This window comes from Linderina pennispora (assembly GCF_002104995.1).
Source record: "Linderina pennispora strain ATCC 12442 chromosome Unknown DL89scaffold_58, whole genome shotgun sequence".
Lineage (NCBI taxonomy): Eukaryota > Fungi > Kickxellomycota > Kickxellomycetes > Kickxellales > Kickxellaceae > Linderina > Linderina pennispora.
The window spans coordinates 1-51,608 of NW_024468306.1; the positions used below are offsets into that span (position 1 = coordinate 1).

At 51.2% G+C, this 51,608-nt stretch overlaps 4 protein-coding genes and 7 non-coding genes across 11 annotated transcripts; 5 read left to right on the forward strand and 6 right to left on the reverse strand.

Moving 5' to 3' along the window:
- The first annotated feature begins 1,138 nt into the window (after positions 1-1,138).
- Positions 1,139-1,220, forward strand: DL89DRAFT_t195. Its single transcript has one exon. It is a non-coding gene; the product is annotated as a tRNA-Ser (tRNA).
- A 282-nt stretch (positions 1,221-1,502) lies between these two features.
- On the forward strand, positions 1,503-3,623 carry DL89DRAFT_271723 (uncharacterized protein). Its single transcript, XM_040888942.1, has one exon. The coding sequence runs from the start codon at positions 1,522-1,524 to the stop codon at positions 3,457-3,459; it is 1,938 nt and encodes a 645-aa protein (XP_040739402.1). The 5' UTR covers positions 1,503-1,521; the 3' UTR covers positions 3,460-3,623.
- A 599-nt stretch (positions 3,624-4,222) lies between these two features.
- DL89DRAFT_t201 lies at positions 4,223-4,295 on the reverse strand. The gene has a single exon. It is a non-coding gene; the product is annotated as a tRNA-Phe (tRNA).
- An 18,549-nt stretch (positions 4,296-22,844) lies between these two features.
- Positions 22,845-22,917, forward strand: DL89DRAFT_t196. Its single transcript has one exon. It is a non-coding gene; the product is annotated as a tRNA-Phe (tRNA).
- A 599-nt stretch (positions 22,918-23,516) lies between these two features.
- DL89DRAFT_271733 (uncharacterized protein) lies at positions 23,517-25,637 on the reverse strand. The gene has a single exon (XM_040888943.1). It carries the CDS (start codon positions 25,616-25,618, stop codon positions 23,681-23,683), a length of 1,938 nt encoding a protein of 645 aa, XP_040739403.1. The 5' UTR covers positions 25,619-25,637; the 3' UTR covers positions 23,517-23,680.
- Positions 25,638-25,922: 285 nt separating this feature from the next.
- Positions 25,923-26,004, reverse strand: DL89DRAFT_t200. Its single transcript has one exon. It is a non-coding gene; the product is annotated as a tRNA-Ser (tRNA).
- A 4,624-nt stretch (positions 26,005-30,628) lies between these two features.
- On the reverse strand, positions 30,629-30,700 carry DL89DRAFT_t199. Its single transcript has one exon. It is a non-coding gene; the product is annotated as a tRNA-Asp (tRNA).
- Positions 30,701-33,510: 2,810 nt separating this feature from the next.
- Positions 33,511-33,978, forward strand: DL89DRAFT_228718 (uncharacterized protein; the record flags this gene model as incomplete). The annotated part of the gene is made up of 1 exon (XM_040884877.1): positions 33,511-33,978. A coding segment is annotated over one exon (468 nt), but the record flags the coding sequence as incomplete, so codon positions are not given.
- Positions 33,979-41,387: 7,409 nt separating this feature from the next.
- Positions 41,388-41,458, forward strand: DL89DRAFT_t197. Its single transcript has one exon. It is a non-coding gene; the product is annotated as a tRNA-Gly (tRNA).
- Positions 41,459-47,154: 5,696 nt separating this feature from the next.
- On the reverse strand, positions 47,155-47,228 carry DL89DRAFT_t198. Its single transcript has one exon. It is a non-coding gene; the product is annotated as a tRNA-Asn (tRNA).
- Positions 47,229-49,503: 2,275 nt separating this feature from the next.
- DL89DRAFT_148192 (uncharacterized protein) lies at positions 49,504-50,468 on the reverse strand. Its single transcript, XM_040883500.1, has one exon. It carries the CDS (start codon positions 50,374-50,376, stop codon positions 49,612-49,614), a length of 765 nt encoding a protein of 254 aa, XP_040739405.1. The 5' UTR covers positions 50,377-50,468; the 3' UTR covers positions 49,504-49,611.
- Between the last annotated feature and the right edge of the window lie 1,140 nt (positions 50,469-51,608).

The following is a 51,608-nucleotide window of genomic DNA, read 5'->3' on the forward strand; positions in this document are numbered from 1 at the left end:
TCATTACAATACATGAGGTCGTAAGAGGCACAATACCAGTCATCATGCGCCTTTTAGTATACTTGCTCATGTCTATAGGAAGCTATCCTCAATGTAGAGGTAGCCAGCTGGTTATAATACAAAGTAGCCATGTGTATTGGTCGGGAAATGAAGCACAGAGTCACCAATGCAGCTGGCCAATGGGCTGTATATTCGTAACTAGTACCATTTAAAACAGGCTGCATCATTCAGAAAGATACTGAATTTCATGTTATCTTCAGCTTTATCTCACTAGAAGTCCACAAAAATGGTTGTGATAGTTTGTGATGTGCTAATAGGGGAGTTTAAAGAAGTTTGAATTTCAAAACAAAAGAAAAGGGAGAAAAGAGAATAGATGAGTTGCACAGAGGTGTTTTCAATGTGGCCATCTGTGCAGTTCATCAGAAGCTAGATGCTACCTCTATAGTGTAGGCTGTAGCAGGGCTCTCGTTGGTGCCTGGCCTGCGGTCACCTGGTTCGACTGACATGTCGACGTCAGGGACAGCTGTGGTGGGCGCGCAACACTACTGTTATGATAATATAGAGCACATAAGATATGGGTATTTCTGTACATGTTATTGAAAGATTTGAATTACGGAACAAGAGAATAAAACAGGAAGGGTCAATAAAATTACAAGCGCCGCACACTGCCCCTTTTGAGTATTTCGTTCTTGCATAGTATCTGAGCGCAGCAGCTAAACCAGGGCAGCAGGCTGCGATTGTAGTGATCACAAGTCTCAGTTCGATTCCTCAATTGGCTCAACACTAGAACTATTCTGGTTATCGGCCAAGGTGATGGCTGACATGATATTGTCTTGCAGAACAACTTGAGCCACACAACAAGACTAAAGAACATTTGTTAGAATATCTAATGATGAATTGAACTATCATGATCGCTTTCGAGAGGGAGCATCACCAATACTACTTGTGGTTAATTCAGTCTTAATGTCATCATGTGTAATATCCAAGGAGCAGGAGGTTCTGGGGTTATATTAGCGGCAGAGTGCAAGAATGCAGTGTCAAGCGTACTGCTCCACTGTTCAATTCCTTTATGTATACATTATTTCCCACTAATTTCAGCAGTTGATCGGCTCAGAGCCTCGGCTCGATCCAGATAAGCGTCAGTGTGTCCGAGTGGTTAAGGAGACAGACTCGAAATCTGTTGGGCTCTGCCCGCACAGGTTCAAATCCTGTCGCTGACGATTCTTTTGCCCATTCCTTTTGCCGCCCCACCCCGGCCTCGGCAATCCTCACTCCCCGAGTGCTGACCAAGTCACGCCCTCACATGTTTTTGCTGCTGCTTTTGGCGGACCGCCGGCGATTCCTAAGCCGGCCGGGTCACGCTTCCCACCACCACACCGCAAGCCACTGTCCCCAGCCCCCCCCCGACGCCTTATGTAAAGGCTGCTGCTTGTGCTGCCAGCTGCGTATTTATTGCGCTCCAACCCACATGGAACGAAGCGCCTGCCTCACCTTGTCCTCCACTCCAACCATGCTCCAACCATGCTCCAACCACTCGTATCTACCATTTACTTTGCTGCTCTGTCCTGTGCGCTTATCTCCCAGCCACAGCAGCGACAGCTCTCCACGCCAGCCAAGCCGTTCAGCCCTGCTCTCAGCCACAGACAGCCATTTACTGTCTACGAGACTCCTCTGTCTCTGAACCCCATTGCAAGCCCTACCACCTTTTCCTCGTCGCTTGCCCACAGCGACCCCTTGCTGCTGCAGAGCATGTCGATTGCTGCCACTTATCTGCACCAGAAGCATGGCATCCAACTGGACAGCATCCACATCACCGATGCATACACCGACACTGCTACAGGGCTAACACATGTCTACATGGTCCAGACCCACGATGGCCTGCATGTCACCAATGCCGTAGCAAACGTCAACATTGACAAGAATGGACGTGTCATTTCGTCTGGCCATTCATTTACTCCTGGGCCTCTGGCTAGCAACAATGCCGACTTTTCATCAGCTGCTCTCTCAACAGACTCTGCCAGAGCGGCCCTTCTTGCTTTGGCCAACCACATCCAAGCACCACTTGCCGACACTGACCTTGGTGGCATGGCGGCAACCAGCTTTGACTCATCGTCTGGGCTCACTGTCACGAACTTGCCTGCACACTTTGCCATCGATGGAACTGCCCGTATTACCTCTGCTCTCTTGCAGAATGCTGACGGCTCAGTATCCAGCGTCTGGCGTGTCAATGCCGAGCAGCAGGACCACTGGTGGACTGCAAGCATCGACACCTCTTCGCACAATGTGCTCGCCCTCTACGACTGGTACTCGCAGTCTGAATCATACAATGTCTATGCCAAGGATGTGCTGTCTCCTGAAGATGGCAAGCACACACTGGTTGCTGACCCGGCAAGCAAGGATGCCAGTCCAAAGGGCTGGGTCACCAAGGGCTCGACCTACGGCAACAATGTCTGGGCACAGTCCAACCCAACCGGTGGCTCGACATGGCAGACAAACCACCGCCCGAAAGCTGGCCCCGGCAATGTGTTCGATTTTCCCCTCAACTTGTCGCAGCCACCAGAGTCGTACATTGACGCAGCTATTGTGCAGCTGTTCTATACCAACAACATCATGCACGATCTGTCCTACATCTACGGCTTTGATGAGGCTGCAGGCAACTTCCAGGATGAGAACTTTAGCGGCAGAGGGGTTGGCGGGGATGGCGTCATTGCCAATGCCCAGGACGGCTCTGGCACCAACAATGCCAACTTTGCCACGCCTCCCGATGGCCAGCGTCCGCGCATGCGTATGTATACATGGACCCAGACTATGCCAAACCGCGACGGCGACTTTGAGCAGGACATTGTAGCACACGAGTTCACCCATGGAATCTCGAACCGGCTGACAGGTGGGCCCGCCAATACCGACTGCCTGAATGATGGCGAGTCGGGTGGCATGGGCGAGGGGTGGAGCGATGCAGTGTCGACTATCCTGCGCCTCAAGAGCACTGATACACATGACGCTGACCTCGTGCTGGGCCACTATGTGTACACCAAGGGGATTCGCAACTATCCGTACTCAACCAGCATGGACACCAACCCATCAACATACAGCTACCTCGACCGCATGGACTACCAGGAAGTGCATGCCATCGGCGAGGTGTGGGCTGAAATTCTGTATGAAGTGATGTGGGCGCTGATTGACAAGAATGGCTTTGCCGATGACATCTTTGCCCACGACCTGACCAAGGGCAACTCCATCATGCTCCAGATCCTGCTTGACGGGATGAAGCTGCAGCCGTGCAACCCAACGTTTATCGATGCACGCAATGCCATAATTCAGGCCGAGCAGAATCTGACTGGTGGCAAGAACAGGTGCGAGATCTGGGGTGCATTTGCCAAGCGCGGACTTGGTGTCAATGCACCAGGTGGTGGATGGGGCAGGCATACCGATGACAGCAGTGTTCCTGATGGGTGCTAGTGGTGAACATGTGCATATGTAAATGTCCCCTCCATTCCACCTCCATCAGTTTTCAATGCCCATTTATAAACATCGCTTTCCAGCCTTGCAGCTATTTTGTTAACCACACCGTCCATTTCTCAGATGCATCGTTATGCGCCATGTGCACAAGCAGTAGAAGGAAGGCTTTGCTTAGAAGTAAGGTGTTTGGCGGCAATGGCTTCCAATCAATTTCGACATTTCATTGTGGTATTGTCCAGATATTTGGATCTGTGTGTTTTATTATCCAGAAAAATGGCTCTGCTAGGCCCTGCTCATCAGGTATAAATATCACAGCGGCCTGTTGCTAAATGACAGGACCATCGTCAAACACCCAGTGCGGTTCCCTATTCCCCATTCCCTATGTTTCTCACTTGAAAGCACTTGCAGCAAAGGCAGATATTCGACTGGTCTTTTCTGCTTGCCTGTACATAGATTCAGTATCCAGCAGACGAATGGCTTGCCAAACATATCTTATCGGACAAGCGACAGCGAGTTAATGCACATAAATATGTACTGCCAGTGCCCGAAGCGGCAAGAGGCAACCAATACGATTGCTGGCTCTTGGTCCTCTGAGGGACATGGCATGGGGTTGCCCGAATGACAACAATATGCATGCACAATCGACTGAGCAAAAAGCAAACGTGGCATGGATGAGCACCACCGGTTGGGGCAAACCAGTGTGTCGAGCACTGGGACGATCCAAAAGAGTATGGCGATCTGGCGAGCAAAAATAGATCCGTAGTGGGGCTTCCGTGGATCGAACACGGTGCCTTATGAACTTCAGTCATACGCTCTCCCAGATGAGCTAAAGCCCCAGAACCGTCGAAACTGGAGTCCGATTAGGCCTTAGATTCTGGATTCCTCCGAAAACAAAAGCATATATATTCTTATTCGTCAACTCCACCTTTGTTATCATCACTTTTCTCTTCCACCTGACGAATCTTGATGGGCTTTCGTCACAAGAGGGCAATGCTGCATACCTAGTATTTTCATTATGTCGTGTATGTGGATACCTATGATCCACATTAGTGGCTGTTTGATATCTACCCATTTGAAGTATCTATAAATAAAACAGCCACATCTTACAAATCATCCAACATCCTGTGCTCGAATTCGCCAAGCTCCGGTGGCAGATCTGTCTCGGGAGGAGTTAGAATGACAGTTACTGAGGGAAACTCTGGATCGGCAAACTTCTTCAGATACAGCTCATATACCCTGCGCAGATCCTCCTGCTTGACAGCGCCCAGATGCTTTTTGCGCCATAGATCATACATGGCCGCTGATTCGAAACCGCAAATGTTGCTTGTAATGCAGTTGGCAACAACGCTATCAGGCGTGGATTCCAACGAGGCATTGCTGTACACGATTGACGAGCGAGTCATGTTGATTTCAAAGTCGGTGACGTGCTCGCCCCAGTCTTCATCAAGTGAGGCCACAAGGGACTGCATTTCCATGATGGCTTTGGGAGCGTCAGAGGCGCTGCTGCAGTCGAACACGAGCATGCCCGTCCACATATACTGCTGGAAAAATGCGCCATACGCATAGCCCTTGCCTCGGATCGCATTGTACAGAGGGCCGTCGGAGCGCTGGAGCAAGGCAACTAGCATTTCGAGCGCGTAAAAATCAATGGCAGGAAGCTCCGCCAACTGCTCGGCAAATGGACGTGTGCTGGTTGGCTGACGGTACAAGTTGCAGTGGAATGAGATCTGGACATTGGATGCCTGTAGAGTAGGCATTGTGACTTGCACACGCAGGGGCTTGGCTAGATCAGGGAACCTGATGTGACGCGGGAATGGGAATGGGCATGCGGACAGGTCAACGTCGTTGCATAGGGAGCTGCGGGGATTCTGACCCACAAACTTTTCAAAGCAGTTCTGCCACTTGCGACCAAACTCGCCAATAAACTCCATGCTGGTATTTCTGTGGCCCTGTGGCGCGCTGAGCGACATGAACCCGCCGCTGGTATTGATAACAAACTCCTGGATCAGGTTCAGCTTCTCCACAGCACTCATGTTTCCTGCCTTGAGCTCCTCGATGACTCTACGAAGCACGCGATCCTGCTCAAACAGACTGATGTGGTTGTCGATCCAACGAGGGCATCCTTCACGGTCCTGCGTAGTGAAAAGCGTAGTAACTGGAACCACCATCTGGTCGCCATTGCGTTTTAGATCAACAATCTCGCTGAGTAAGTTCTGCGCGACTGTCAGGATACGCTCGACTGCGAAGTCAGCAAACATCATTGCGTAGATGATGCTTTGTGTAGCCTCCTGCAGCTTGTCCTGTGGCGAACGAACGTAAATGTTGAACAGCTCGTCGAGCCAGCTGCATGAAAACCTCTCGTTTTGGTACCCAATCGCCGCACCGTTGAGCGTGGTAATGTCGGCAAGGTGGTTATCAACTCGACATAGTCAATCCGATGCTCAGTTTCTGTCTCCCTTCCATCAGCACCATATGGTACACCCGCTGGAAGGACTAGGTCGGTCCCAAGAAGTAGCTCCTGGAAAAGCACAAGGTATGCACGCAGCTCATCAGGCAGGTTAGTGAGCGGGACATGCAGTTTGAACTCAGGGAATTCCGAATCAACCTCGACCAGCTGAACAACCTTGGCTGGGCCGACAGGGGTATCTAGCTTGATCACGGAGTGGTTATGCGGCAGTCCACTGATCCGCGAGGCATCAGGAATCGGGATGCTATACTTCAGCTTGTCTGAAATATTGACCTTATTCGCCTCAACGGCTGCATCGATCTCTCTTGTATGCTCGTTCTTGTCGGCGATAGACTGCTCATTCCTGAGCTCAATCTCTTGGCGCTCTGCCTCCAGCTGCCTGTTCAGTTCAGCATCTGGAACCATGGCGACGTGGTACATGGGCTCATCAATGAGCCACTGGAGTAGATCAAGCCAGAACCCGATGGGCTTTTGAGCCAGCCTATCAATGACGTCGAACACGCGAGCACGGGTGCCAATATGCGCACAATTACTGGGAGAGAAGTGGGCGGCGACGACATCGGGCAAAATCACTTCTTGCATCACGTCGAGTGGACTGTCCTCGATGTTGGCAGCGAGCTTCTGACGGAACCGCTTGGTTGCTTCAGCCATTGCAGCCCGGTTACCGTCGAACTGCGAGTCGTGGATCCGTTGGAGCTCCTCAATAAGCAGGCGCTCAAAGTGCCCCTCAGCGAACAACATAGGGATATCTGGATCATGGTAGTCCTCCTCTTCGCTCTCTTCGTCATCGTGCCCATGGTCGTCATCGTGCCCATGGTCGTCATCGTCGTAGCTGTCGTCGTGGTCGTCGTCATGGGAATCCACATTGGGGTTATTCGGGTCGGAGTAAGGAACACTGGAAAACGTCAGGGTGATGGAGCTCGGCAGCGTCATCCGCACATCGGCATACAGGTACCCGGCCAGCGGCGCTGGGCGCTCAACAAACCGCTGGGCGAGCGGGCTTGACGCGTTATCAGCCAGATATGCCATCAGGATCTCGATCGCCGTTACAGTCTCCACATTCCCGGAGAGGGGACCACGCCAGCCAAATGCAAACGATCCAAAGTCTGCCTCTGCCGAAGGGAACTTCACATACTCGAACCGCTTTTCCGAGGTAGGCATGGAGCAGTTCATGGGCTCGCGCGAGTCGCAGCCCTGACTGGCCACAAGGTCAGTGGGCAGGTTCTGGATCACATTCTCGAAGGTGTCGCTGAATGAGCCGATCAGAACCACCGTGGCATTATTGGCATCGTAGAATCTGCGGTGGTACTCGGTGATCTCTTTGTTTGTCAGCATTGCAATATCCTTGGTCAGGCCGCCGGTTTCAAAGCTGTAGGTTGAATCATCGGCAAACATCAGCCGGCGAAGACTCAGATCCATCAGATCCTCCTCGCTGTTCTCGCGCGCGACCATCTCGCTGAACACCACGCCCTGCTCCTTGCCCGTCGCGTCAAAGTGGTACACTTCGGTGATAAACTGGCTGTCGGTCAGCAGCGGGTGCAGAACATGGTCGAGGAACACCGGCAGAACATTGGCAACCGCCTCCTCGCCTGCTGTCGTAAGCGTATAGCACGTGTGGTCCTCTGCCGTCCACGCGTTGGTACCGATCGAGAAACTGCAGTTGGCCAGTGCGTCCAGGTAGCCGCGATGCGGGTGGCGCAAGGAGCCGCAGAACACAAGGTGCTCCAGCGTGTGCGGTAGGCCCTTGTTGTCCTTGGCAATTGTTGGCACATAAATGTTCATTGAGCACAGTGGGCCTGGCACGCGGCACAGCACTACGCGCATTTTGTTCTCGCAATGCCTGTAGACCGTGGTGCGGAACCCACCGTTGCTCGTGCCGCTCTGAAAGACGAAGTCCTCGCCTTCACGAACAAACAGCTCTTCTGCTTGCATCGACTTGACCGGCATTGTTGGATGTAATGTAAAAAAAGTAGAATATATAGTGCAGAAGAAAAAGTTTTCTCTCTCCTTCCATTAAGGGTGTACTTGCTGCGGCTTGCATCTTTCAGTGACCGATCGGCTAATTTAATGCAAAGTTATGCTGAGGTGACCTGTAGGCATATCTGCACGCTCAAGTACCATGTGCCTTCATGCGCAATGGAGTATTTGGGGCTGCGTATTCAGACATGCAGAACCAGCTTTGGCTCTGGCCGACCCATACCACTCCAAAGCCATGGCGCTATGGACGAGTATACCGTATATTGAAAAGAACGCAATGCTAGCTAATAAAGCATTCTAAGCTTCGAGTTTAGATGCAGTGCCGGCAGCTACCAGGTCGGTAGACGAGTCGGTTAGGGCCTTGTTGCGCACAAAATTGTGCCCGATAAACCAGAGACAGTAAATAGCAAAGGTCATGAAAATGAAAATGGTATCGAACACATAGAATGCCCATTCTGCCCTATACACCGGGCTCGCATACCCATCGGCAAACTCGGCAACGCGGTAGATTGATCTCAAGTATAGCACCACTGTGGTCCCAACCACCACCCGCATGACCTTAGTCTTCGCTTCCGCCCCATCCCTATCATGCTTGCCCGTAGAGACAACGTACTCTGCGCGGCACCAAACATACACAGCGATGAAAAAGAAACAAGCGAAAAACACCAGCTGCACGCACAGCCCGATCAGCGCAATAGCCTTGGCAGGCGTCTGCAGGGACTCCGAGGTGGACATGCCGCCGCCGGTCCCTTGCATGGCGATCGAGAACAGGTCGCTGGCGAAAAAGAACCAGGTGACGAAACGAGGGCGCAGCCAAAACCGCCTAGGTTCGACATTGGAGGTGCGGATGATCTCGCCCAGTGTCTTGTAATTCACCAAGGCCAGGGCGTTGGGCGGTAGGAGCAGGAACAGGGTCATTAGTACGAACAGGCCGAATGTTGTATGGTAGACGCAGGCGGTGCGGAAGCCGTAGCCGAGACATTCGGCTAGTGCAGTGCCGGATAGTATATAGAGCCAACGCTGGGCACCCGCCCGATGGGTCTGGATTGCTAGCACGATGGTGGTCAGGAGGTAGGCGGCAGCGGCGATTTCCGGTGCGGTGTTTATTGGAAAGTATGTGAAGTATACGAGCCGCCCGTCGGCATCGCTAGGGAGATGGTAGTAGTCTACTGGGCCAGTGGCGGTTGCCAGGTCGGCGCCAACCGGTATGTCGGACATTGGTATTTACAAAGGAGAGGCAGGATATTACAAGAAAGGGCTGAAAGAAAGCTGTATTTTTTTTACTGCAAAGCGGGACTGCTTGGGATGTTTATATTCTGTGACGGCAGGATTTCGGTCTGTTGCCCAGAGGATCGCATCTTCTCGCTATTCTATCCGCCATACCACCCCAAAGAGTTCAGACCGTGAGGAGTTTTTCCGCATACAGCTTTGGCTGCTTACTAAAGTCGGCCAAGTCCGAGTCACACACAAACCCCCCAGTATTCATACGGATTAGCCAAAAACTCCGCCTAGTATGGAACGGGCATTCTGATACTCTTGCGTCGTTGCTTGGCTTCGAGTTTGTTTCTTGGCGCAGCTCAGGAATATGCCAAAAGCTGCTATTATGAACACTCCACATGTGTAAAAATGTACTCGTCATCAACGAAAATATACAGGCGCTCCGGATTATATCCGTTGTTTGGGTTACCGAAAGTGTAATCAATGTAGTGTGGGAACGGAATATCCTGCTCAAACACAGTATTCTACACAAAAGAAACAGGGTTAGAGCGTGTCGATCAACAAAAAAGGCGGTATGCAAACGTACTCGACGGTCGCCAGAGTATTCGATGCGCGACTCAAAGGCAATATTTCTGCCCTGTAAGCGATCGCTCCACTCGTAGAGTTTGCGTACGTGGTCAAGTGGTTAGCAGGGGTGCAGTTGGCTCGAATGGTACGTATACTGCTGCTTACATTCCCTGCTGTCACTGGCAAATAGAGCAGATACGACCAACATGGCGCTGGAACAGGTGGTGGATGGTAGCCACATTAATCTTTAGTGAAGCAAGAGAGGTATAAAACTGATACTGAGCAAAGCAGATGCTGCATAGCCTTGGCTCTATATCCAAGAGGTGGATCTATATGACCCCTCACAGCAAGGCGGCCATTCTTAATCTCGCCACATGGGGAATGAGCGATATTGTTTAATAAAGTGATCGAGTAAAAGGAATGACAAGATAACGGAGGCTTTTATATCGGATTGTGCCGCATGCATGCCTACATGGGCAGAGTCTTGAGGACATTGATGAGGTGCTTGATGCCAACCAGGTTGGTGGTGAGCTCGGAGTTGATAGTCATCAGCTCGGCCTGGTGGTGCAGGGCGGCCGGGAAGCGGCGGGCATCGAGTTCGCGCACCAGGGCCTGGAACACGGGCGCCAGCTGCTCCTTCTTGTTGACCTCGTCGCAGTTCATCAGATCAAACAACTGGTTCAGCCGCCGCTCCGCATCATCCACCATGCGCTTCTGGGCTGGCGCTGCAAACTGTTTGGCACGCGCAATGTGGGGGCCCAGAGCCACCACCACAGGCTTCCACTCGGCCGGCAGGTGTGACCGGTCACCGGCCGGGTACTTGGCCGTTGGCTTGGGCGTCGCTGGCTTGGCTGGCGTCGCTACACGTGCGGGCTGTGTGGCTCCAGGCGACACCACCTGGCCGCGCGATGCTTGCGCCACAGCACCCGGGCCGCCGGGCGCTGCACCGATGGCCGGTGGAATAAAGCCTGGCTGCTGCATCGGCTGCTGCATCGGCGGTTGGAACGGCTGTGCCTGCGGCTGCGGCGGTACATGCTGGGCCGCCGGGAACGGCACGCTGGCAGCGGGTGGGGGCGGCGCCGGCTTGCTCGTCGGAACAAATCCGCCGCGTGGAGGAGGTGGAGCCTGGGCAACGCCCGATGCCTGCGGGACAGGCGACCGCGCAGCGTTGAACGGTGCAATCGACGCAGGCGGCGGCGTGGCCCGGCCCTGCGGGAATGGGCTGACGATGGCGGCCGGCTTGGGGATGCCCTGCGGTGTGCGCTTGTTCGACTTGCTCACCATCGGCGGATCGTTCCAGGCGCCTTCCTCACGGCGCGGCGGCGGAGTGCTGCCGCTGGGAATCGACGACGGATTCACCGGTTGCGGTGGTGGCGGGAAAACCGATGGCATCGTCGGCGCTGTCGGTGCGTAGGCTTGGGTCATCGACGGATAACCCGCCGATGCTGCTGGATAAGCAGACGACGCAACTGGGTAGCCCGGCGCCGGTGCACCGTAGCCAGGGGTGTAAGGAGCCGAGTAGTGCTGGGCAGTGGGCATATTAGCCGGCGCATAGCCTGGCTGAGAACCGTAGCCACCTGCAGCGCCGGTCGGCGGGTAGGCCGAGCTCTGCGTCGAGGGGTAGGCCTGCGACACCTGGCGCTGTTGCTGCTGCTGGGCGGGCTGGGTTACGGGTTGGACTGTAGGCTGGACCTCAGGTTGGACCTGGGCACCATCGGCGGCCACTGGAGCGGCGGTCCACGGGGCATCAGCAGTGGCCGACAAGCGGTTACGCAGCGCAGCCAAGCCGTCCTCACCGGCCGGGGTGAAGCAGCGGTAGGATGCAGGAGTGCGCTCCAGGTACCGGCTGGCAATGTCCCGCAGGCCCTGCGACGCCAGGAAGTTGGCATACTCGATGTAAGCGTCGTACAGTGGCGCCAGCGGGAACGCCGCCTGCTCGTCGCCGAGCGCCGGGTCAATGTACTGCACAGCATTGCGGAACACCGACACCTTCTCCACCAGCGCATGCAGCGCCTGGATGCGCGCCGGGCCCTCGGCACCCTGTTCACGTGCAATCCAGATCCCCGCAACCTTCTCCAGGTTGCCAGACGCTAGATAGCACAGAACCGCATCGCTGAGCCGCTGGGCCTCGTCGAGCCGGTTGCCCAGCTCCTCGCACAGGCTGCTGAACTGGTCACCCTGCGCATACGTGCACAGAAGCGCCAGGATCTCGTCCCACTCGCCCAGATCTGCATTGCGGACAATGTCCGTCAGGTCGCCGCTAACAATACCATGCAGAAGCCGCACGTACGATGCCTGCTGCGCGCGCTTGCTGAAGTACGCCTGCTGCACACGCTGCGCAAGCTCTGCGCTGCCACACGTGGCCAGAATCAGCGCATCCGCAAACCGCTCCTGCTCAATGCACAGCTCCACTGCTGCCTCGATGTCGCCAAGCAGAATCGCCCGCGTGATCAGCCCGTCAGCATCCTCTGTTGCGATGTCCTTGGACTTGTCGTAGATGCGGAATGCTCCTGCAAACGCCGCCTGCAGCGGCTGGGACTCACTTCCTGAGACTGCAGCGGCTGGCTCGCTGTCTGCCGTCTCGATGGGCTTGCTGAAGAAGTCGTCAGCCTCGGCATTGCCCGAGGTGGACTGTGCGAACGGGTTGTCGTCTTCCTTCGCCTCTTCTTTCTCTTCTTTCTCTTCTTCCTCCTTCTCCTCTTCCTCTTCCTCTTCCTCAGCAGGCTCCTCAGACGGCTCCTCAGACGGCTCCCTGGAAGCCTCCTCCTTCTCCTCCTTAGCCTTGGCCTTAATGAGCTCCTCAATGCGCGCCTTGACGCCAGTCTTGTCGAAGCCCAGGAAGCTAATAAGCTTATCACGAGCATTTGTGTCGAATAGAATCTGCAACACCTCCCATGACCGCTCCTGGTCAGTGCCCTTGCTCTGCTCCAGACGCTCGCGGCAGACCTCAGCTGCCTGGTCGTTCTGCAGCAGCTCCTCAAGCTGGACTGCCTGTTTGGCAAGCTCAGGCTCCGACGCAAACTCGCGAATACTGACCAGTGCCGGTGCGGGCAGTGCAGGCTGCGCGGGCTGGCCCGGCACCTGAGCCACTGGTGCCACCGCCGTCTTGCCAAACGAGATCAGCTTGCCGCCGAACCCAAACGTCGCTCCGCAGGGCCGCGCCAGCCACTTGGGTGGCCGCTTCAGCGATAGTGCAGGTGCAAACGCCGTGCTGGACTGCGGTGCAAACGGATCGTCTGAAACCGGCGCCACCGCACTCTCGATCGAGTCGTTCTCACGCGCCAGCGAATACAAGTTGATGCGCCCGTCGAACGACGCCCCGCTGAGCAGGTTCGGGTTTGCCTGGTTCCACTGCACGTCGTACACCCAGTTGCTCGACGGTGGCAGCTCGCCGATGATCTCGCCGTTGACCGGGTTCCAGCACACCGTGCGGTTGTCCTTGCCGCTCGACAGCAGAAGCCCAGAGTCCTTGCGGCACCACGACAGCGACAGAATCCCGCGCTGGTGGCCCGAGAACGTCTGCGACGGTGCGTTGGCATTGCGCAGGTCCCAGAGCATGATCACCGGGTTGTTGTCGTCGCTGGACGCTGTCACCACCTGCGTAGCACTGGCTGGGTTCCACACAATCGCTGACACTCCAGCGCGTCCGCCGCCCATCATGCTGTTGTGCCCGATCACTCCCGGGCTGTTGAGCGACAGAACCTCGCGCCGCGAGCGCAGATCCCAGACAACCGACGACCCAGTGTTGCTGGCAGTAGCCAGAATATGCTGCACCTGGTTGTTCCACGACAGATCCGTCACATTCTCAATGCGCTGCGAGCGCGCTCCGGGCGAATACGACTTGTACTCGTTGACGATATCCCAGATAAACACCTCGCCATTGCTGGCTCCCGACGCCATCAGGTTCGACTGGAACGGGTTGAATTCGAGCCCGCCCACTGCGCCCGTATGCGCCGAGCTCGAGTGCAGAAGCGCCCCGTCAGCCTCCCCAGCAATCACCTTGGCAGGATCCCACAGAGCGACGTCACCGTTCTCCAGACCTCCCGCAATCACCCCCAGATCGTGGGAACCGACCTTGCCTGACCACGCCAGCCGCTGGAACCGTGCCGTAGCATCAACTTTGCCCACCGCACCTAGTGCTCCCTCTTCGTCCGAGCCCAGCTTGAAGATCTCAAGCTCCGACGTGTTGGAGAATGTGGCATCCATGGCGCCTGCAACCGTTCCAGCTGCAATGAGCGTCTCAGATTGCTGAGGCCCCCACGCTGGGATAGCCGTTCGTTCGATATACTGATAAACCATCTAAACTCGCTTGCTCTTTATTCCAGGCAGAAAAATATGGATTTAGCTTTCTAGATGACGCGACAAATGAATATGGAATGGATGTGAGGAAATAAAATAGAGAAACGAGGGAGAATTGCAGAACAGCGCACGCCGTCCAGCAGTTTCGGACGGAGAATGAAACTCTCAAAACTGCAACGCTGGAGAGAGCTTGGCCCAATCAGGGCAACCCAACGAATGCCAGGCACAGAGTGTGCGTGTGCATGAGAAGCTCAGTCTTCACCTGCCAGTTTGGCCGCGCTATGCGTGTGACGCCCGATCGACAGAATGGCTCTAGGCAGGTTTGACACATAAACATGCCTCTCCCTTGTCTTCATTTGCTGAAAGCAGCCTATACTCTTTTAATTTTTACCCGAGGTCCATTTGAAGATGAATGCCCAGCAAGGTGAGCACCTCCTCTCTCTCTCGGCCGACCCGACAACACACTGCATACCACTAATTCCATAGCGCTACTGCAGGGTTTCCGCAACTGAGCTTTATCCCAGCCACCGATGCGCCCAACTACGCGCAGACGTTTTACAGCAGCGTGCAGCCCGGGGCTACCAGAATCTCAGGCCAGACGGCTCGCACAATCCTGGAGCAGTCAAAGCTGTCGACTATGGATCTGGGCAAGATTTGGGAACTGTCAGACCCGCACCACGCCGGGTCGCTGTCGCTGCCAGAATTCATGCTGGCCTTGTTCTTGACACAGTGCCGCATCAACGGCAAGACCGTTCCGCCTGCGCTGCCATCCAAGATTTCAGCTGAGATCGAGGCTGCCAACAACGCTGCTGCCTCGGGAGGCTTTGCCCAGGCCAGTATGCCCGTCCCGGCTCCTGGATACCAGGCACAGCAACAGCCTCCAGTGCAGCCCCAGATTCAGTCGCAGATGCCTGCCCCCGGCTACCAGCAGCCACAGGCAATGAATGTTGCTATGCCCACGCCTTCATTCTACAGTGGCGGGCAGCAGGCACCAACGCTGGTTGCGCCCGCTGTTGCAGTCCCTGCAGATATCTCACCTGTGCAAGACTTTGAGTCACGATTCCCCGACATTGTCCCTATGGGCGGCGTGGCCGCGTCACTGAGCAGCGCCAAGCAGTCGTTCCAGCAGAATTTACTCAGCGGACGCATCGGCGAGAGCGAGCACAAGTGGGCGATCTCGACTTCAGAGAAGGCGCAGTACGAGGCGATTTTCCGGCGCTGGGACCCAGGCCACCGCGGTGTGCTGAAGGGCGAGCAGGCACGCGAGGTGTTTGCGCAATCTGGGCTTCCACAGCACGAGCTGGCAAAAGTCTGGAGTCTTGCCGACATCAACAACCAGGGCGAGCTCAACCTGGACGAATTCAGCGTTGCCATGCACTTGATCTTCCGCCGCATCGCCGGAGATCGCCTGCCGCAGGAGCTGCCGCAGGAACTGGTGCCGCGCAGCAGCAAGGACTTTATGGACTCGCTGGTCAACATGAAAGAGCAGCTGATGTTCAAGGACTTTAAAAAGACACCCGTCAGGGTCACCACGCCCCTGCGCGCCTCCTCGGTTCCCGTTGAAGAAGACGATGCCAGCTATTCGGCATACAAGAGCGCGAACCGCCGCCGCAACCAGGCTGGATCGAGCCGCCACGGCACATCGTCGGCGGAACCCACACCTGAGGCCACAGCGCCCGTCACTGCCGAGTCGGTCGAGCAGCTGCGTAAGAGCGTGCGCCAGCGCAAAGACGAGATTGCGTCTCTCAAGGCTGGCATCGAGTCAAAGCAGCAGTCTCGCACCGAGTCTCGCATCTCCGCCCGCTGGCGCATCGACGAGCTCAAGCGCGAGATCGAGGACCTCCATCGCACAATCCCAGACACAGTTGGCGGTGAGTCAGAGTACAGCAAGCAGCTGGCCCGCCGTGCCAAGCTCGCTCGTGGCATCGATGAGCTGACAAAGGACCTACCATCTCTGATTACAGAGTACGAACGCCTGGCCACTGAGCTTGCCGAAACCAAGCGCGATGTTGTGCGCAAGCGCGATGCCAAGGAGAACCCTAGCCCTGGGGTTAACACCAGCGGGATGTCGGAGATGGAGGCGAGGGCTGCCAGGCTCGTCGCCCAGCGCATGGCCGCGCTGACTGGTCAGGCACTCGACGGGGATGATAAGTCGAACGAGCGCATCAAGCACGAGATTGAGCGCGTCGATAAGCAGCACCACGAGCAGCTGTACCGCGCAAAGGCTGTGCAGAATGGCATGGAAGATGTCAAGCGAGAGATTAACAAGTTTGATCTCAGTGCCGCTTCGGCTGCCGATACTAGCAAGTGGCAGGAGGGCGTTGGGCTCAAGAGCGAGGAAGTCAAGGAGTTGATCGACCGCCTCAAGCGCATCGAGAAGATCACCAAGCCAAAGTTCACTCCGTCACCCGACAGTGTCTCGACGCTGCGCACCTCGGCGTTCTCTCCTGTCACCAGCCAGGGCATGGGGGCTACTCAGCAGTCGTCATCGGGTCCCAGCATTGCTGAGCGCCTGGCACAGGCAAAGACTAAGCAGGAGCGGGACCAGCTGCTCAAGGACATGGCGGAAGAGCGATTCCGCGAACGCCAGCGTGCTCTGGGTCTCCCAGTGGACCCGGAGCCCGAAGCAAAGAAGCCAGAGCCGGCACAGCAAAACAGCAACCCGTTTGCTGCCGCCACTGCCAGCCAACAGCCAGTCGAGCCTACCCAATCTACTGCTCCGTACAGCGGGCCAAATTTTGCCAACTCGCTCGAACTTGACAACTACAGTGACACTAGCTCAGAGGAGTGGGACAACGACTCGGATGACGAGCCTGAAAAGCATGCTGCTGCTGCTGCTGCTGTCGCTCCTGAAGCCTCCACCAGCCCCACTGAACCAGCCGCCCAAGTACCTGATCCAAACAACCCCTTCCATGGTCTTATCGCCGCCGCCTCTGCCGACGGCAGTAAGACGCCTGCCGCAACCAAAGAAGAGAAGTTCGACCACGACAACTACCAGCAGCTGCGTCTGCGTGCCCTCTATCCGTACCATCCTGACGGTGCCGATGAACTGTCCATTGAGACTGGCGATCTGGTTGAGACTAAGCCCGTGCCGCTCGGCCGCCCATCGACGCTCGACCATTCAGACGAAGGCTGGATGTACGGTGTTATTTTGAAGGAGGCAGAGAGCGATTCTGGCGATGGCTGGGAGCCCAGTGGCAAGATCGGCTGGTTCCCGAAAGATTATGCTGAGACTCTGGGCGCCCCGGGATCCCGCGGCTGGAACAAGACCAAAGCCCTGTTTGGTACCGCCAAATACGACTATGAGCCGCAGCATGACGATGAGCTGAAGGTTGCCGTTGGGGACCGTGTGAGGGTTGTGGATGGCGACAAGGCCGAGAGCTGGTGGAAGGTGCGCAAGATCGGCGACAAGAAGGAAGGAATGCTGCCAGCCATGTACATCGACCTGGACGAGTAGTCACGAAGCCTTAGCAATTCACAATACAGCATATATGGCAGTCAGCAGTGGTCACATACAAGCCGTTCACTTGGAGATGTAACGTTCAACAGCATTTGAAACTAGAACATCATCAAGAACTCTACATCCGCCTGATATAGGCATCGGCCTCTGACTGATTGGCTGGGTATCTCTGGTGCAGCAGTCTCAATCTGGCCTCCAGAACCATCGAATCCGAGTTGACCGCAGACTCGTCATCGCTGGGCTCCGGGAATGCGAGCTGGTACGCTGACTTCTTGGTCGACATCGTATCCAGCGACAGCACCTGAAGACCACTGTCACTAGAAGACTCTGTATCAATTTCCTGGCTTGGCTCGGCCCTGGCTTCCTTGTGCCGTGCCACCAGCGGATATTTCTTGGTTAGCTCCCTATTGACTTCTTTGATAACGCGAATGACTGAAGGATCGGTCACAAACACCAGAAAGTTGGCCAGCACTGTGGCCGCGTGTCCAAACCACGCGAGCTTCTGCATATGGACGAATTTTGGAATTTCGCTCCTGTCCGTCAGCTGGATAGAGTACTGGATGTAGTAGTATGCGATATTGCAGCAGAACCAAGCCAGCGGCGCAATGGTATACATAGCGATACGCACCGCTGCATTGTAGACGTTGCGAGCTGCCCGCAGCCGCTGCTCCTCGTGCCACATCGTGGTCTTGCACTTGCTGGTCTTGCTGCTGGACAGGAATGCCTGGTTCTCGGCAGAGATCTTTTGCAGGCATTTGTTGATCTCGCGCTGCTTCTGCAAAAGCGACAGGATAATGCGCGTGAATGTAATGACGTTGTAGAGCAAGCAGAGTGCCGGAGTCAGCATATAGGCACACACCACAAACACCACAAACGAGGCTGTTCCTGGTTGGTATGGTTCGAATGCCGAGCAGTAGCCTTGTTTTGCAGCGATCCCCGTAAGCGTCGCCAAATGAACCAGTGCTGCCAGAATCGGAACTAGGAAGTACAGATACTCGCAGTACTCGCGTGGAACCACCAGCCTGGGTCGCAAAAACATGATGTGCAGATTGACGGCAATAGCCGTGGATGCGTAGACACCTGTGTATGTGACAAAGCCAGTGAAGAAATAATATGCCCGGCAGCCTGTGCTATTCCCTTTCACCACCTTGGTCAGCATGGTGAGGCCCAGGACGCAATCCATAAGCGCAATAAAGAAAATTAGACGTAGAGATGTACGGTTGACAAGAAAGCGGCGCCAGACGAAGACAGCGAGAAGGAAAATCACCATGACTGCGGCAAAGCCCGAAGCCAGGCCGTAGCCGAGGTGGAAGAGATAGTATTCATTCTTTACCTGCCCCATAGCTTCGGCAAGGATTTTGTCTGGATTGTCAGGCTCCAAGGATAATGCCCGCATCAAGAGCGTACTAGTAGATGAAGACATTATAAGGAGCTAATATAGCAAGTATGGCGCTGTCTGATATAATAATAACAGCACGATGGGTGCAACATAAAAGAAAGGAAGGGAGATAAAAAAATACCATTGGCACAATATTTCAAGCACGATTGCCTCCGCAAGCAAAACCTTATATAATATTCAATGCGCAGTTGCTCAATGCAAATGGCATAGGTATTGGGACACCATCACCTCTTAATTCTATACAGACACAAGCAGGGAGATATACTCCATACAGTGAATTGTGCAAAAACAGCCAATCTGCAGTTTATTTGCAAATGCTCCAGGCTGTTGGTTGATTCCGACCAATGTCCAACGCTTAAAACCCCGAGTGGGAAGGAATATAAGTGCCTAGGAAATGAGCATGTCACTTGCAAAGAGAACCATCGATTATATTTTGAATGACAATAGTTTATCTGCGCTGAAAGGGATTGGAGTGATAGACACTATATAAATAAATTGTAATTCAGTAAGCGTGTCCTTGTGCAAATGGATCATCAGTCTCGCTCTGTCGTTAAGAAACTTCAGTCGCTTGTGCATTGTGACTTTATTGCAAATTCATACAATAATCATATTAATAGAAATATCATGCTACAAGCAGTTTGTGAACTAAGCGGACACCGTGTGGAGAGCTGCTGTTGTCCGACAAGCCATTGTAATCTCTCAGCCATTAAAAATGAAGTGATTTTTTACTATACAAGCACGCGCTTATAGACGCTTTTGAATTGGCGATCGCTTCAGTCCTGATTTACATTGGAGTTCAGCTAAGCCAATGGCCATATCAAGATTCAACAAAATCCTTCAGCTGATACCGATAACGACGTGCATACAAACACTCATGGAGGCATTTGGATGACTTGGATACGTGGTAATGCAGAAGAACCAACATTGTAAACAACTGTATAACCTATAGATATATTGCTTTTCGAGCCAAGTCTGCAAATTGAAGTAAAACAATATCACAGATTGAAATGGCACATAATACTTATGACTACTAGAATTGCTCTGCTCACGATGCAAGCTCGGCTGCTAACCAGCATGAGTTGACATGTCGATAAGAGCATCACGGCAAACCGGTCATTTGAACGTGTCGGATGATTGTTGGTGCAATGGTGATCATGGACATCTCCCATCTTGATGGCCTGCTCAGCGCAAGCGCTTCAGCGCTGGTTCGCTGCTGCTGCACACCTCTTGCGCGGCCTCTTTGTTGCCGGAGTGGTGCCAGAAGTATGGGCAGCAGTAGCTGTAGAACGACAGAACCGTTCAGGAATATCGCCTGAATCACAGAGTGACTGGAAAGTGAGTCTGAAGTTTAGAACTGCTGCGAGGTCGCGGTTCAAGAGCCGAGACGAATAGGCTCGCCCGCATTGTGCCATGGTCCGCTTACATGACTCGCTTGTACAGCAGAGAAGGCCATGGCACTTCACAGTTGGGTTCTTCGATCTCTGGTAGGGCCGTGGGTTGGGAACATGCCGGAATGTCTGCTGCTGCCGCCGATGCACCAGCAAGTGAATCAGCTGCTACTGCTGTAGTTGCTGCAGTGGCCTCTGTTGCATCTGATGGCATCTTCGCTGCTTCACGTGCAGCCTTCTTGGCCAATTTTTCGCCCTTTTCTGCTGCTTTCCTTGCCTCTGTTGCTGCCCTCTTTGCTGCATTGATTTTGGTAACCTGCTCGCGTGTTTTCGAAACAAACACCTGCTTGATTATTTGTTTGTCTAAGCGCACATGGCCTGGGATCCATGATGTCCGCAGAGGCAAGCATTGGGGGAGAGACTTGCCAAGCTGCTCATTCTCGATAAGCTGGCATAGGCGAATGTATGCACGCAGATGCTTAAGTGGATTTACCTTGGCATCATAGCACCGGGTGTCTTTGGCGAATCTGTACTTGGCATCATAGGCATTAAGGACTGGTGCCAGCTTGTTGTAGATTGCAAGCATCGGTGGGGTGAGCACACTGAGATCAGGGTGCCTAGAGCCAACTGCCTGGCGGAGCTTCGGTGCAGGTAAATAAATACACACTTGACATGCATTATTGAACTCAGCCTTGGACACATTGCCCATTGTACTGTGCAGTGTGTTTTTGCGGCTGCGAATATCAATCAGTTTGGCCAGAATCCGCTGTAGGCAAGTGCCATAGTGCAACACAATGTTGTTCTTGTATGCTGTCATCAGCTCGGTATCCACGTATGTTGCTACTTGATTCATATCACGTACACCATGTAGCTTTATATCGCCATTATGAAATAGATTATCATAAATATGATATCTAACTACATCACCGAAATCTGCCCTTGACAGTTCGGACCTGTCCATCCGGTTAACGAAATACTTGGCAGATATGGCCGTCTTTGCCCTAAGGCTGTGATAAATAAATAAATTGAACGAAAGAATCCCTTTTTCACAAATGTTGCAGGGTCAAAGGCATCCCCGTCAGCTAGCTGATGGAGTAGTATCCATCGTGCAAGCATGTATGTATGCTCTTTGATGATATTGACGCTGTGTACAAATTGCTCTAGGCGGGGCAACATAGAATCACGGAAGCCAATACCACCAAGTGATGTCTTTATGACAGTAGTGCTGCGGGTAATATTCATTTGAGAAATTCAATAGGCAAGTAAGAAGAGAAATGATGCTGTTCAGTTTTGCTTTATTGCATATGCATAGCATTAAGAACTTTTTTTATTAATAATGATCTGGCTTGCATGGTTCTTGGGGCCCTTAGCACTGATACAGTCTCTTGAATCAGTCTATACAGACTGGGTCTATTGTGGCCCAAATACTACTGCCTACGCATGTTCTTAAGACAAATTAATTTATAAAATAAATATACAAATATTATATAAACCACTAGAAGATCTATATGGCCTTATTCAATAGGTACTCATAAATACATATCCTATGAGTATTGTATAGCTAGTGATGACTACCATAATGATGCTATAGAAGGTATTAGGCCAGCTGATAATGAGAGCAGCTCTTGTGCTGAACCAATGGAGAAATATAGTGGAGACATATAACTACTATAATAAGAGCTTATTACCCTGGGTTTACTAATGAGGTCAGATACTATTTAAGATCAAAAGGAGTTTATAGAGCAAGTCACCTAAGCTTACTTTAAGGTTTAAAAGAGCATTATTTTTAATCAATTAAAAAGGTTCTAGTAGATAGTTAGATACTTTTGAACTATATAACCTTATATAGGAGGTTATGAAGAGTTACTTCTCTACCTATAAATTATTTGAGCATACTATAACTACTAGTACTTTTAGTTAAAATAACTATTAAAATAACTATATTGAAAATAATTATGTAAATATATAACTAACTTAAAATTTACTAAACCTTAAAAGTTAAAGAATAACTATGATAGGAAAAGAATCTATTTGCTCTAATTTTTATATAATACTATGACCTTATATCAGGTATTCTAGGGACTAGCAACAGATTAGTAGGCACTAATATAAATAGGTATAAGGATTAGTGCCCTAGAAAGCTGAATTTTGTCCCCTATGGTCTAAAAATAATTGGGATATATCAGATCATTTTATATTCAATAGTGATAAATACCATTATAGGATCTATTTAAAAGCATAATATGATATTTGCCCTTAGATTATATAGTATTTTTCAATACATTTTTTCACATATCCAAATTATTTACTATTGATAGAGCAGAGCAGATTTAGTGTAAGCCAAAGAATACTTAACTCATATCTGTGCACTTAGCACTTGTTAAAACAAGCAAACCCCCCATATCTCTTTATACTTCTCTATGCTCTCTGTGTGTAGACCGACTACTTCATCAAACCCCTATTTTATTCTAATAAACAAGCAATATTAAAGATGGCAACGATCGATGCCACTCCTATTATGACCGCCGGGCCTGTCGAAGCAGGTCATGGCAGAACATTCGAGGACTCTCAGGGTCCAAGGCTTAATCGGACTCTAGTTCCGACGGTTCTGGGGCTTTAGCTCATCTGGGAGAGCGTATGACTGAAGTTCATAAGGCACCGTGTTCGATCCACGGAAGCCCCACTACGGATCTATTTTTGCTCGCCAGATCGCCATACTCTTTTGGATCGTCCCAGTGCTCGACACACTGGTTTGCCCCAACCGGTGGTGCTCATCCATGCCACGTTTGCTTTTTGCTCAGTCGATTGTGCATGCATATTGTTGTCATTCGGGCAACCCCATGCCATGTCCCTCAGAGGACCAAGAGCCAGCAATCGTATTGGTTGCCTCTTGCCGCTTCGGGCACTGGCAGTACATATTTATGTGCATTAACTCGCTGTCGCTTGTCCGATAAGATATGTTTGGCAAGCCATTCGTCTGCTGGATACTGAATCTATGTACAGGCAAGCAGAAAAGACCAGTCGAATATCTACCTTTGCTGCAAGTGCTTTCAAGTGAGAAACATAGGGAATGGGGAATAGGGAACCGCACTGGGTGTTTGACGATGGTCCTGTCATTTAGCAACAGGCCGCTGTGATATTTATACCTGATGAGCAGGGCCTAGCAGAGCCATTTTTCTGGATAATAAAACACACAGATCCAAATATCTGGACAATACCACAATGAAATGTCGAAATTGATTGGAAGCCATTGCCGCCAAACACCTTACTTCTAAGCAAAGCCTTCCTTCTACTGCTTGTGCACATGGCGCATAACGATGCATCTGAGAAATGGACGGTGTGGTTAACAAAATAGCTGCAAGGCTGGAAAGCGATGTTTATAAATGGGCATTGAAAACTGATGGAGGTGGAATGGAGGGGACATTTACATATGCACATGTTCACCACTAGCACCCATCAGGAACACTGCTGTCATCGGTATGCCTGCCCCATCCACCACCTGGTGCATTGACACCAAGTCCGCGCTTGGCAAATGCACCCCAGATCTCGCACCTGTTCTTGCCACCAGTCAGATTCTGCTCGGCCTGAATTATGGCATTGCGTGCATCGATAAACGTTGGGTTGCACGGCTGCAGCTTCATCCCGTCAAGCAGGATCTGGAGCATGATGGAGTTGCCCTTGGTCAGGTCGTGGGCAAAGATGTCATCGGCAAAGCCATTCTTGTCAATCAGCGCCCACATCACTTCATACAGAATTTCAGCCCACACCTCGCCGATGGCATGCACTTCCTGGTAGTCCATGCGGTCGAGGTAGCTGTATGTTGATGGGTTGGTGTCCATGCTGGTTGAGTACGGATAGTTGCGAATCCCCTTGGTGTACACATAGTGGCCCAGCACGAGGTCAGCGTCATGTGTATCAGTGCTCTTGAGGCGCAGGATAGTCGACACTGCATCGCTCCACCCCTCGCCCATGCCACCCGACTCGCCATCATTCAGGCAGTCGGTATTGGCGGGCCCACCTGTCAGCCGGTTCGAGATTCCATGGGTGAACTCGTGTGCTACAATGTCCTGCTCAAAGTCGCCGTCGCGGTTTGGCATAGTCTGGGTCCATGTATACATACGCATGCGCGGACGCTGGCCATCGGGAGGCGTGGCAAAGTTGGCATTGTTGGTGCCAGAGCCGTCCTGGGCATTGGCAATGACGCCATCCCCGCCAACCCCTCTGCCGCTAAAGTTCTCATCCTGGAAGTTGCCTGCAGCCTCATCAAAGCCGTAGATGTAGGACAGATCGTGCATGATGTTGTTGGTATAGAACAGCTGCACAATAGCTGCGTCAATGTACGACTCTGGTGGCTGCGACAAGTTGAGGGGAAAATCGAACACATTGCCGGGGCCAGCTTTCGGGCGGTGGTTTGTCTGCCATGTCGAGCCACCGGTTGGGTTGGACTGTGCCCAGACATTGTTGCCGTAGGTCGAGCCCTTGGTGACCCAGCCCTTTGGACTGGCATCCTTGCTTGCCGGGTCAGCAACCAGTGTGTGCTTGCCATCTTCAGGAGACAGCACATCCTTGGCATAGACATTGTATGATTCAGACTGCGAGTACCAGTCGTAGAGGGCGAGCACATTGTGCGAAGAGGTGTCGATGCTTGCAGTCCACCAGTGGTCCTGCTGCTCGGCATTGACACGCCAGACGCTGGATACTGAGCCGTCAGCATTCTGCAAGAGAGCAGAGGTAATACGGGCAGTTCCATCGATGGCAAAGTGTGCAGGCAAGTTCGTGACAGTGAGCCCAGACGATGAGTCAAAGCTGGTTGCCGCCATGCCACCAAGGTCAGTGTCGGCAAGTGGTGCTTGGATGTGGTTGGCCAAAGCAAGAAGGGCCGCTCTGGCAGAGTCTGTTGAGAGAGCAGCTGATGAAAAGTCGGCATTGTTGCTAGCCAGAGGCCCATGAGTAAATGAATGGCCAGACGAAATGACACGTCCATTCTTGTCAATGTTGACGTTTGCTACGGCATTGGTGACATGCAGGCCATCGTGGGTCTGGACCATGTAGACATGTGTTAGCCCTGTAGCAGTGTCGGTGTATGCATCGGTGATGTGGATGCTGTCCAGTTGGATGCCATGCTTCTGGTGCAGATAAGTGGCAGCAATCGACATGCTCTGCAGCAACAAGGGGTCGCTGTGGGCAAGCGACGAGGAAAAGGCGGTAGGGCTTGCAATGGGGTTCAGAGACAGAGGAGTCTCGTAGACAGTGAATGGCTGTCTGTGGCTGAGAGCAGGGCTGAACGGCTTGGCTGGCGTGGAGAGCTGTCGCTGCTGTGGCTGGGAGATAAGCGCACAGGACAGAGCAGCAAAGTAAATGGTAAATACGAGTGGTTGGAGCATGGCTGGAGCATGGTTGGAGTGGAGGACAAGGTGAGGCAGGCGCTTCGTTCCATGTGGGTTGGAGCGCAATAAATACGCAGCTGGCAGCACAAGCAGCAGCCTTTACATAAGGCGTCGGGGGGGGGGGGCTGGGGACAGTGGCTTGCGGTGTGGTGGTGGGAAGCGTGACCCGGCCGGCTTAGGAATCGCCGGCGGTCCGCCAAAAGCAGCAGCAAAAACATGTGAGGGCGTGACTTGGTCAGCACTCGGGGAGTGAGGATTGCCGAGGCCGGGGTGGGGCGGCAAAAGGAATGGGCAAAAGAATCGTCAGCGACAGGATTTGAACCTGTGCGGGCAGAGCCCAACAGATTTCGAGTCTGTCTCCTTAACCACTCGGACACACTGACGCTTATCTGGATCGAGCCGAGGCTCTGAGCCGATCAACTGCTGAAATTAGTAGGAAATAATGTATACATAAAGTGATTGAACAGTGGAGCAGTACGCTTGACACTGCATTCTTGCACTCTGCCGCTAATATAACCACAGAACCTCCTGCTCCTTGGATACTACACACCAACAAATATACACATGCAAGAATGAACGTCAGCTGTCATGTTCCATAGTGCTATTGATATAATGCCACTGAGCGAAAGCAAGAACATACCAGCTTTCAATACCGCTTTTCGCAACCTATGCCATTTGTGCCTACGCATATTGGAGGGAATCGTTATCCGGTACCTCGCCACATCTAAAACAGCTCCAAAGAATTTTCTGCGCTAGTGTGCTAGTCTCAGAGTGCGAATGCCGCCATGTCAAGAAATCAAACAACAACTGCCACTGTTGACACGCTGCTGATACTAATAGATTTTGCCAGCATGGTGTGTTTAATCCAGAAAAGTAAAGTAGAAAGGCAAACGGATGAGGCAGCGGCCAGCGTCTGTAGTAGACATGGCAGCTGCATTGTCAGTCAACCCAGACAGAGAAGCAGATCTCATTCCTGCTCCCAAGGAACTCAGCCTAATCACCCATTTTACACTCTCTGTCCACGTTTCTATAATAAATTAGCTCGATTATTGCGCAGTTCGGATCTTTATTTCAGCTGCTCTCGCTTTATGCTTAATAATGGAATTCTCAGGCACTTTGGCTGCGTTGCGTGAGGATCTTGCAGCATGCTGTCAGAAGCAGCCAGGCGAGGTGCCGTGGCCGTGGATCGCAACGAAAGTAGCATCGCTGCTGACAGCACATGGAAATATGACGCGGACGGTTCTGTTAACTGAACTTGAAGCGTCATGGCACTCGCTAATAGCCAAGGAATCTGCGGATGGTGAGATATTCCGGACAGTTGATCCATTCCTAGGACGCTCTATTCCGCCACCGCTATCAACTCGTTTCCACCTGAAGGTTTTGCAGACACACAAGCTTCCAGGGACAGATATCTGGCTATGGAGCGTCTGCGGTGGACCGAGCTCAGGCAGTGAGCGGCGGTTGCGCACGGCAGACAAGCACATGGATATGTTTGTCCACGAGCGACACTGCCCGATGATTGACTCCAAGGAGTTTGCTGGGTTTTTTGACCAGCGGTGCATCTACGCAACAAACCTCAAGGCAGCAGATCGCGGGTGCGGGTCAGGTAGACCATTGCTAACACTTTTGCCTGACTGTGCACTTGTATTTGAGGTCAAAGTCGGGCCATCCAACAGTGCGCTGCAGGACACCACGCCTACTGACGAGCTCTTCTTGCGAGACATATTTGGCGTTGCTTTTAGCCGAGAAAGGTTCGTATATGCACGGGACCCAATATTCGATGCGAACCAGGTGTGGGGGAAGATTGAGCGCATTGAGCGTACCAGAGAGGAATTCGAAGACGGCCGGCCAGTCTCGTATGCCACCGTCAGCTGTCTGATCGAGCATGTGGAAGCACCATACCTGGTATCCATCCGATTTTACGATGCGGATATACCGCTGGTGCGGCTTTTCCATGATGATGACTACATTGGCTTGCTCTGCGCCGAGCAGGCCTCAGATACGGAGTTTGTCTATGGACCGCAGACAATTGCCTTCATCATGCGCGGCACACGCGCCTCATACAACGAGACATCACAAACAAGCGTTGCGTACAATGACCTCGGGTTCTTTGACTATCGGCGATACGCGCACCAGATCTCGATTGGCCAACTTGTGCCCGAGATCATCAACCTGACGATGATGGCGCGAGTCGTCGCAGTCTCTGAAAATTATCCGACCCAGGTAGAGAACGGCTCAACTTTGGACCGCTATGTTCTGCGCATCGGTGATGGAACAGGAGTATGCGATGCCACAGTTTGGGGTGAGCTTGGAAGAACCGCTGCCCGAACTATGCCTGGCCAACTGGTGGTGCTGCACAACTTTGAAACCCACGAGGACGAGAGCCCGAATCCACTCAACGACAGCAGAGTCATTATCAATGGGAGCCTTGCAATCCATGCACAGATATTCAATATCTCGCAGATGCCTGGAATGCTAAGCTGCTCTGAGCTGCGGGGATATTCGTTCCTGGCTGACATTGCAGGTGAGGCCAATTGCTACGTGCGTGTAGTGGTGACTGGGATACATAGTGCTGGTGATTTTGTCAAGGACTCGCGGGACCAAGTAGGGATAACAAGGTTTGCCCACAAAAAGTGCAGGCGAGCTGTTGTTCCCTCTGCACGTCTAGACGGCACTGTGCTGGAATCACTCAAGAGCGACTACGAGTTTAGCTGCCAGCGCTGCAAAATCAAAGAGGTCCCAGACATTGATGTTGTGTGGGAGTTTGCGCTTACAGCAGAAATCGATGACGGGACTGACTGTTGTACTGCAGATGTCTCGCCGGAAGCTGCAGCAACAATCCTGGGGATATCACCATCGCAGTTCCTGTCACTGTCCGCCGAGCACAAACAGCACCAACAACTGAAGAGTCCCTTAGGGCTGGAGTTTGTCATTTCGCTGACATCGTTTATCGACGGCGGTGGTGATAGTGGCCCTTTGTTGCGCATTGAAGCAGCATGTCCGATAGATAGGGTAGGAATATCAGAAGTACAAGTGTAAAAACGCTGTTCCATTGGTAGGATTCAAGGCGGCATCCGTCGACTGTTCGATTTTGTAAATCCTTCAAGGACATTAAGCCGCGTTTTCATGTTCATACATTGGCTTAAAGCAAAAAAATCCCCGCTATCTGCTTTACTCTCCGTCCCACCTCCCTATACCAGCTATTTTCACAGAGATATATAAATGCGAAGCACCTGCTGTCCACCACTGCTTCGTATCATTCTTCTATCACCTGCCAATTACTATGTCTACCTATACTCTCCGCCATTTTCCAATCCAAGCCCGTCCTGAAACCTGCCGTGCATTGCTAAGTTACGATGGTGGGGATTATACCAGCGAACACCCTGCCTGGCCGATGGAAAAGTCAAAGCAACCGTTTGGGAAGGTTCCTGTGCTGATTGAGACCGATGCATCGGGAAATGTATTCCAACTCAGCGATTCTATGGCGATTGAGCACTACTTGGCAACAAAGAAAGGTTTGATGGTTGATTCCAGTCCGCAGGACCGCGCCCGCCAGGATGAGCTGCGCAGCCAGATCCTAGACATTTTTCTTTTCGCACCGCAGTATCGTTTTGCCACTGAGGAGGCCCGCAAGACTATCAAAGAGCAGTATGTTACTCAAGCCAAGTTCTTTATCGATTTCCATGAGAGCCACCTCAAGAACAACGGCTCCAACGGGTACTATTTTGGCAGCAAGATCACCTATGTGGATATCGCACTTGTGGCTACCATGAGAGCGCTGCGTAGGTTCGGCGATGAAAGCATGCCAGGGATGACCGGATATCTTTCACCAGAGAGGGCACCCCTGATCAACAAGGTTCTTGATGTGGTGGGCAATGATCCGAAGCTTGCAAAGTTCTTTAGTGAGCCTCGTGTCAAGCCTGCCGTTCTGTAGCATGTGTACTTTGTATTGGTTGACGATAATAGGAAGCTCGCAACAAGCGGTGCTGACATGTCTGACAAATACGGTAGAGCGTGCCTGCAAGCTGTTAATGGTATGTTTGGCCTTAGTACGCCCAACTGGTGAAGCATGAGATCATCTAGCAGCATACCAATTAGTAAGCATGTGCACATGGGAGCCCCTTAGTTTTTGATTTGCATGTACATCCGCAGCACCATTGTCTGTACACAATTATTTGGCGGTAATAGGTATTTCCGCTCGCTGCATACCTCACACTCATGGCTCCCCTACTCCAGCCTTAGCAAAGGGTCTGCCACATATAAATGCGGCTCATTCTAACAAGCAAACGCAGTGCTAGCATACCAGTATTCTTCGAACTCACCATTATGTCTACCTACGTTCTTCGCTATTTCCCCATCAAGGCTCGTGCTGAGACCTGCCGCGCTCTCCTCAGCTACAGCGGCGCCTCCTACACTAACGAAGCCCCCGCATGGCCCCAGGAAAAGTCCAACCAGCCGTTTGGCAAGCTTCCTGTACTGATTGAGACTGACGAGTCTGGTGCCACCTTCAAACTCAGCGATTCTCTGGCCATCGAGCACTATCTAGCGACCAAGTATGGATTGATGGTCGATTCCAGCCCACAGGACCGCGCCTGCCAGGACGAACTGCGTCACCAGATCAAGGATATCTATGAGTTTATCCCGCAGTACCGCTTTGGTAACGAGGATACCCGCGCATCGGTCAAGGAAAAGCTTGATGTCCAGATGAAATACTTTATCGAGTATCACGAGAACCACCTCAAGAACAACGGCTCCAACGGTCATTATTTTGGTGACAAGACAACCTACGTGGATATTGCCTTGGTTGCCAGTATGCGTGCGGTACGTGAGTTTGGAGCCAGCATCATACCTGGTCTGGCCGACTGGCTATCACCAGACAATGCACCGCTGATCAACAAGGTCATCGAGGTTGTTGGTGCAGACCCCAAAGCTAGCTAAATATTTTAACGAGTAGGCGTTGCAAAAGAAAAGGGAGAGGGGCAATAAAAAGGTTGACCAAACAAAAATCTCTCCGACCGGGAATTGAACCCGGGTCTCCAATGTGACAGACTGGTGTACTCGCCACTATACTATCGGAGATCTGATGATCGATTTCTGAAAGTGTCATGTCGTAATCGGTCCACGGTTGGACCACGACAATGGTTACACATCAAGGGGTTTTATTTGTCTTCCTTTTTTTCTTTTACTTCTCTTCTCTTCTTCGTCACATGCCGCTGTTCCGCTATCAGGACGGACTGCCCCTGACTATCGCCGGTCAAGTTGTCGCCCACGAATGGATTCGCGGCGATGTACCTGGCTCGCGACGTCCACCAACAGATGGCCGCTGATGTGTATACATCGGGTCTATACGGAAATGGGAACACTGTCCCGTGGTCGCCCGGCAGCCGATAGCAGCAAGTAGCATACTCCGTTTGCCGAAGTCCATCCCGCCGAACGTGTATAAATACAGCCATGAGCAGTGAGCAACTTTTAGTTTTATTGTCTACTTTTTAGTATATGATCTCGTTAAGGAACAGTTCACTGAGTTATATTTCTATTTAGTTTTCCAAAAGATAGTTAGGACCGTTACTGTCGAAGTAGTAGATTACCTCGCAGATTTCCACGAACGAGAGAAAAGAGCTTGGTAGTTTACTATTTCACTAGGATATCTGAATTTCCCGCGATTATTATTATTATTATTATCATTATTATTATTACCGTTTATTCACGGATATTCGATTCAAGCAAGACCAACGACTACAATGTCCTTCATGACCGACCCAGACAGTGCTGGTGATCGACTCACTGATCAAGCCTCTCCTTCACCCCTTTTAAACACCACAGATGGAGCCCGACGGGGGGGGGCTTTCAATTCGATTCCAGCACGGCCCACGATCTTCTCAGGCCAAGGTGCTGAGGACTATGTAGCACGATTCGAAGCCTACGCAACCAGCTTCGATTTACCGAAGGACTCCTGGGGTCGACACCTCATGAGTTATTTGAAGAAGAAGGAACACTTCTTGATGATGGCCAGCATCACGACCGACCAGCTAAAGGACTGGGCCATCGTTAAGGAGGTGTTCACCAATCTCTTTCCATCCCTGGAGCCGACCTACTCAGAAGCGGAGATGGCAGAAGCAGTTCTTGCAGTTCCGATGGACTGTGAGCAACCCCTGCCATACTTGTTCAAGGCCAAGGTCGCTCTACAAGGAGTATCGCAATGGTCGGACAGCCAGCGCTCAATCAAGCTACTGCGCTATATTGGTAGCAACTGGGCACGTGACATCAAGGACCTCGTTTGCGGAAATGAGAGCTTTGAGATGCTCTACAAGATCATCGTCAAATATGCCTCCCAGCAAGTCAAGAAGGGCGAGTGGTATGAGCAGGCATTCGCCGACAGTTCCCGGACGGAAGGTTCAGAAGCAGCAGCGAAGAGCAAAACAGACAAGTCTCCAGTGCCAAAGACACATCACCAGGAGTCGCATGCAGGTGACATCCTTGGCGAACTGACGGAGAAGTTCGAAAAAATGATGATAAATATTGTCCAGAAACACAGGGGACATGCAGCAGATGTGAACGCGGCAACCCAAGTTTCCCGACCTCGAGCACAGCAATGCTTCTACTGTGGCAAGGAAGGGCACAGGATGCTGGGATGCGATTATCGGGCACAAGATGAGAAGGATGGGCTGATCAAGTTTATCAACGGCTTCTGTTGTGATATCAACGGCCAACCGCTGCGTCGTTCTCTCAACGAAGGGTTTATGGCATCAGTCAAGAGGCCTACCATGGCAGTCGGCACTGTCAACGATATTCGAGTAGCCCAAATTTTTGAGGAGGACAAGCTAGAGGATGAGCACGAGGATCGCAGGGACGACGACCAAGAGGAGGAGCAGTATCATGTCGATGCCGGAAAGCGTGTTCGGGACCTTACGCAGGATGATATCAATGCCCTGGTTCTACAAGATAAGCGGCGCCGCCAAGCACCCAAAGGCATGGAGTTTCAACCGAATGTAGCTCAAGCTAAAGCTGCATCTGCTCACCCGAAGTCTGCTACTCCCTTCGGGCCATCGACCACTAGCGTGACAGAACAACGTCAGACTGAGACGACTAACCAAGACGCAGTAATGACAGAGCCAGTAGCAGCGAGTGATGCCCACAAGCGGGACCCACCAGCATATCGTGTACGGGCACAGGCCGAATTGCCACCGTTGAAGTCGACACCTGAGAAAGCATTGCAGAGTGCAAACGTCACGATTCCTATGATGGAATTCTTGGGTATGAGTAATGAGGCACGGGACTATCTACGCCAGGTGCTTACTCGTCGTCGTGTTCTAGGACCAACAGACTTGCCGAAAGTCAATGCCGCCATAGCCGAACCAATGAATATAAGGCCAAGACAGGGCGCGAGAACTTCATGCAAGATTATGCAAGTATGGGGCTCTGTGCGTAACACGCCAGTAGGAATCGTCATTGACCCTGGGTCAGAGCTAAACATCGCGAACACGGAGTGGTTACAAGGTTTGAATGTACCCATCACTTCACGTCAGAATGCTGTGATGGTCGGCATTACGAATCATACGCAGAAGGGATCAGGTATGGCGCATCGGATGGACGTGACTATTGGAGCAGTAACTATTCCGGTAAACGTTTTGGCGCTCGACAACTTCAAGTACCATCTGCTATTGGGACTGCCATTTTTGGAACAAGCAGACTGGCAGGTCAAGAAGGCGTCAGATGGCACTCGACACTACCATATTTCAGATGGGGTAGCTGAGGTAAGATTTGCAACAGCAGAGAAGCCGAATCCTCAATACCAAACGCATGCAGCCAGTGCGATAGACAAGAAAATCGACGAAATCCCAGATGGCGAATTCATTTGCAACCTGACTTCATTGGGCAGCGAATGGGCGATGAATGCTGCACGATACAAGCCAGTCGCAAAGAAGATACATCCGGTAAACCAGCCACTGCGACCTGAGGATCAACTCGCTGAAACAGAGAGGCCCGACCAGCTGACTAGGCAGACGAAGCGCTTGACAGAGGAGCGTTTAGGTCAGTTGCAGATTGGGGATGGTTGGCTCACTCCCGTCGAGCAGGATTACTTTCGAGAGCGACTACAGGAAGTGGACAAGGCATTCGCTTTCAATGACGAGGAAATGGGACTACTGAAGGAGTCCATTGAACCACCGATTCGTATCCCGACAGTGCCACATGAACCATGGGACCACAAGCCATTCCCTATGCCACGAGCCCTGTACGATAGGATCGTGGGGATGCTCAAGGAAAAACGCACTACTGGGGTATTGGAACCATCTATCGGACCATATGCAAACCGCTGGTTCGTAATCGAGAAAAAGGACAAGACGAAGCTGCGTTTTATTCAAGACGTTCGCCCTGTTAACGCGGTGACTGTGCGAAACAGCGGGAAGCCTCCGAATGCAGATGAAATCACTGAAGATGCATCCGGAAGAGTGTTGATGACCATTTTCGACCTCTACTCTGGATACGATCAGCTGCCAATTGACCGACGTGACCGTGATCTTTTTGCACTACACACTCCTCTGGGGCTGATGAGGATGACACGGCTACCAATGGGCTGGACAAATTCTGTGGGTATATTCCAGCGGGTTATGCACAAGATCTTTGCGCAATGGATGCCTGAGAAAGTGCGTATCTTCATGGACGACGGTGTTATTCTTGGACGAAAAGTTGGTACGATTGCAGATATGGATCGTAAAGATGAGGACGGAGTTCGACTAGTGGTCAAGGAACATGTGGACGATGTTCTAGCCGTTTTTGGGACGATGGTAGATGCCGGACTCACCGTCAGTGGGAAGAAGACACACTTTGGTGTTACCAATGCAGAGATTCTGGGACACGAGTGTACGCAGCAGGGACGACGCCCGACTCATAGTGCAGTCACAAAGATTAGCGATTGGCGACGACCGGCGAACCAGACAGATGTACGGAGCTTTACGGCCGCAGTCTCGTTCTTCAGGATCTGGATTCCGCAGTTTTCAGTCCAAGCTGCGCCCTTGTTTGAGCTCCTACGAAAGGATACCGAGTTTCACTGGGGCCCAATGCAAGAGGAGGCTTTTGCAGCACTGAAGAATGCGCTATCGTCAGCTCCTCTCCTACGTGCCCCGGACTACTCTTCTGGAGACCGACCTCTGATTGTGACGACCGATGCAAGCCCAGTCGGAGCCGGTGCAATGCTTAGTCAGTACGACACACTTGGGAATCGCTACGCCATCCGTTTCGAAAGCCAGAAGTTTAATGATCGCGAACGCCGATATCCGCAGGTGAAGAGGGAACTATACGCAGTTTATTCGATGGTCAAGAAGTTACGTCATTATCTCTATGGAGTCCGGTTTGTGCTAGAGACAGACGCTAAGCCAGTGGTCGCAATGATCAACAAGCCAGATCTGCCAAATGATACAGCTTCCAGATGGGTCGCATTTCTGAATCTCTTCGATTTCTCGATTGGACACATCCGTGGACAAGACAACATGGTGGCTGACGCGCTGAGTCGCACATTCTTCAATATCGACAGTACGCGGATTAGTGAGCTTGAGGAAGAAGTATCACCAGCAGTCATCGACGATTCGGAGGATCTATGCTTAGGACTTGACACGGTTAACCAGCTGAACATACGCAGCCAAGATCCAAGATCCGAATGGACAGATCTCATCATGCTTCTGACAACGGGAAACACCCCAGTTGGGCTCCCGCATGAAGCAGCGAAGCGACTAGTAAGCAAGTCACGGGGGTACTTCATCGACAAAGGTCTACTCTTCAAGCGCCACAAGATGGGCCTACCCCGACGCGTGATTGCAGACAAGACCGAGCAGCAGCGGATTACTGAGCGAGTGCATGATTCACACCCTACAGGACATCGCGGGGTACGAGCAACATTCCGAGTGTTATTTGAGCGATTCTACTGGAGAGGTATGTATGAGATGGTCGAGAATGTCTGTCGGTCATGTCCAGTATGTCAAGGCTGGAAGCATGGCACCTCGACGGAGCCGTTAACCCCACACCTTGGTTCGACACTATTCTCTCGCATTGGTATCGATCTCGTCGAGTGGCCCGAAGCAGAGGACGGCAGCGTTTACCTCGCAGTAGCCCGAGACGACTTGACTGGATGGGTAGAAGCTCGAGCGCTGAAGACGAAGCGTTCGATTGAGGTGTATCGGTTTCTGTACGAAGACGTGGTGTGTCGATTCGGAGTGCCTGGAGAAATACTCGCCGACCGTGGGGAACTATGGGGCCACATTGCTGAACAAGCCCAACAAGATGGCCTCAACCTCAAGTTCACTACTGCCTACCATCCGCAGACAAATGGTATGATCGAGCGAGGACATGCGGAGCTACGAAAGGCTATGGCACGGTTCATTACTCCCGAACGACAAAGATACTGGCCACAATATGTGTCGGCAATACTTTGGGCTGACCGGATCACAGTAAGGTCGACGACAGGTCATTCGCCCTATTATCTCGTATATGGGACGAACTGCGTTTTGCCGTTTGATATCGAAGAGGACACATGGATCGGTATTTATTGGGATAAGATCACGACGATTGAGGAGCTTCTGACTGCGCGTGCCGCTCAGCTTCTCTATAGCAGCAGAGTCCGCGAAAAGGCAGGGTTAGGTCTGGACGATGCTCGCCTGGTAAACAAGGTTTATTATGACCGTCGCGCTCGTATCCGTAAAGAACCATTAGCAGAAGATGATCTGGTGCTACTTTCCAATACTCGTTGGCGCAAGCGTGTTGCTGATAAGTTCGTGAACCGTTGGACTGGGCCCTATCGTATCGCAGAGGTGTGCGGCCAGAATGTTTACCGCATTAAGGAACTCTCGGGAGATGTTCGCAAGGACAAGATCTCAGGGAATAGGCTCAAGCGGTTCTTCATGCGGTCGAAGTATTCTCGTCCTGAGGACTTCGAGCCACCCCCGGCCCCTGTCATGTCGTAATCGGTCCACGGTTGGACCACGACAATGGTTACACATCAAGGGGTTTTATTTGTCTTCCTTTTTTTCTTTTACTTCTCTTCTCTTCTTCGTCACATGCCGCTGTTCCGCTATCAGGACGGACTGCCCCTGACTATCGCCGGTCAAGTTGTCGCCCACGAATGGATTCGCGGCGATGTACCTGGCTCGCGACGTCCACCAACAGATGGCCGCTGATGTGTATACATCGGGTCTATACGGAAATGGGAACACTGTCCCGTGGTCGCCCGGCAGCCGATAGCAGCAAGTAGCATACTCCGTTTGCCGAAGTCCATCCCGCCGAACGTGTATAAATACAGCCATGAGCAGTGAGCAACTTTTAGTTTTATTGTCTACTTTTTAGTATATGATCTCGTTAAGGAACAGTTCACTGAGTTATATTTCTATTTAGTTTTCCAAAAGATAGTTAGGACCGTTACTGTCGAAGTAGTAGATTACCTCGCAGATTTCCACGAACGAGAGAAAAGAGCTTGGTAGTTTACTATTTCACTAGGATATCTGAATTTCCCGCGATTATTATTATTATTATTATCATTATTATTATTACCGTTTATTCACGGATATTCGATTCAAGCAAGACCAACGACTACAATGTCCTTCATGACCGACCCAGACAGTGCTGGTGATCGACTCACTGATCAAGCCTCTCCTTCACCCCTTTTAAACACCACAACTTGCGGTCAAGAAATAGCATACACAATAATCCTTGAATGTAGTCCTTTTGAGTTCTTTGATATTCACTAGCACTTTGCTCTTTTTCACTACTGCTTACACATACCTTCACTTGTACATGTATACACGCTATTAAATGGGCTGATTAGGGCTGCTGTGCTGTCGAGGTTTCTCTAGTTCACTGCTGTTTGATGATATATCGGACATATTCATCAATATCCTGCTGCATGCTGAAGCATTGAGTACAAAGGCTATCTGTTGGACACTAGTCAATGGACTATACAGTTAGTTCTAAATCGGCAAGCTACTGTGTTCGGAAAATCCTGACTTGGCGACTCACCACCTATGTGGCGCTAAACTCTTCCTTGAAAGAACACTTCTTTTTCTTTACTTTTGATCTTTATCGGTTTAGCCGCTTAGTATTTCCCCATTTCTTATTTATAAAACTTTGCGTATAACACCTCAGTTTACTTTACTATCCCCACCATGCTGCCGATATTCGTATGGTACACATAATTAAATAGTAGCTTATGTCTCAGTTTCTGCTACTGCATGCATACTCGTATAAAATGTTTTATTAAGAAAACAACTAATTTCTCAGAATGCCAAGTTGCGCGGCCTTGGTAATTTGTTTAGTGATAGCTCCAATAGATCACCTGCATGACCTTATTTCGGTACTTATTCATGAAATTCGAAGGAACAAGTAAAAATTCAAGAAAATGTTTCGTTACGGAAGTCAATCTTGGTGTTGCTCTGCTTGCGCAGAATGCTATCCCACTTGTGTGCCTCGCGCCTGACTTTGCGTGCCATGGGCTTTGGTCCGCAGAAGAATGTACCAATGCGTTGTCCGGGGTGAAGCTCACCAATCGACTCAAAGATCTCGCTGAAGTCGGGACGCCCAATATACGATCTAGTTCCAATCGACGTGTTGATGACCTGGTTGCCGAACTTGTCGTCAGGGGGCGTAAGCTGCGGGAAGCGTGTCTCGGGGATCTTTCCGGTGAAGTATGTGCGCACCTGGACGATTGAGCTCAGTCCTTCCTCATCAAGAGCCACCAGAAGGTCCTTGAACCACTCCAGTGTGCCGATGTCGCGGTATACCCAGAACAGGTAGACTTTCTTCGTGTTCATTGCGTATTGGTCGCGGATCCACTGGAAGTACACGCTGCGGAGGACCGATGCGGCGGGGGTGACTCCGATACCAGCGGCGATGAGCACACCGACCTCGTAGTTGAAAAAGTGTTCCATTGGTCCAGTGTATGGACCGTCGATGTACAGTAACGGCATTTCACGACCCATCTTGATGGCCATGTTGCCTTCTTCAATTTTTGCCGAGGCTGATACGCTGTTGCCATTTATCTGGTCTATCTTGTGCATAGAGATCTTGGCCACCTCCTTTTCATCAGCACACAGTACCATGCTGTTGCGGATGGACTTGGTACCACCCTTAGCAACCATGTCGATGCCCACATAAGAACTGTTGCCGCCGGCATTCGAATACATCGGGGCAGTTGTAGGATCGTGGTGCAGCGGGTGGTAGGGAACATCGAGGTGTTGCGACGTGGGACGCGGTCTCTCTGCCTTTGCAAACTTGATTCCTTTAACCCTGTCGGCCTTGGAAACGATACTCTGCCTACTAGAACCGCGAACATCGTTACCAAAGTTGCAGCCGAGACGCTTGGCCAGGTTGCGAGTCCAAGCACCTTCGAGACGGAAATGGATAGTGAGAAGCTCCTCCTCGGGTGCGCTGGAGATTGTCAGAGGGTGCCACTGCAGCATCGAAACTGAGGGGCAATAGACCTTGACATACTGGCCAGGGCGGAAGCCAATGATCTTCTTCTCCATCTGAATCTCGACCACACCAGATGGGTGCTGAACCACAGCGTGAATGGGTGACTTGCCGACGATGCTGCGAAGGTTGCGGTAGAGGCGGTCAAGGACATACAAAGCGAGTGGGCCAGCAATGTACTTATACGCGAGATGGTTGTCATGATGGAGAAAGAGGAATACGAATGTCACCAGGAACAGGTGGTGCACATAATAGAACAGCTCGAACTGGCGCTTGCGGATGACTCCTATGTAATTCATATAATCATTAGTATCCATGTAGGTAAGCGTTTGGATAAGGAGTGGACACACAAATAACCGTGAAGGATGAGTTTAAATATTGTACTACTGCACTTACTGACAGACATGATAGAGATGAAGAAGAGGCTGAACATCAAGACATGCCCGGTCCAGCCGGTCTTCGTAATAAAGAGGGGCTTGTACAAAGGAACTCCTGGGACCATCTTGCCCAGCTTGACTTTAGATTTTGTCTCATCGATATAGCGCTGGTACCATATACCTATAGTAAAAATATATTTAGCCTGTGGGCAAGTAGTGCACATCTTATGGTGGTGTAAATCCCAGCTTCGCCATTCTCTATTAAGCTAGCTTAAGGGCAATATTTTACCCCAAACATCTTGCTGCAATGGCAATCTGTTTCTCATGGCAATGTGACATGGGAGAGTTAACAATTGCCATGTAAACTGGTAGGAAATACCCTGCCAGCTCGCTCGGGTCAAAGATATTGGGGTTTTTGGCAACGAAGGTGAACGGAGATAGAATGCTGTGTATTGCTAGTGGCTCAATCAACAGGTAACTTACCAATGTGCACTGCTGACCAAAACAGCATTGTGTATGCGGCGACTTTGTGGGCATGGATGTTCTTTTCGAATTTGATGAACCGAGGCAAGAAGGTATGCTGTAGCAGCATCAAGAATGTAGGCGACATGAGAATCATAATGCATGCAACATCGAACAGCATACAGTGCATCGAGGCGTTGTTCATCCTCGTGGCTAGTATACTGCTCTTGTCAGCTCCATGGTATGCGGTCAGAATGATGTGCGGAACCGTCCAGATAACAAAAGACACAGTGCGTCGAACAGTGATCTCGGGGTAGAACTCTGGGTCGAGCAGGCTGCGCCATTGGAAGCGGTGGGTCTTGGTGCCAGATTCGCTAATATTGCCTTCAAAGTTACTGGAGGCTGAATTCTGACCCTCCTTGATGATCACTGGCTTAGAGGCCATTGAAACATCTAGCAGTGCCAAGGGGGTGGGTAGGCTGTTGGCGCAACGTGGTAAAGATTGGATGGTCAAGGTATCTGTTGGTTGAAATAGTTCGTAGTCAGTGCTGTTTAGGGGCACTGTTATCGGCATTGTGTTCCAAATGTGTCTGTTTGTAGTCCACTGTAAGTTCAGTTCTTAGAGTAATAAAAACAGCAAGGAAGAATATATGAAGGAAAATAGAAAAAATAGCGTCGATGGAGAACGAACAAACTATGCCAACCGAAGAATGGCCAGGAGCAAATAGGATGTGTTTTTGCCTGGGATGGACAGCCGAGCAGCTCGGGAACGTCCTGCGAAAACAGCAAGAATGGAGGATTGCCATTAAAACCTGTTTTCCATTTGACCATGGGTCGGGCGCCCACTGTGTGCTGTCGAATCGATTAGCCGGCTCCAGTATTGCCTGGTGATGTGCAAGCTCTTGGCACAGATGGCCAGATCCAGTGATCTGCTGTCTGCAATTTGCAGCTAGCAATCAAAAAATTGCTTGATTGTCAATAAGCATACATCCATGCAATCCAATTAGCTGTAAAATACATGTCGAGTCCACAAAACGCACCTGGCTGTGTAATCAGTTGTTCCAACGTAGAGTACATCAAACATACTATGGCAAGTGGTTGCAGAAGATATGCTAGTGACAGATACAGGTTAGTGATCCTACAAACAGAATATCCATTTCATATGCTATAGTGTTTTAAGGTTGTGAAGCATCGATAACTTCTCCAAGTACTGAAAGGTTGGTAGAATTTGTACCAGTAGAGAATGATCGTGTTGTATCTGATTATATGAGGTGTGCAGAGTAAGAGCAAACATATTGCATAAATACCACAAGCCAGCAGACAAAACAGAGCACAGGCTTGCAGCGTGGATACTGGTATAGAGCAGATACGTGGAACAGAAGAGTGCAAAACCTAAACAATGCCCGAGCTGACCATATCCAGACATCCTGTATATTATATATTATATATTTTTCAAGAAAAACAGAGAAATACTGGCGTCTGTGGTCCAGAGGTATGATTGCTCCCTGCCACGGAGTAGACCCGGGTTCGATTCCCGGCGGACGCACTTCTATTTTGCTCCCCTTCTGCCCCTCAATTTTTCTATGTTCCACCAACTTGACACAACTACTTCGACCTGAACTTTTAGCTACACTACACTGTATGAGATAGCGTCATGTCGAGTGTGTTATCAGCATGAAATTCGAAAACCAGTATCTCATTTTGATATAAATTACAGCCTACACAGGATGGGACAGTGCCCTTGTTGCCTCTCAAACAGTCCAGTATGTATTCCTCAATTTTCAGCCTCGTTGCAACACTCTTTGTTGTATCCCTAGTCAGCGCTGCAGCTATAAGGACCGGTGTCGTGCATGATTCCACCATTACATATAACGCGAGGCTCTGCAATGGGAGCCGGCCATGCGCCTCGATTGCTAAAGGGCTTCAGAGGACGCTAGGCACGTTCGACATGGATGGTAGCCAGGATCGCGTTCTGCTAAGATTTCAGCTTCCTGTCGACTCACGCACTATTGTTAGCTGCGCACTGAATGTACCGGTTCCCATCAGCGCGCCTGTTGGTCACTACACCCTGTCTATCAGTGCAACAGACAACAACTGGGCAGAAAATACGGTTAGCGGTATCAGCAAGAGCAGGAATGGGACAGATGTTGGATCGGTTGTCATTTTTAATAATCAGCAGTTGCCGAGATCAGTTCCGGTCACTTCAGCATGCCAGCAGTTTGCCGAAAACAATACGCTTAGCATGTTTGTTACGTCGGATGGAAAGCAAGTATCTTTTAATTCGCTAGAGTCGGGAAGTCCAGACATATTTTCACTCGATGTTAGCTATTGAAGAGGAACCAGAATAAATCAACGTCGTGTAGGTAGAGTCCCTTCATACATGCTACACTGTGGCTAATAATGCATGTTATTGGCATATTTACAATTTTATAGCAATCACGACTCTACTTCTGCTTGCGCACGGTATCTGGCCCCGCAGTACGAATTGGTGGGAAGTAGTCGATGTCCCAAAAATGTTCTGGGGTGAGCGGACGGTCTCCCTTTAGGCGCGACCGGTCAGCTACTTCACGGCCCTTGCCCACTGCGCCACTCCGTGTGAGTGTTAGTGGGGGCAGACGAGAGGTTTTCGTCGAAAAAAGCGGTGACAACTTGGTCTTACCCTTTTTATGAGTGCAAAGCCTGTCAAGATCCTCCTTTGTCAAATTGAACCCTGGCTCATCATAAAACATTCTGCAACCTTCGCATCCACCTTCAAGCCTAGTAGACGATCTGCTAACACAGCCATTCTGTGGCTTCATGTGCGGCTGGGGGGACTTCTTGACTCCCTTAGCCATTTCCTCCTCGTCCGAGGATGGGCATAATAAAATAGGGGAATCGGTGACTGGTCCATTTGCCTCGCTGGCATCCATTTGCGTTGTTTGAGAACTGGCAGCACACGGGGCCAGCTTTGTTCTCTCCGCCCGTACCTTCTTGCGCTGCCATGCCTTATCGTTGAAATGGGCTACTGGACGGAACATGGGTGGGGATGATGAAAACAGCGAGTGCATCTGGTCCACGGAGGTATCAGTGCGCCGCCGCTTCGTCAACGATGTTGTTGTCTCTGCGAAGCGCTTGGCTGAGGCTGGCTCTGAATGCGGCTGTGGGGCTTTACTCGTTGACTGGTTGTTGTCAGACACTTCTGGAGCGTGCACTACATCAGCTGTCTTTCTGCGCTCCAAAAGTCTGTTGTGCTTTGCTTCAAGCTCATCATAATCGCAGCATTTGCTCTGATACAGCCGCGTCATGACCTCGAGCTCTCTACACTTGCGCTCAAATCGCCCAATCTCAACCATACCCAGCTCTATACAGCCAAAAGTCCAATCTTAACATTAATTTGAAAAATGTGGAACACAGAAAAGACATCATCGTAAAGCCTTGACATACCTTCTGGTGATGCACCTAGCTTCGTCTGCAGGGTGCCGAGGATTGTCAGCACCTGGTCAATGGTATCTTTTGCATCGTCCATATGCGAATGGTACCTTCTGGGGGTGGACATGGTATGAAGAAAGAAAAACGAAGTATAATTGGAAAAGGAAATGAAGGAAAAAAGCGAAAGCAAGTAGAATAGTATAAAAACGCCAGTGGGTAGGGGCTGCGCAAATATCCCAAACCGACCAGATGCTGAATAATAGCCCTTGATTAGATCGGCGGCGGGATTTGGGAATGGGTCACGTGGAACATTGCTCTGAAACAGAGGACCAGGGTTGCTGCTTATCAGTACAAGCCATACCACATTCGCGTCCACGAGCAGATCGAATACGTGGTGCTTTTCTCTGCTTAACTCTACATATTAACTAACATCAACCATGCCTACTGACTTCACTGCACTTCTGCCTCCCACCTTCCATCGCACGATCGAGAGCTGGCTTGCCGAAGACATCCCCTCCTTCGACTATGGCGGCTACGTCGTCGGCAACGAGGAGAAAACCGCTACGCTCTATTGCAAGAGCCCTGGAGTCGTCGCTGGCCGGCCCTTCTTTGACGAGGTGTTCCGGCAGGTCGGATGCACAGTGAGCTGGACTCACGAAGAGGGTGCCGAGATTGACCCGCTCGGCGGCAAGGTTGCCGTGGCCGAGGTCTGTGGGCCCGCGCGCAAGATCCTTCTGGGCGAGCGTCTAGCCCTGAATATCCTGGCACGGTGCAGTGGTGTTGCCTCGCGTGCACGCCGCCTGCGCAAGATTGCCGATGCCAGTAACTTCCAAGGCGTTGTCGCTGGTACCCGCAAGACTACGCCGGGGTTCCGTCTGATTGAAAAATATGGCATGGAGGTTGGCGGAGCGGACACTCACCGCATGGATCTGTCTACTATGGTGATGCTCAAGGATAACCACATCTGGGCTACTGGCTCCATTGCCAATGCGGTAAAGGCTGCGCGTTCGGTTGCCGGCTTCTCGATCAAGATCGAGGTTGAGTGCCAGAGTGAGGCTGAGGCTGACGAGGCTATCGAGGCAGGTGCTGACATTGTTATGCTCGATAACTTCACTCCCGAGTCAATGCAGGCTGCAGCAGTCAGTATCAAGGAGCGGTGGGCAAAGCTCTCGCGCGTCGTGCTGGTTGAGGCCAGCGGTGGTATCACTGAGGAGACGGCTCCGCTATACATGGGTCAGGGCATCGACATCATCAGCTTTGGCGCCATGACGCAAAGCGTCCCGCATGTCGATTTCTCGCTCAAGATTTCTCACTGAATATTTGAATAAACTATCCGTATGCAGGTGTATGGTAAATAGAGTGCAATGGGTGTGATATGAAAGGACAACATTCCAATCACAACATTTGTAACACCAAGCATGTATGTTTTATGTAACTGTTTCATATGCATTTTTATAAATGATATGCTGACAAGCAGTCCGCCTAGTCTACGCAGTGGTGGGAATGGTGGATAAATGCGTCATCGGATGTCAGTTGGCTGTTGCAGTGGTGGCAGTAGAGGCTGGTGAATGCAAAGTTACGTACAAGGTGTGTGCCACTACCCTCATCTGGTTGAGCGTTATCTGTAAGAGTTTCGCCATCCTCTTGCGAGTTCTGCCACAGTTTACATGCAAGTCCATGCATCTTTTCTATTTTATGCTGCCTTGTGTATTTGTTGGATACGGCTGAAGCATCATCACCGCTGGTACGATTGTTTGCAAGATTTCCTGTAAAAACATCCATATCGAAATATATAAAACCAATTAATTATGCAAAAAAAGCCCTTGGCGGAGGGCAGCCTTTATAAACTAGAGTCGGCTTGTGCATTGCAGCGGACGAACAATTCTGTTGCCATCGAACTGAGGCGTTGGTTGGAACTACTAGAGCCAATAATAACAACTCGACAGTGAAAGTATTGTCGGACACTCCACACTAACTAAAAAATCAGCTGTTCCCAAAACGTCCAGGTCTCATGATGTTTGGCATCCTGTAGGTACAGTACCTGTTGTGAGAGTCCGCCTCCCATAGCAAATCTATCCGAGCTCCACATTGCAGGCACCAAGCTTTCATTTCAGCAACATGACAGTAACAGCGTTTAGTGGTGGGAGGTGTGTGCATAGTAAAGTAATCAACAGTGGTTTGTATTGGCAAAGAAGGATAAAGCCACAGTAAACTTTAGCAGTTGTTTGCTAAATAGAACTGAGAGGTTCCGCTTTATTGCTTCATGATCACCATCGCTGAGGTTGTAATATAGAGCAGGTTTCCAGTAAACAACACTTTGGCCCAATTGAATAACATGAATGTTGATATTCGGATTTAACTTTCCAAATGAATATTCAGTCATTTTTGTTTATTTCTTTCAAAATCGCTTGTAAGGAGATAAAAGGAGGGTCAGATGGCTTCCCTGAACCCGTGTCTGGGCGTGTACAGTCAGACCTGGGGTGCCGTATGAATAACTTGGCGCTCCATGGCCAACAATGATGTTCTGTTGATGATATGGTTAGATGTGCGCTACGGAATACTCATGGGCTGGAGTCGCAATATCTATGGTATGTATCGATTTCCCACTGGGACTTGACCACAGCAGCTATGCATGCCCACTTTGCCATCGAGGGCAGGCTAATGTTATAAACTCCCAAATGATTCTAGCTCCCGAGGTATAATCTTCCTGTCAAGGACTGTAGATATATTGGAGAAAGCTTTTAATAGAGGGTAGACCAGCTGGCAGCACTTTTGTATCATCGAATCAATAGGTGTGGCACACCCAGAATTGCCGACAGTTGTCAAAGCAGCGTGAAAGTTCAACTGATTAGCCCTTGAGACAATCGATTGTCTTTAGCCTATGCATTCGATGTTGTGTTCAATCTGGTCCTGAATCCCAAAGGAAGGCGTACATGAGCAAAATGGGCAACTGTCTCCTGGCTTGACTTAAAAAAAAAAAAAAAAAAGGGAAAAAGGATATTGTGACAAGGTGCTAGAGGTCATGCCTTTCAATTGACAAGTGGTCGGTAGAGAAGGGCGCTGTGATGATATTGAGGGATTATGTAGTTTGGACTGTATTTATACTGTCAACTAAGGTCAGAGCTACCATGCCACAATTAATTTGTCCTTCGCCTGTTTCCGACTCGGTCCCTCCCTATGTATGTAGGTATGCATTAAGCGATTGACCATTCCGCAGCAAAGGCAAGCGGCGAGTCTTGTAATTCCGGTCTGATTTCAAACGTCCCAGCCTATGACAAGCTAGCCCATAGAGGTGAAGTAAACCCAGCATCTAGACTAAATAATGCATGGTGATTCAAGGTCCCAATTTGGGCCGGCAGTAGCATATATGCACAATAGCACCTGTTTTCCCATTGTCCATGTGACGCAATCGACACGTTTGCACTGCTATGAGTCTGTGCCCGAGGAGCGGGGAGCGTGTCCGCATGGTTGCTGCATCCGCTGGAGCATATTGTACTTTGTTCGCGCGATGCTCTCTCCTTCAGCAATGCTGATGAAGGCTGCCAGGCTATTATCCGAAGCGTAATATGCTAAGGTATCGCGGTGCTGGTTGACGAACCATTCGTGCTTGCTGATATCTGGGTTGCCGGTACCCACATACTTGGCATGCCAGTGCTCCGTCTGGCTGTTCATTCCAAACTTGTCCATGGTAGAAAAAGAGGTTTAAGATGATGTTGAAAACAAGTAGTGCTACCACAAAATAGTATGACAACATCTGTATACCCTTGAATATTTATGGAGATCAGCTCAGATGTCTATATTTTGGGGCATCAAAAGATACAAAAGCAAAAAGATCGCTCTCGGATAGGCTCGAACTATCAACCTCCTGATTAACAGTCAGACGCGCTAACCAGTTGCGCCACGAAAGCTGACCTGGCTTGTAAACCAATTTCTGAGAACAGGAAAATTAACATGTATATGATCTGCAATGCACTTGTGTTTGAGGCTACTTTCATCGTTGGTCCGTGTTGTCTCCACCAGCAGCACATGTGTCTTTGCCAATGCTTTAGTAGAACGCTGTCTCGTCCAGTGCCCTGCTCATCAAACTACTGACATATTCGGTAAATAAACGCTGCTATTTGGAATATTGTACCGCTGACGGTCGATATGTGTGTTATGCATCTGCTACCGTTTCCATGATATGCAATGGACAAACCATACGGACCATGCAGTTAGATTAGAATATGCATGGCAGCATTTAGCTTAAGCACATGTTGCGTCAATGAAATGGCGGCAGCACTGTAGACTGCAAACTGTCTATAGTGCATAAAATGGAAGTCGTTGGTGTTGTCACTGTCTGTCGAATACATGCACATAGAGCTGGTCCACAGGTGATTCTTGAAGGTGGCGTTGTGGATCGTCAGCGGCTCCTGCTGAATCCAGACACATTGAGGACTTGGATAACAAAGCCAGTTTCTGCTATATATATGCATAGGAAGGCTGTTGCTGTATGCAGGAAGCACAGCGTAGACTGTGGCGGCTATCTACCAGCAAAGCAAAAAAACGGTCGGTTGGCAAAAAGCAGAGTAGGTCACCGCAAACGATGCAAGCCGAAAGGTTTATTAAAATACTCTGTGAACAAGTCTAGCTGTGGTATGTGAATGGACGGGTGCCGAAACTGCCTTGACTGCTGCTAGCGCTATAGAGGTATGTGAGGACATGGTCTGGACTATTGCCCTCGGCAGCACTAGCCAATGAATGGGCATTGCTTTGTGATTTTGTTGATGTATTCGAATAAAAGATGGAGCCATCGGGTTCGGTGCGGGTGTCTGTGCTGGGAAGCCTCTTGAAGAAATTGCGGAATGGCATGGTAGATGTATAGCTTGTACTGTTATTGTTGACAAGTCTATGCGAGCAGGGGGATTGGGGCATGCCTGTCCCTTAAATGGGCTGGTGCTCTGCTTTCTGGTGCATGCACATCGGTGCCAAGGGGCGTGCTACGTGCTTTTTGTGAGTTCGCCAAGTGCCGGGCCGGATAGGACTACTGCACACAGTCCTGTGACCAGCATATTCCAGAAGCAGTGGAGGGGTGTGCCTCGTGCATGGCGCTGTAGGTATATCTACACAAAACACTGCGGCGGGCTGCGGCAGCAAGGACACATGGACCTAACACCGGAGATGCTCTATCGATAGTTACTGCGATTTCTATTTGCTAGGGTGTGAAACGCTTGCTAGAGAAGAGATCTTGCTGAAGCCGCATTCGCACTCGTGGTTTTCTCTGTTGGTGCATGCGCGCTCAATAGCCATTATTCAGCTCTTGGAGACGGTATCTTGTCAAGGAGAGGAAATAGGAATGAACTAGCGGGTATTCGGGAAGAAGCGGGGTGGTGTTCCTCTGTTGCCCAGTCGAATCCAAAGCACTGTCGTTCACTGCGGGTGGGCATCTGCGATGGATGCACATGGCCAATCTCGGAAACTGACAGACCATCCGATTGCCAGCAGGACCACCCCTAAGGCAGCACCAGCGAGGGCAGTGGTGTCGACAGGGAATCGGTGGCTTAGAGTGGGGAGGCACCTCAGGTAAACTTCGACGCAGCAAGGGAGCCTGTGGTTTAGAGTTCGCTCAGTGAGACTGCCAGGACCCTTGCGGCCTTGCTTCATGGCAGGGCAGCTTGCATGTTCGTCGATAGAGCAAGTGCAGATGCGCTGTTCTTTGAGAGCCCAGTCTTGTTGTTCCGATAGATTTGCTGGCTCTCACTCACAGCGCAAACATAACCATAATCGGTGGATGGGGAGGCGGGCGGTGACACGCAGCAGGCAGGGGCAGGCAGAGGGAGGAATCTTTACCTTTTGTTGTTGACAAGTGCCTGGTTGCCGGCTCCGTGCTATAAGGCTGCGCGCTGCTTTCCGCTACTGTGGACATGCTCCATGATGATCGGATTTGTAGCCCTGCAAGCGGAGACCCGGGCCTGCGGTCGCCTGCCCCGGTCAAACGGGGAGGGGATGGCAGGTGCCCGTCATAGAAGAATCCATGAACAGCATATTAATTGGGAACGCTGGTCTATCAATGTCCTCGTATCTCACCTGCGGTGCTGACATTCTTTTCAACAAACTGAGATTGGAAAACAGACTGAAGCAGTGGTTGTGATATGTGAATGATATCTATTGAATGGGTATGGAAGGAAAGGAGTTTGAAATAGGCTTTTTGGGATTCTGTGAAAACTGAATCCGGGGAGGGGTAAGGTGATACGAATAAAAGGTGCAAACGATGTTGTGTGGTATTAAATCTACGTAAACTTGGTACGTTACATTTTAGGCGAATATGTTTTGAGCAAGGGTCTTCTGAGCAGCATTCTGGAAAACCCACTTGCGGCGCTGCGAGCGCGACAGCGTGTACTCGTCCGTGCCGTTTAATGGCAAGATAATTTTCGCATACTGCTCCACAGGCGTGCTCGACTCCCGCTTTGCAAAACACTCTGATGCCCGGCGCCGCTCAGGTTTCTCCACAGGCGCGGGTGGATTGAACGCATGGAACCGGTATGCCTCAATCAGCAAATCCTTCATCAGTGGCATGGCCATCAGCTCGGAATTACGTTCGACGACAGTAAGCAAAAATTGCTTGTCCATCATCGGAAACCGGATGCAGGGGCAATAGCGACGATAGGTGTTCTTTGCGCGCATGCAATGTAGCCAAGGTGGCAGTATCGGAGTACTCGACTGACTGCAGCCGACATTACAGATTGACGTGCGCGGCGAATCGGTACTGGGTGGAGTGGTGGCGCCCGGCATAGCGCCTGCAGTGAAGGCCTCACGCGTCAGTTCAGATTTCCGGCGCGGGCTGCGTGCCTGCAGGAACGGCGATCGTGGGCTGCGCGGCAGGAGCGCCAAGTTGGCCGGCGACCGGTAGCATTTGAGTACGGCGCTATCCGACGGCCGGCTGGTTTTGGTGTGCTTCTCGGCCGACACTATCTGGCCCGGAGGCGTGGCGCGCGCCTGCTGCTCGTCGCCCGAGTCGTCCTCGCTGAAACTCGGCCCATCGGACCACGGTCTCGAACAAATCCTCCTCGCTCTGCACATTCAGCGCATCGCTGGCCAGCACTTCCTTCAGTAGATGTGCAGCGCCCACATGGTTGATTCGTTCTGGCATAGCTGTGTGAAATGGCGGCAGCAGAACATGCGGCACGAGCTCATCTGCTCTTTCGCCTCCAGGTCGGTTGCTATCGACCATATTCTCCACACTGTCTCGATGGAAATCTTGGACATCAAGTTCCGCCAGCACACGTGGCGCAACTCTGTGACGCCAAACTGGTCAGCGCAAAGCAAGGTCTCGACGACCTCGTCTGGCGTAACATTGGCGGATTTGGGCGATTTAGGGTCCAGATCGCATTGCCGTTGTAGGCAAATTCCAAAAGCGCTCGAACGCCCGCGGCGTGACATCCCAGACTCCACAACCTGCTCGAATGTCTCGCGCATTCCATTGCTGAACATGGCCTCAATACCGGCGATACCTGCATCAGGATCGCCTTATGCGCATGATACCGGTGGCCCGGCAACGGCGGCTCGTCCATCCGTGGACGATGCGCATACGGTAATGCCCTGGGCGTGCGGTTCCCGGGCATCGGCGTCACGCACTGGTCGATGCCCAGCGGGTTGACAAATTCGCCGCTAGATCGTGGTGACGGCAACAGCCCGTGCGCGGGCGGGCCAGGTGACAGTAGCAATGAGGACGAGTCGCGCAGCTCAAACTGGATATCAGAGAACCGCGCGGACTTCAAAAGCTGGTTGAATGGCGCGGCGATTTTGTCTGGTACATACACGGCTATTGTGGATGTTGGTAGGGACATGGGGGCGCCTTCATGGATGGTCTCGCGCACATGGAAGCGCACGACTAGACATGCCGTGTCGTCGTTGAGAAAGCTGTTCATGTCGGCCAGGTCGATGAATTTGTCGTCCCCCCAGGTGCTGTAGTTGCTGTCGACCCACACGGTTATTGGCGCCGGGTATTTGTTGAAGCTGAGCGAGCGCGCCTGCAGATTCTCCAATGTGAACGAGATATCCAATTTTTTGCGCATCTGTCTGAGCCGGTCGGCAGACGATTCGTGCACGGCCAGATACAACGCCAGCGCCTACAGAAAATTATGCGATTTGGAGTCAGCACGTTCCCACTATATTCGGAATGCAAAGTGTATGCGCCACCTATTGTTCAGGCGGGCGTGTAGCTCTGGCATGAGAGAGAAAAAAGTCTATGTATTGTGCGTGAGGGAAAAATATCCTGGCCTGCTACTCTACCTGTGGGTTGCGCGTGCGGC

Excerpts from the sequence above, each read along its gene's own strand:
- DL89DRAFT_271723 (XM_040888942.1), top strand. The coding sequence starts at position 1,522 with ATGCTCCAACCACTCGTATCTACCATTTACTTTGCTGCTCTGTCCTGT.
- DL89DRAFT_271733 (XM_040888943.1), bottom strand. The coding sequence starts at position 25,618 with ATGCTCCAACCACTCGTATTTACCATTTACTTTGCTGCTCTGTCCTGT.
- DL89DRAFT_148192 (XM_040883500.1), bottom strand. The coding sequence starts at position 50,376 with ATGTGCAGAGCGAGGAGGATTTGTTCGAGACCGTGGTCCGATGGGCCG.